Source organism: Bidens hawaiensis, unplaced genomic scaffold (genome assembly GCF_021521415.1).
Source record: "Bidens hawaiensis isolate Kalapana, Puna unplaced genomic scaffold, B.hawaiensis_p1.1 tig00002423_1, whole genome shotgun sequence".
NCBI classification, from domain to species: Eukaryota; Viridiplantae; Streptophyta; class Magnoliopsida; order Asterales; family Asteraceae; genus Bidens; species Bidens hawaiensis.
This window is the reverse complement of record NW_027491133.1, coordinates 114,871-186,737: the sequence shown is the minus strand read 5'-3', so window position 1 is coordinate 186,737 and position 71,867 is coordinate 114,871. Positions and strand designations below refer to the sequence as shown.

The following is a 71,867-nucleotide window of genomic DNA, read 5'->3' as shown; positions in this document are numbered from 1 at the left end:
GTCCGGGAGGAGAACAAGAGGCTTACCGCAGTGGCTGCGGAAAAGGAGAAGGCCTTCAAGGCCCTCGAGGTTGAAGTTCAGGCCCGGCTCGAGGCCCGTTCCAAGGCTGCCCAAGCTGTTAACGAACAGCTTCGGCTGGCTAAGGAAACTGCACAGAACACTGAGAGGGCCACCAAGGCTGAAGCTGTTGCTGAGCCTCCACGCCTCGAGAATGAGGAACTTAAAGCCAAACTAGAGGCGCTCCAACAGGCTCATGATGCCTTGGCGATGGAAGACGCCAAGAAGCTCCAAGAGATCTTGGACCAGAGGGGGGTGCTTGACCACACTGAGCGGAAGCTAAAGGGCGTTGAAGAGGCTGCGGCTAAAGAAGTGTTGCTTGCCAACCTCAACAAAAGTGAAGATGTCGGATCATTGGAACCTTTGGCCATGGGAGCTCCTCAGTGGCGAATATCTCGGTGACGCTTTTAGTGAGTGGCGTCCATCTGGAGTTCTGGTTCGACTGTACGTTATCCCTTCCGCCTAACCGATGTTGCAAGCCGGATGAGGTGTCAAAGTTTATCCTTGACTGCCAAATGCCTAGCTTCCGTTTTTTGTTTAGTCGGGCGGTAAGGACGTTGTCTTCTCTTGTTTTCTGGGTGTAGAGGTTTGTGCTCTGGGGGAGATCTCTACCCAGTTGCTTCTCCGTTTCCGCAAAGCGTTTAGCTGCTGTCATGATGGCATCCCATGTGGATGGCATGCCATCTCTACCCGTTAAGGTGTGGATGAGCTCTGGGTCGTTCGCGCCCTGGATGAAAGCAGCGCGAACAAGATCTTCGCTAATATTACCCAGACTTAGCTTCTTTGAGTTGAAGCGAGTGATGAAGTCTGGCAAAGATTCATCTTTTTCTCGAATGCAATTGAGGATTGTCCATTGCTCTTCGGTATACTTTCTTTGTTGGCTGAAGTGTTGGCTAAATTTCTGCTGGAAGTCTTCCCAATCGTAGATGTGGTGGACCGGCAGACGATCGAACCACACTCTAGCTGCCCCAACAAGCGTCATTTGGAACATGTAACACCACGTAGGTTCCGTCCAACTACTGACGGTTGCCCCCGCTATGAACCTGTTCAAATGATCGTCTGGATCAGATATACCATCGTAAGTGCCGATGTTGGACATATGTTTGGCACTTTTCGGGACGATTGCTTCCGCAATGTCCCTTGCAAATTTGGACGTTCCCGCCTTTGCAGCAGTTGGTGTAAATGTTTTGGAGAAGTCACGTGGGTTTCCACCCGCGTTTTTTGGTTTGAAGGTTTCTCCAAAACGCCTTCTCGGTTGGGAGTCCGTTTCCTTACGCTTCCCTTTCGCCCTATGACGAGGGTTTGCGTCACTATCGGATTCCTCCGAATCATCGTACAAGTGCTCTTCGAATTCATCAGCCTGTTGGAGTGAACGTAAGCGTTCATCCAACTCAGCTTGGAATTCTTTTTGACGTGCTTCCGCCCATGCTTTAACTTCATTGAGTGTTTGGCGGGGGAGCCTCGTTCGTTGTCTCTCTAACTGGGTATCGGTGAATCTCAGTGAGAGATTATTTACTGCACTTGCCCCGGCTTGGGTAACTGGGGTAGTGTTCGTAAATTTTACTGCACTTGCCCCGGTTTGGGTAACGGGGGTAGTGTTCGTAAAAACTGTGTAGTCGCCGGTATTCCCCCCAGTAGCTGGGGTTGTGGTTACCGGAGTTTCTTTAACCATCTTTCCAGAAGTTTTGAGAAAACTGAAAGAATTAAGTTCTAGCTTTTATGCACGGATGGCGCCAATGAAGAAACACTAATGGACCCAGGGCAGACTACGGATGATCTGGGGGTTAAATAGATGTTTCCCACGAGGGGTTAGATCCGGCAAAGATGGTTCTTCTGATAACCTGCAAAACAGACACCGTGAGCTCGTCACTGAGAAGGGGGGGTACCTCCTTGTGACCACCCTCCGGCGTGAGAATTAGACTAGATTGCTCTTGAATATAAGTGTATATTAAGAGATTGCTAGAGCAGATATCAGGTATAAGATATGAGATAAGATGAGATGATCATACCATTTGGGGTATTTATAGCCGAAGGTAGGTTTCCAAGAAGGTGTAGCCGGCTGAATAGTATTCCTGTTCTACCAACTGTGGCCTACGCACGTGCCATGCTGGTAGTTGGTGGGTAGGCAGCGGCTGACAGTGACCAGGCCTGCTGTGTACTATTCCTTTTCCACCAACTGCAGGCTATGCACGTGGTATGACAGGAGTTAGTGAGTAGGCAGCGGCTAATAGTGATATACAGTACAAGAGCATGCTGCTCGTCATACTGTTGTCAATGAGCTGTCGTATCTCTGGTCAGATCTTTTGCCCATACCTCGTCAGGTACAGTACAAAAGATCCTCCAGTATCGTACGGACTGGCTCATTTGGGCGGAAGTATTCCCCCTCCCGCCTTTGTGCGGGATTGTTCTCGGCTTTGCTCATTCCTTCAGGTGACTACTGAATTATTTTGAGAGCTAAGTGCCTTGTGCGTGTAGCCTTGCTGCGGGTGGCCTTCCCTGATGGCTTGTATCCGCAGCTGCGGGAACAGGCGGAGTACACCATTGGGAGGCATTTCCTGCGGGAACAGCTTGCGTACTGCGCGTAAGGACGTCACGTCTCTGAGCATGGTGGGTCCTGCGGATCCAGTTGGTTTCTGTGCAGACGTCTCTCTTCAAGGTGAGTCCTGCGGGTCCAACTGGGCTCTACTGGAACCTACCTCTTCAACATGTGAATTATATATGTGTGACACTATAACAACTTATCAATAATGTGAACACCCACGTCACATCATGTTTTATTTCCTTACACAAATGCATACGAAGCGTTGTCATTTTTGCATTTGACTTTACATGAATAAGTGCACGCCACTTAAAAAGTTGAACAAAAAATACGTATACACTCATGTGTAAGTCGTTGGAAATGATGCAAAAATCATATAAGAAGTGTTTAGGAGAGAGTAATTAATTATTTGGAGAGATAATTTTTGTTTTCATCATTTTAATATTTGCTTTTTATAAAGAAAAAGAAATAAAAAAAAAATATACAAACCGGTTTAACAAGCTCTCGCAATGTTTGTAGTTTGAGCCCTCCGTACACACATATAAGGATTATTTAACACATATTCGATTTTAAATAAGATTGTACAAGAATCACACAAATACTTGTAATATTATTTTTAATGTGATACATAAGAAATATACGTGACAACATAACCATCCAAGTTTCTTTTTGCCGCCAAGTCTATATCACCCAACTTTCTTTCTACCAGTAAGTCTTATACACTATGTAGACTTGTAATAAATTTCAATGTTTTCTTTTTAACTACCTAAATTCAAAATAAAAATTGCAAATTTCACTTTTGTGACTTGATCCACAACTTAGGCTGAGGGGTGTGGAGCGCGAGAGGGGGCGTGTGAGCCCATCCGCTCGCGCCCCGGGGCGCGAGCACCACACCACCGAGGCGCGAGAGGGGCACGAGAGGGGCGCGAGAGGGGCGCGAGCACAACTTTCAAAGCAGGCGCAAGGGGTCTCGCGGCTGGGAATGCGCGTGAGGAGGCCTTGGAATGCGTAAATAGAACCGTTGGGCTCTTTGTTTATTAAAAAAAAAATTTTTTTCTCTATAAAACCAATATCACATACCAATATCACATGCCATCAACCCATTTTAATATCCCAAACTCATATATAATATCCCAAACTCCTTTATAAAACCCAAAATTTTTTTCCTATATATAACCCATTTCATATAAAAATCCAAAAACAACCCATCGTCCCAATTTTTTTTTTAAAAATAATGTCGTCGTACTCGTCTGATTCCGACTCCTCCGAAGAGGATGATTTGCTTCTTCATGTAGGGGGAGTTTTGACCGCAACCGTGGTCAATCTCTTGCAAAATCAAGCCCATCAACCCCGACTCCCGAGGGTTAGAGCACCACCTCGTGATCGTGATCGATCGGGTGCTAACGATACTTTGATGAGGCATTATTTTAGCCCTCAACCGGTATACGCGGCGAGGCGACCAGATGATCTTATATTAGATTAGTTTTATTATTAAATATTATTGTTTGTTTAATTTTTAGTATGTTTTTTTTATTATGAATTTTCAAAAAAAATGTGTGTTTTTTTAAATAATTTCTTGTTTTTTTAATAATACGTTTTTTTAATACATTTATAAAAAAATAAAAAAAAAAAACCGCTCGCGCCCCCTCTCGCGCCCCTCCACACCAGGGCCCGGGGCGCGAGCACCACAACCAACACCCATCTTATCAAGTTTCTCTCTCTGCCACACGTTACAATATTATTGGCTGGAGCCCCCACTCGCGCCCCCTCTCGCGCCCCCCACACCCCTCAGCCTTAATCCAACTTCTTTCAGGGAACAAATAGTTTATGTTGACATAAATTTCAGGATAAAAAGAATAAAATCAACTACACCTTACAAGATGCTTACATGTCTTTGTACTTTTCTTTGCCAATAACAACAAGTACAAGTGTCAATCTATAAATAATTAAAAGTACAGGGATCAAAGTACAAACTAACCCATACCAAAAATAACCCAAACTTATTATTATTATTATTATTATTATTATTATTTTTACATTCCATCATCATCTTCTTCTATATAATATCTCCCATTGCGGCTAGGGTTTTACTTTCACCTTGAACCAAACCCTAATCTCTGTCACACTTATCTTCAAGATAATTCAAGGGTTTTTCTGGGTATTCGATCTTGATTACGAATGACAATCAAGAACTGAAATTAGGCTTCTTATCTCTTATAAAGACTCAATCTTTACTGATCAAATGGCCACTATGAACCCTTTTGATTTGCTCGTGGATGATGACAACGATGACGTGTAACAGCTCGTGCAGAAGATTGCTGCTGCGCCGGTGAAGAAAGCACCGCCTCCTGCCGCCGCCGCTGTGCAGCCGACTAAGCTTCCGTCCAAGCCTCTTCCTCCGGCTCAAGCCGGTGAGTTTTAAGTTTTAGTAAATAATAATAATAATAATAAGTGATTAAAGATTGTTTTTTTTTATCTCAAAACTAACTTTGGGAGTGTTTGGATGTTGGTTTAATTTGGTTATTGTTTTTTTTAAGTTGAGTTATAAAAAAATTGATTGATTTCTTGTTACAAAGCTATGATTTTTATTCAGGGTGTATGTTTTATCTATTATTATTTAGAATCGGATAATTAATTTTTGTCATATTTATGGTGTTAAAGAGTGTTGACAAAATTATGACCAAAAAGGTATGGATAATTTTGTAGTTTAGGATTAGTCAGGTAATATAACTTCTAGTTTTTTTCTTTTTAATAATATAAAGTCAGTTACTTGATTTTTAATGTTACACATAATCTATTTATAAAAACATTAGAAACTGGTTATTATGATTTTAAGTTGCGTTGTGCTAAAACAATTCTATATAATGTTTTGTAAATGACACATTTTGTATCGTGTGTTCAATTCTTATATGTGCATATTGGATCAAGATTACACATTTGCTTAGCATTATTGATTAGATTATAAGTATTTTTCTCTTTGACTTGACAAGTGAGGGAAGCCAAAAACGAAGGAGCGCATGGCGGTCGTGGGTACGCACGTGGCGGCCGTGGAGGCGGTCGATTTAACCGAGATTCAACCAACGAGGGTTCGTTTGGTAATCGTGCAAACTCTGGTAATCAAGGTGGTATTGAAGAGTCTAATGGAAAATCTTTTGAGAGACGTGGCGGTTATGGTGGTCCTCGTGGCGGTTTCCGTGGCGGTCGCCAAGGTTCTTTTGGCAACGGAGACGCGGACGATGGTGAACGTCCACGTCGGCCGTATGATCGCCGCAGCGGCACAGGCCATGGGTAAAATCTTGTTGCATTTTTAATCTTTTATGTTTCAATAAATTATTATCAATAACCGTTTGAAACTTAAAAGTCTACTACTTACATGGACTAAATTTTCTTTTACATGTGATATGTTTGATTGCATGTTAGTAGGCTTGTAAATAAACTGAGCAAACACGGACAGGACATGTTCGTATTCGTTCGTTAACGGTATAAACAAATGGTTCACAAACAAACATAACTGAACATTGATGAACGAACATAAATGATTGAAAGCTGTTTAAAAAATAACGCGAACATCAATCTGTTGTGCCTTAGAAAGTTAATAAAACTAAGCTAAACTCAGTAAATTGTATTGGGTGATATTCTAATTATATAAAACTAGACTAAATTGTAGTGGACGTAGAAATTTAAAAGAATATAAAAGTTAACTTTAATTGACTTACGATAACAATTTTAAATGAATGAACATAAACATTCATTAACATAAATAGACGAACGAGACATGGTTCATGTTAGTTCATTTAATTGAATGAACAAACACTGATTGTGTTCGTTCTTTTGTCATATAGACATTTTCTGAATGGTTTACTTACAGTTCATTGAACGTTCGGTTTGCCTACATGTCTATATGTATTGGCAATTTTGGTTTGATTTTTTCTGTTGTATATTTAGGAATGAATTTAAGCGTGACGGAGCGGGTCGTGGAAACTGGAGAACTCAAGCTGATGAAATCAATCAGTAATCTTTTCTGCTTTCTATATTAATAATCTTACATTTGCTTTTCTTTTTGAATAACTTTTATCATCTTTTTGTCACAGTGAAACTCAAGAAGTGGTAGTTGAGGGAGAGAAACCGTGGCTTCTGAAAAGCCCGGGCCCGAAGAAGAATCAACCGAGGTCAAAAAGGAGAGTGCTTCAAATGAACAAGTTGAAGAGCCCGAGAATAAGGTAAAGTTATGATTTTTATTTACCCGTTGTTAGAAGTGGAAGCAGGCATTCATGATGCAAATTTGTTATGCAGGAAATGACTCTTGAAGAATATCAGAAGGTTCTAGAAGAGAAACGAAAGGCTCTAGAGGCGCTCAAGACTGAAGAAAGGAAAGTGGAAGTTGACAAGGATCTTGCATCTATGCAACAATTATCAAACAAGAAAACTAATGATGACGTTTTTGTCAAACTGGTAATTACTTTATGGGTTTGTTGAAGGTCTTATTTTGAAAGCTTCTAAATCGTACTAGTTTAATTTTGGGTTTGTTTTATAGGGTTCTGATAAAGATAAGCGCAAAGAAATTGCTGAAAAAGAAGAGCGCGCTAAGAAGGTGAGTTATTAATTATTTTGTATGTGCTTTTTAACTTAATTGTCGAATAATTTTTACTTATGTTATTTTTTGTTGTTACAGTCGCTGAGCATCAATGAGTTTTTGAAACCGGCTGAAGGTGAGCGTTACTATACCCCTGGCGGCCGAGGTCGGGGACGTAGGGGTTCTAGGGGCGGTGGTCGGTTTAACCAAGGTGGTGGTTCGAGTTATGCAGCTGAAGCTCCCAAGATAGAGGACCCGAGTCACTTTCCCACTCTAGGTGGGAAGTGAGACGGTTAAAAGAGTTATATCCTGTCGTCTGCATTTCATCAAAAAGTTCTAGAAATGGCAGGTTGAAAATGTGTTTGAAAAAGGGTTATTTAAAAACTTACCGCGTCTTGAGCTGTAAATTTCTTGTGTTCCCATATGGTCTCTGTTTGTGTCGGTTTATGTTTATGCATTTTGTCACGTTTAGAAGTTTTGAGGCGTATGGGACCGATTAATTTGTGGTTTTGAGATACGCTTGTTTCAGTTTTGTTATGAAATAGATGAATGACGATTTTAGTTCTTTCTACTTGTGTTTACGCTTGCTTTATTTATTTGATTTACTTACCTACATAAGACTGAAAAATTGTCTCTTATCATGTTTAGCAGGTTAGAAACGCCGCAAATAATACAAGTATCTGTAGGGGTATGGTACTAAACCCGGTTTTACGACCCTAAATTTATTATATTGGCTTATTTTATTATATGGACTAACACAATGTTATTGGGCTGAGGGGGTTTTGTGGAGGTAACCCTAACTGGGCTAGGCCCATTAGGGTACCATGATGGTGGCCATGAGGCTCTCTATATAAGGAGGTCTCCACCTCCTTATTATGGGATGCTCAATAAGAGCCACCACCACTTTTTTTTGTGTCTGTAAACAAGAGATCTTTGAGATTTCTTAGCAGTCACCTCCACACCCCCGAAAAACCATTGCAGGTCTCAAGCAACCGTAGAAGAAGATCAAGACGTGGTTCGTTCATCTTGAAAATCCGTGGAAACATCGTCATGGATCAGGTCAGATTCATTTCATGCTTCGACATTGGCGCCATCCGTGGGACGACAACGAACTACCCTTCGATCTTCCTCTCGGCTGTCAGATCTCTCCCAGGAAAAACCCAGATCTGGAAGTTTACAGAAAAAGGCCTCAAGGTTTGTTCTATTAAAGCTCAAAAAGATCCATAGATCTAAAGGAGGCTTCCAGATCTGTGCAAAAAGGAACTGCCTGATTCGAATGATCAAGTCTCCGGATCTGTGATGGTTTTAAATCTGCTCCGAGCTTCAGATCTATCTAGATCTGATTTACAGATCTAGATCTAGATTACAGACCTGAATTTTAGGTTTAAAATTGCAGATCCAACTCTTAAATTGCTGATCCAAAAATTACCAGACTTCCGCCGCCATGTACGCGCGCCCGCGGATTCTCACTCCGCAGCCATGCATGTGCCGCCGCGGGAACCACCATGTGGGTTTCGCGCAAAAGACCTTCACCATGTGGGTTTTGCGCAGAAGACTGCCACCACGCATGCTCGTCAGCGGGTCACCATTCCGCCGACACGCGTGAGCGCCCGTGGAAACCACCGCTGAAACCATCATGTTGGTTTTGCGCAAGAGACCTCCGCCACGCACGCGCGCTCGCGAGTCACCACTCCATCGCCGTGCATGCGCGCATCAGGCCACGCGCCAAACTTAAAGGTCGGGAATCCTCATAATATCCCATATGGCTACGCGCCATGCTTAAAGGTCGGGAATCCTCATAATATCCCACATGGCTACGCGCCATGCTTAAAGGTTGGGAATCCTCATAATATCCCATATGGCTACACGCCATACTTAAAGGTTGGGAATCCTCATAATATCCCATATGGCTACACGCCATACTTAAAGGTTGGGAATCCTCATAATATCCCATATGGCTACACGCCATACTTAAAGGTTGGGAATCTTCATAATATCCCATCAGGCCACGCGCCATACTTAAAGGTTGGGAATCCTCATAAACCCATCAGGCCACGCGCCAAACTTAAAGGTTGGGAATCCTCACAAACCCATACGGCTTCGCGCCGAATACAAGACCGAACGCGGCTCCGCTCCGTTCAACATGCACACCACCATGATGCTTGAGCGCAGTCGCATATCACATGCTCATGCACCACATATGCTCACGCATCACATATGCTCACGCATATTACATATGCTTACGCATCACATGCTCACACATATCACAGTCTACGCGCACGCGCACGCAACATCTGCGCATGGCGCATGACACAAAGTCTACGCGCACGCGCATGCAACATCTGCGCGTGGCGCGGGACATAAAGTCTACGCGCACGCGCATGCAACATCTGCGCGTGGCGCATAACACAAAGCCAGAGCCTATGCGCACGCGCATGCAACATCTGCGCGTGGCGCATAACACAAAGCCAGAGCCTATGCGCAAGCGACATGACAAATGAGTAGTCTAATCCCAAATCAGGATAAGGACAACCTCATTTAGCAGCAATGAATTAGGGGACTGTCGTGGTATACCACAACCACGTTATCACAATAGAAGACATCCGAATCTTAGGGCGGGAGCCTCATAATATCCCACGTGGCCACGCGCCAGCTTCATTATTATTATAGCTCGTAAGCCGCAACTCGCGCAAGCTTCATTATTATTATAGCTCGTAAGCCGCAACTCGCGCAAGCTTCATTATTATTATAGCTCGTAAGCCGCAACTCGCGCAAGCTTCATTATTATTATAGCTCGTAAGCCGCAACTCGCGCAAGCTTCATTATTATTATAGCTCGTAAGCCGCAACTCGCGCAAGCTTCATTATTATTATAGCTCGTAAGCCGCAACTCGCGCAAGCTTCATTATTCTTATAGCTCATAGGACGCCTCACGCGCTGGCTTTATTGTTCTTATAGATCCGTAAGTCGCCTCGCGCGCAGGCTTTATTATTCTCAGATCCGTAAGTAGCCTCGCGCGCAGGCTTTATTATTCTCATAACTCGTAAGCTGCCTCGCGCGCAAGTTATGTTACATTATTATCAAGATGCGCGCTCTACCCTTTATCAGGCCTCGCGCCACTATTGTTATGATGCGTGCTATATCTTATTTATGCCAGGGCACCATCATTATCATAAAGACCACAACATGTCACCATCATGAAGAAAACCTCCCAAAACTCAAAGACAATAAAGACAAGGCCGAAGAAAAGGGAAAAAACCGCCTCATGGCCTAACACACCTCATAAAGTCCAGCGCTCCACCTAGACGCTTGCGCGCCCAGGAGCAACGCTGGACTTGGGGGGCTTGTAGGGGTATGGTACTAAACCCGGTTTTACGACCCTAAATTTATTATATTGGCTTATTTTATTATATGGACTAATACAATGTTATTGGGCTGAGGGGGTTTTGTGGAGGTAACCCTAACTGGGCTAGGCCCATTAGGGTACCATGATGGTGGCCATGAGGCTCTCTATATAAGGAGGTCTCCACCTCCTTATTATGGGATGCTCAATAAGAGCCACCACCACTTTTTTTTGTGTCTGTAAACAAGAGATCTTTGAGATTTCTTAGCAGTCACCTCCACACCCCCGAAAAACCATTGCAGGTCTCAAGCAACCGTAGAAGAAGATCAAGACGTGGTTCGTTCATCTCGAAAATCCGTGGAAACATCGTCATGGATCAGGTCAGATTCATTTCATGCTTCGACAGTATCAAATCAAACACGAAAACGACTGGTTTAACACTAGACTTTAGTGGTTTGAGCGTGGTGGTTATATGTTTTATGTATCAAGAAGAATGGATGAACCATAGCATCCTAATTTTAGTTAGAGGTGCACAAAAGAACCAGTTCCGGACCCGATCCGACGGTTCCTACCTGGAACTCGATCCGTCCCTACCCTACCCGAGGGTACGGATCGGGTTTTAGTTTTCCCCCGAGAACTGTATCCGGAACCGGAACTGACCCGGTGGAACCGGTTCCGCCAATACCCGGTCAAAACCCAGCCCGCCCCTACCCGAAACCTGGAAAAAACCTGATGGAACCGATCAACACCCGGTTTTGAATTTTGTTGACCATACCCGGTTCTGGTTCTTACCCGGTTCCAGTTTTTGAGAATACCCGGTTTGTGCACCTCTAATTTTAATTATTTTAAAAAAGGTATAAAATTGCATAGTGTACTTTTTTGCTGAATATGTCGTGTCGTACTATGGTTTATTAAACAGATACCAACCCGGCTCAGGTTAAAGATCTCACATCTTACCAACACTTTCATACAATTAGACCCGAAGGCCAATTGTAGGTCTTTGAGACTTTCAGTGAATATTACAAACATCTGATTGATTGGTTGGTGGTCTTGTGTGGGAAAACAACCAACTGATACATACATAACCAGTTGTTTGGTCGTCAGCAGTTTCTATACAACTGATCATACCATTAAAGCCTTCCAACAGATCAGTAGATCAGATCGTGTGCATATAAATCGTAAAGACCAAAATTTTCTGCCAAATCAATAAATAAAAATCTTAAAATTATGATTCTTCAAGTCAGAATAAAAACAATTTTTTGTATTTTTGACATAACATGGTGCATTGTAGAACCAGAACCAGAAACATTAACTAAAGAATCCTTGAACTTTATACAATCCAAACAGTCTGAAAATAAAGAAAGTAAAAAAGAATCCAACCCTAACACAGGGATAATACTTGTACACTGCCACCACCAAATACAACCCAACCACTAAGAGCAGCATCCACTGTTCTGCGACACGGGTTGACCACGAATGTTGACCGTTGGAGGCTTTGATGCATTCAAAGACGGTTGACTAGCCATCCTACATTCACGCAAACCAAAACATTAGTTATTTGTAAACCCCACTTGACCGTTGACCCGCTTTGAACCAATCATGTTAATAATATCACTTACCTATCTTTGATGGATGCAGTCATGGCCATGAAAGCCTGTTCAACATTGGTTGCATCTTTTGCACTAGTTTCCAAGAAAGGAATTCCAATTTCATCAGCAAATGCCTGTTCAATATTTAAAAAAAAAAACATTTCTTTTATCAAATTAGGATTCATTTCATATATACCTTACAAACTTGAAAACTTCATATATACCCCCAACCAAAACTAAATTTATCATGCACACTCACACTCAACTTTAATAAGCTTTTAATGAGTAAATTAAAAAAATTGAAAATTAAGGGTAAAATGGTCATTTATTAAACTGGGTATACTTGATATTTTAACATACCTTGTAAGGGCATACATGATATTTTTAATTTTGCTTGGATATTCATGATATTTTTCAAATTTGTAGGGGTATATATAAACTTGCCCCATATAACTAAACAAGTTTGTCATTTGTAGTTTCGATAATCTAATTTCATTGTTTTTACCTTGGCAGTTTCAGTTGAGACAACCTTGTTTGCAACAAGATCACATTTGTTCCCAACAAGAATCTTGTTAACATTCTCACTTGCATATCGGTCAATTTCACTCAGCCATTGTTTAACGTTATTAAAACTCTCCTGATCTGTCACATCATAAACCACCTGAAAAAAATAATATGTTTCACCATTCAACTTAATAAAGGAAACACTTAAGTGACAAAAAGTACCGCAAGTAGGTCACTTACTATGATGCCGTGGGCCCCACGGTAGTAGCTGCTTGTGATCGTCCTAAAACGTTCTTGACCCGCAGTGTCCCACTTTAAAAAGAAATCACATTTTTAAAAAAAGTTACGTTTTTTATTCAATTATATGAAGCAACAAACTCATTTCGTATTAAACATAATACACACTTACAATTTGAAGCTTAATAGTCTTTCCATCTTGCTCCACCGTACGAATTTTCTTCAAACGGGAGTAAAAAGGGTCAAAGTCAAACTTCAGGATGTTAATTTAAAGTAATCAATCGACATTAAGAAATTTTGACTTACAAAATCAACTCCAATGGTGCTTATGTAACTGTCCAAGTAAGAATCATCCTATAACAAGTTGAAAACAAAACACAAGATATTTTGTGAATATCATTCACTCACATGTATATCAAGTACTCACTATATAATTACCAAGATCCTTTTCATACGATCTTGATCTTAGAAGGCAAACATTCAATTTTTTAGTCAATGAGAGCAAAAGTGGATCGGCCAGGATTGTCAAAAATAGATCGGTCAAAATAATGAAAATTTATTTGAGTAGATATGCTGAAATGAACTGCAACCTAAAACTATAAAGTTAATGGATCTGAAAAATATACTAAGAGCCAACAAAAACAATAGCACGCCAAATTTGCTTACCATTTTGCCCGCTTGGAAACCGCTCGAGGCCTGAAGTTCAAAATTGGCTTCAACTACTGAATAGTGAAAACTTGTTATAGAAGAATGAGATCTACAATATGATAAAGATAGTAGAATATGACAAATCAACAATCATCACTAAACATCAAAGAATAAAGCAAGTTGATTAGATTAAGCAACAATAAGCAAATAGGACCCTCCTTTCAATCTTTAGACATGCTTATTTTAATCTTATTAACTTGTTAAACTCGATGATCAGTGAATATTGTTGATTTGTTAATACTTTATTATCTTTGTTATATCGCATTTCTCCTTCAATAACAAATTTCCAGTAGTGATTAGTCTAAAGCCAATTCAAAACTAGGCCTCAAATAGTTGCCACGCAAGCCTAAAAGATAAGCAAATTGAATTCTTATTTTTTTTAGTTGGTTTGCCCAATATATATTTTTGGATTTGTTAATTTTATAGTTTTAAATTGGGGCTAATTTTAACATACTTCCGAAAATAAAATATCATTATTTGACCGGTCCATTTATGATATATTTGACCAAATTTGATTGGTCCACTTTTTCCCTCACTAACGAAAAAATCCTAGATCTGCCACCATAAACTAGCATGAATATTTAACTCTAATCATGGAAAATGCAAATTTGGTACTAAATTAATGCACACTTACAGCAAACCTCAAAAGCAGACATGACTTTCCTACACCCGAATCTCCAATGAGCAAAAGCTTGAATAGGTAGTCACTGCCATAGATGATGACGACCGTTAATACACACATTTTATAAAGCCACGTGCAGTTATTCAATGCATAAGCAAACGACAATTCCAAAGACATTATTTCATGTACACATTGTAAATAAGGATTTGTAAGGATACGAATCAAATAAAATCAAAATACAAAAGGCATAACAAGAAAATTTACTACAAGAACATAACAAGACGTTTATGTTAGAACAATTTAGCTTTATTTTTTAATAATGCTTTTAAAGGAAACATAGATTTTGTAGAACCTTGCAAATTTGTACTTCAAAAGATGTTACTTCACATAAGGCGTCAACAAAATTATAGCACATCTTAATTGCTTTATAAACGACAAAAGGACAGAAAAAACTTCCAAAAAGACAATTATGTGATGCACTTAACGCCAAAGGTATTTAAGTTCTAGACGCGAGCAATAAAATCTTAAAACCATTTAAAACAGAATGGAAAGCACGTGAACCTAAACGTCACTTACAAACTCTGGTTCCAATACAACTTCATATAGATAAGATTGCAACTTAGCAAAGTTAAACCATCAACCTACGCCGAAAGCATTATCCTTTTTCACTAAACTATCAGACAACCATTAACGCCTCAGCGTTTAACATCAGGCATTAACGCTGAAAAATTAAACCCCATTCACACGTGCACGGTGCACCCAGCATACAAATATTAATACATAACATGATTTTGCAGCAAACAATAAATTCTCAATTTTGACCAGCAACAACTGCTGCTTGCTAAAATAATATTCTGTTTTTTAGTAGCATTTTTCACATAATAACTATGCTAAAGCATATAACTACAACAACTGAATCAAGAATATGAATTTATTAGTCAATAATATGTGATCTAACATCCTTATGACCCGATCCAATAATAATCAAACCCGAATTGAAAAAAAAATCCTAAACCCTAACTTATCAATATAACAAAAACCATTAAAATCTAAACATCTACATCAAATCAACAAATCTAGATCCAATTAAGCGAAACCCTAACTAGCGAATTAGAATATCCGATCGAGAGAATTGATTTGAAGATGTGTGTGATAAGAATAAGAACTTACTACTCAGGAGTCATGGTGGTTAATTATTAGAGATGAGGAGGTTGTGTGCCGGAATATACCGCTGGAAGTTGAAGCTCCGATTAGAGAAAGAGAGAATTGGGGGACACGTAAATGAAACAAAGAAGCAAAAGACATTTGGAATCGCAGATCCGGGTATTTATATATCTTCTACATACACAAAGTTATTATTATTATTATCATTATTATTACTCATTATTATTATTATTATTATTTTCTTTCTTTTTTAACAACCAACAAAATTGTTTATTAACCAAAAATATGTTTCGCCGACTCTTCTGTTTCCCACGTACCGGATATATTACCAATGGGAGATGCACGTTTTGTTTTGCTAGTGGCATCAAAGTTGGTGTTCTTTTTATTTCTGTCTTCTAAGTTAAAATTTACTTTTTTTGAAACCCAGTTATTCCACGTAAATGGCATTAAAAGAATCGAGCGCCTTGCTTTGTTAGCCAGATTCATTTTTACACTTCTAACAAAGGACTATTGTTCCTCATCTAATAACCAACACCATCAATCCTAATGCCCAAATCACATTAGGGAGTTGCAACATCCATACTATTACTCTCTCATTCGACCCACTCACAAGTTCATCGAATACATCTCGAGTCCATGGTTTGCTTACATCACTGTGCAAATCACATCAAGGTAACAAAGTTTCATCAAGGGATTGACTCGTTAAGCAACAAAGTTCAAATTGGATCTCGGTTCATCCCAAACGGTGTGTTTAAGGCAAAAACGATTGTTTATTGCTGTCTAATTGGCCTAGGAAGTTCAACAATAGTAGAACAGGCCCTTTAGCGTGATACATAATGAAACCTGATAGTAATTAGGCTATGTGAGTAAGTTCATGCAGAGTCAATAAGAAGATCATTTAAAGCTGTAAAGCATTTGATCATGTATGTCAAAGGTACAACTAACTATGGAATAAAGTATAAGATATTTGCAGGTGGAAATCTAATGTGATATAATGATAGCAACCGTTTAATAGTAATGATGATAAAAGTACACCAGAGAATGTGTTTTATTACAATTATTTTTTGATTACCTGGCATTCTCATATATAACAAACACTGCAGCTTGTCAGGCCTTGTGGTTACAAGGGTTGATTGAATAAATTACAAGAAAAACGCTAAGAGTTGTGACAGTGTTTGTGGATAATAAATCAACTATATTTGTAATGAAAAACCTGTTTTTCATGGAAGAAGCAGACACGTTAACACAAAGTATCATTTTATAAGAGAAAAAGTATGGAAAATAGCAAATCCAAGTTGAGTTATAAGTAGTAGTTTGCAAAAGTTATATGTTTTGACAAAAGCACTAGCTAGAGCGGAATTCGCTTTTATAAGATTCTTGATTGGAATAGAAGATTTACATAATGGGGTTAAGAATTAAGGGGGATTGTTAGAAGCCTAGGGCCTGTTTTATATTAATTCCAAAACTTATGGGCATTTATGTAATTGTTCGTTTTGTTTATTAGTGACTGTCAGGGTTTTGATTATAAAAGCCTAAGAGTATTTTTGGTATGGATTAATGGAATGAATCAAATAAATGAAACAGTTTCGGTTATAAAATAGACAAATGAATGAAATGGATCATTACCATTTCCATAGTCATGTTTGGTTACCATATAGGAATGAAATTATTTTTCACTTTATTATTGTTATTTTTATTATTAGGCAAATTGGAAATAAATAATCCCAACTTTTGTGTATTGCCCAATAATAATCCAAACTTTAAAAATCATTATCATCCGTCCCAACTTTTAACTATTTTTGTCTCAATGGACCTTTTTTAAAAAAATTTAACGTCGTTAAGTTTTTTTTCGAGTTTCAAACCGATGTTTTAGGGTTTTTGATCGAAAGAACGATATGAGTCGACCGATGTAAAACTTAACTCGAAATGTGATTCAAACGACGAAACAATGTTTCAATTCGGGTGTTTGAATTTCCAACTAACAAAAATCAAGTTATTTGAATCACCGTTTCGAGATAAGTTTTACATCAGTCGAATCGTATCGTTCTTCCGATCAAAATCCTTAAAACATCGGTTTGAAACTCTATTAAAAACATAACGACGTTAAGTGTTTTTTAACGAAGGTTCATTGAGACATAAATAGTTGTAAGTTGGGACTGTGATGGTCGGGGATTTGTATATATATTATTGTAGTAATTATGCAATTTTGTTGAGTACATTGTTAGAACTTTGGTACCTCATACTTGCTTTTGTATTTTAGGTCATTGATCGTTAAGATGTTAAATTTGAGACTTGTACGAGCATGGAATGATATATCGGGAAGACCGGAGCATGATTTGATGTCTTGGGAAGTGTTACAAGGATTCGGGAAGAGTATGGATGAGAAATCATAAAACGATGCTAAAACTGAACAGGATGGGTTGACAAAACGCGACCAAGAAGTAAAACGAGCATATATTGGGCTAGAAAATGAGTTACGCGACCCAAAATATATGAATTTTGGGTTTCTCGACGAGAGGAATCCAAATATAAGGTATTATTAGGTCGAGGTACGCGACAAAATGAGTCTATGGCCATCAAGATACGCGATGGTCTTAAAAACGTGAAAAAACGGGTTTTGACCTATATATTATATTTTACGAACTCTAAACCAGAAGGACAACTTTCAGCAGTTGTTAGGCAATTTTAAGTGAATTCCAGGACTATCAATCATATATTGATCAATCCTAATGGCCTTCCTCATCATAATTGAAGACCTATCGATGACGATGCTCGGCTAGTCTTTTCGATTCATACTCTGGATGTAAAGTTTGTATTATTTTCAGTTTTCTCATGTACTAAGAACATATTATTTGTAATTATTGTTGATTAATGTATGAGTATTTATGTTTGCTATTGTTGTGCATTCAGTCGGTTTAGGTTTACGTTGATAAGAACGATTAGTTTGTCGGCTTCTATAATAATTGTCCATAGGATTGTTTTGACTAGTTGAATACAATGAAGCATATAATTGCCCTTAATTGAGTCACACTGGCAGGGATCATTTGATAACCAGTGTCGTGTGTTAGCGATTGTTGATGCCTAAGGTTTAGCTCATTAATCAGTATGTGTTAATCAATGATAGTTAATCTATTATGTTGCATGAGATTACTGTTTGTTTGCATACTTGAACCCCGGGTGTGATTTGCTTTTGTTAATTGCTTGAATTTGTTAAATTGCTTAATTAGTATTAAAACCAAATTATATGTTTGTGTGATCAGCACTACAATTCAATATTAATATTAGAAATTAGTTACACGGTTACATTGACCACATACTCCTCGTGGTTCGATACCCTACTTATCCTAGCTTGCTTAGGTGATTAGGAACTTGATTTAATTGTTTTTTACTAGATAGCGACAATATATCATCAGATCGTTGATAATAATTTTTAGAATTTGGATTATTATCGGTCAATACACAAAAGTTAAGATTGTTTATTTCCAAGACTTATAATTAATAGTAATAATGATAATAAATATCAATGATGTATTAATAATGTTAATATTATCAATAATATATAAAATAATATTAATAATATGAACATTCGTAATAGCTAGTTTTTGAGACATGTACGTTGTAACGAGATTATTAAACCGAACAAAAATAATCGTAAAAACATTAAATCACAAATGCATGTTATGAAATATTAACTCATCAAATTTAAGGGGGTGTTTGGGATTCCTTATTTTCATTAACTTATAACTTATAAACTTTTTGAAAAGTTAATAAGGTGTATAAGGTGTTTGGCGAACCATAAGGTCTTATGGGTTTTAACTTATGGGCAAGACAAAATAAAAGGGTTTTGAAAAGTTAGGAATCTCTAACTTATTAACTTAATGAGTTTGATTTATCTATTACACCCTTCTAGGCCTCAAAACTCATTACACTTCTTTTAAAAAAGAGTGTCATTTTTAGTCATTTTGGTTTTCTCCAACACATAAGCTACTCCAAACATTTTTTAAAAACTTCTTTTAAAAAATTCATAAGTTAATAAGATTTTTTAACAAGAAGACATTTTTTACTTAAATAAGGAATCCCAAACACACCCTAAATAACAATAATATTTATAATACAATAATAACTCTAGTATAATAATAGTTATATCACAATATACAAAATAATAATGATTACAATATAATAATACTATCAATGATATAATATAATAATTATAATTGTTATGTTGTTTATGTTATTTGATGAAATGAAAATCTTATACATGAAAGGAATTTCATTTATTAAGGATTAATTATATCTATTAACATATGATAACCGAACATGTTTTATTTCATTTTTTTGAAATAATTAATTGATTGTGTGCTTGATATCAATAAACGTTTATTTCCCTAATTCTCTCTCAATTTTGTTCTTGATTGTCTTCTTGGTATCTGCTTGATGTTGACCGTACACATATGTGCTGAAGATTAACATTTTCAAGCCAAGAAGAACCGATAAAACTTGTTTCTTGTTTATCCATAGTTTCACTGAATGATGCCGATGACAAACACGAATTTGAACAAATTGATTGTGCCTCTACAAGCAGGTCCACATCCATCATCGCCATCACCGTAAAACTCTTATTGCCACTGCCCTCGCTACCAACCCCAACATGCATTCGCCACTACCAACCCTCGTATCCACCACTACTATTGTAGCCACCAACATCACAATCCAATTTCTAATGTATTTACAACTAGATACGATTAATTTTTCAATCAAATACATCACAAATTTCGGTCTTTTAACAAGTTCCATTATCTAAAAATTTTCATTTAATATCCATATATTTCAAATTTAATTCGTTTCAAATATTCCAATTTCTTTCAAACATGCACAAACTAAATGAGATTTCAATTTCAAGCGCGCAAACAACCATATCATTAGACAAGAAGCCCATGCCAATTAAAGACATCCTAAGTAAAAGACACGATGTGCAACTCATGAATAAAACAAGAAAATAAAGTTTAAATAATAAGACACATCAATACAAGAACTTTATTATTTACATACATCTATACAGGGGAAGGTATAAATTTGGAGGAGAAAATTAGGGACTTTGCTATGGTAAACAAGAGACTTACATCACATGATACATTTCATAAAAGTAAATATATATTATATAATTGTAGAATTGGTAATTAGACTCATAATACACACACGGGTGAGTAACAACTGAACAAAAAATAAACATAAATCGAACTGAAATTAACCGATAACCAAAGTTCAAATGTTGGTTGATTTTAGTACCATCGATTAACCGAAACAAACTAGACCATTCATATTTAATATTTTAATACATTTCAAGCTTTTACAACTCCATTTCATGTATTTCTTAGTAAAAGTTTTAACCTAAATTTGTTCTTCTTTATTAACCGAACAAAACAAAAAACTGAAAAATTAAACTAATATACCGAACCAATAAACCGAAAACGATTGTTTAATTTACTTAAAGCTAAGGCCCATTATGGATGAGTGGGGATCTGCCACCGATCCGAAGTGGCATCCCATCTCCCTAGTGATATCATTTGAACACCGCCCCCTTATTCTCATCTTATGCGTGACATGAGCCAACTGATCAGGGTCATGCTCTCATTTAATTCTCAATTGATAAGAGTTTTTTTCCGTTCAATTACACATCTCATGTTACAAGTTTTGAAAGAGTAATTAGTATTTACTGTTAACTAGGTTTTAACTTTTAACCTAAAGTTATTTTAGTGACAATTAAGAATTCAAAATTTACCAAAAAATTTCAAAATTTAAACCCCAAGCGGGAAGATTTATCACACAGATTGATAGATTGATACACACACATACACATACAGACCGAGAAAGCTAGGCTCTGAGAGTAATAACAAATGGGTGAAGAATCGTCGAAGAAGATGGCGGCGATGAGTTTGAATCAACTCCACAATCGCTTCCTCACCGCTTCTCATTCCAAACCTACTGCTTCCGGTTTCATTTCTGGTATTCTATTCTAATTATTACTCTAAACCCTAGTTTTTTGTTTGTAAGCTTAGACTTCTATACTTCATTCATGTATCTATCTATATTTGACTACAGAAATGAAGAAGCCAGATCGGCAGCATATGGAGTTCGACGCTCCTTCTTTCGATATCGACTTTGATTCGCCTTCTCGTAACACTCTCTATATGACTATATCTATTTCATATATAGCTATTCGATAGTTGCTAAACCCTAATTTTGACATTTGATTGAACTTGAACTCCAATTGCAGCAACTAAAACCCTAGACGACAATTTTTCGTCTGTGGAACGATCTGCTGAAGGTGAAGACACGGAGAGTGCGTCTTTCGATGAGCCTGAGGTCACCGATTTAGATGATTATTCTTCTGGTATCGGTTTCTTCTCGGTTTTTTTAATTATGTGTTTAGATGTGGTACTGGTTTTGCGTTACGGTTTTGTAATATGTAGGGGTGAGCATATATCGGTTTGGTTTTGTTATTTCACACCACCGAAACCGAAAAGCAAAATTTGGTTATTGCATTATATTCATCAGAACCGATAACTAGAATTGGATCGGTTAGGCTGTATACATGAAATGTAAGTATAAAGCATGAAATACAGGAAATGGAGGTATAAGAGCTAGAAATGTATGATAATAAGAATGGTTTGGTTTGGTTAATTTCGGTTAAACAGGGGTACACAAAAATTGATAACCGTTTTTTTTGGTTAATTTCGGTTTGGTTTAAGTTAACGACTTAATGGTTCTGTTATTGCTCGCTCACCCATAGATTAATGGGCTTATAAAATTATTAAGCCTTAGTGAAAAGACTTGTACATTCTGTATATGTTTTCACGTGTATATTTATATCTTACAGATGAAGCAGAAAAGGTTTCATCAGAAGTTTTGAATAAAGACAAATTCCAAAGTGTTGACTCTTTTGGTGAACCTGGTAGTTCTAGTGCGGATGACATTGATTCTCAAGATGGTAATTATGTACTTTATATATTATGTAATGTTTGAGAATTGTGAATATTTTGTTTTGGAGTTCGTTAGTGTGTATGTGTTTGCTAATACCTGATTTTGACATTTGCTTGAACTCAAATTGCAGCACCTAAAACCCTAGATGAGAATTTTTGGTCTGTGAAACGATCTGATGATGGCGGAGAGAGTGCACCTATTGATGAGTCCGAGGCCACCGATTTGGATGATTATTCTTCTGGTATTGGTTTCTTCTTGGTTTTTTTATTATGTACTTAGATGTTGTACCGGTTTTGCTTTACAGTTTTCTAACACAAATAGATTAATGTAGGGGTGGGCATATCTTGGTTTGGTTATTTTACACCACCGAAACTGAATAGCGAAGTTTGGTTATTGCAAAATTCATTTATCTGAACTGATAACTGAAATCGGTTTGGTTCGGTTAGTTTGTTTGTTTATTGTTTGATTCGGTTATTTTCATTTAATAACTGAAACCAGACTTTGGCTACAGTTTTTGCTTAGAAATACATGAAAGGAAGGTATATACACCTAAAGTGAAGGTGTGTATACATGAAATGGATGTATAAAGCATGAAATACAGGAAGGAAATGGAGGTATAAAAGCTACAGATATATGAAGATAAGAATCGTTCGGTTTGGTTAAACGATGCCACACAAAAATTTGATAACCGATTTTTTGGTTAAATTGGTTTCCAGTTTGGTTTACGTTAGCGACTTAATGGTTCGGTTATTGCTCACCCCTAGCATCTAGATTAATGGGCTTTCAAAAAATAATAAACCTTAGTGAAACGACTTCTTCATTCTGTATGTTTTGTTATTGTTGTTACATGTACCTTTTATGTCTTACAGATGAAGCAGAGAAAGTTCCATCAAAAGTTTTGAATGACAATGAATTTCAAAGTGTTGATTCTTTTGGTGAACCTGGTAGTTCCATTGTGGATAGCATTGATTCTCAGCAAGGTAATTGTTTTCTTTATATATCATGTAATGTTTGAGTGAGTGTTATTTTGGAGTATGTTAGTGTGAAAGTGTTTGTGAATACAGAAGGTGACAAACATCAAAAAGTGAAAATTCATGGACGAAGGAGGCTCTGCAAGGTAGTGGTGAAGGACGATGATGAGGAAGATGACGGATTCCATGATGTCAAGTCTGATTTCTCCGCTGGTGTTGCTGATTTTGACTCGCCAAGTCCTGCAAAGAATAATGAGGACAAGTTTGATGGTGGTGATGAAATTAGAGATATTCTTAGCAATTTAAGCTCAAAGTTTGAGTTTTTATCAATTGAGAAGGGAAAACGCCCTGTAAAGGAACTTCCAAGCACCTCTGATTCATTTGCAAAAAAAAATTTCAATGAACAGAAGCCAGTTAAAATCTCTGATCATATGGATGTTAAAAACACTTCATTTTCTTTTGCATCTAAGCGGTCTGACTCACCACCTAAGGCAATTGCCACTAAAAATGAGCATTTTAAGGATGGACATGTAAAGAATCAAGAAAGAAAAGTTGAGAGTTACCTTTATCTTCAGAAGATCAAGGATGACGATGACGATGACGATTGTGTTGTTACAAGTGGTCAAAAGTTTGTTCAAAAGGTGGAGGGTAGGCATGAAAAGTTTGTCCAAAAGGTGGAGTCTGATGATTCAAGCTCGGTTTATACATTGACTGATGAATCACATGGCTCTACTTCCGGAAATGAAGCACCATTTTCTCTTAGTAACCCTAAATTCAACTTTACATTACCTAGTAAAATTGCAAATATGCTATACCCTCATCAACGTGAAGGTTTGAAATGGCTTTGGTCCCTTCATTGTAAAGGCAAGGGTGGTATTTTGGGTGATGACATGGGCCTTGGAAAGACCATGCAGGTATTCACTTTCATCATCTTTTTTTACATGTTAAAACCTAAAAGTTAAAAAGACCAATGACTTTAATATTTCATGTCATTTAGATATGTGGTTTTTTGGCGGGGTTATTTCACTCCAAATTGATAAAGAGGGTGTTAGTTGTTGCACCGAAGACACTGTTGCCCCACTGGATGAAAGAATTAGGCGTGGTTAATCTTTCGAAGATGACACGAGAGTGAGTTTGTTTGGATAAGTGGTTGTATCTTTTTCACATCATTAGCTTTTTGTTCAAATTTGAAACCTTAATTTCTTTTTTCACTTTTCAGATACTTTGGGGCATGTACAAAAGCTAGACAGTATGAACTCCAGTTTATACTCCAGGTAGTCTGACACAATTTCTTTTACTCAAAGTTGATTCCGTGAATTGAATCTCTTTAATATCTTGATTTGTTTTGTAGGATAAGGGTGTTCTTCTTACTACTTATGATATTGTTCGCAATAATGTGAAAGCTTTATCTGGAGACTATGATGAGACAGAGGATGATGATGCGACTTGGGATTACATGATTCTTGATGAGGTATATTTCATTTTTGTGTGATGTATGTGTTCAGTTCACATGGTTTCAAGTAAATTTTGGATTTTTTCCCTTGCATTTTAGTTTATACTTTTTCTTGCATCATTCAAGTCTTTTTAAGTTGCTCATGTATGCAGCTTTTTAAGTTGCTTTATACATGAAGCTGGATTGTTATTGTAGTGATCATATGGTATAGTTTTTGTAATCATATTAAAAGTATTCAAAATGGAGAGGATATTTTGGGAAATTCAACATGTTACAACCTGAACTCTTTTTTGACCAGTTACACAATCTACCTATTTTGTCATTTCTACTAATCATTGGTGGTTACGTGGTGTTTGTTGTCTACAGATTTTGCTTCAAGTTAGAAACATTTTTGCACCAGCATATTATTTTCTTTGATTTCTTCTGAACTGGTTTTTTTTATTATTTGAACATCTAAATGCAGGGTCATCTTATTAAAAATCCTAGTACACAAAGGGCTAAAAGTTTGCTTGCGATACCGTGTGCTCATCGTATTATAATTAGTGGCACTCCACTACAAAATAATCTTAAGGTATGCATCTTGATAATCATGCCATCTGTTATTCATACCAACATTTTTATACCAATTGATGTTTTTATTACACAATAGTTTGTACCTAAACCTCTCTGTTGATCTTTTTCTTATATAATCTAGGAACTATGGGCCTTGTTTAACTTCAGTTGTCCAGAGCTTTTGGGTGACAAAAAATGGTTTGATTCATATAAGTTTGTTTTGTTTAGAAAATGTTCTTACACCTAACTACTTTTCTATTCTTGACGTTATGTTTATGTTTTTATCAGTTTTAAAGAAAAATATGAATCAGCAATCCTTCGTGGACAGGACAAAAAGGCATCTGATAGAGATAAGCGAATTGGTTCAGCGGTTGCACAGGTTATAGTTTTTTGATTTTTTGCAGTATATTTAGTCCAAATAACTATAGGTTCATGGACATTACAAAAATAATCTTTTAATGACTGGATTTATAAGAATTGACATGCTTCACAGTTTACCATCATGGTTTTATACTATTTGACTGTATCTGATTACATAACATTAAGTAAATATGCAGTTTTAGTAAAGTTTATTTACTTTTGTTCTAACTCAAAATAGGATTTAAGAAATTGCATTCAACCCTATTTTCTTCGCCGCCTAAAAAACGAGGTGTTTCGTGAAGATGGTGATTCCAATAAAGCCAAGCTTTCCAAAAAGAACGAGGTTATTGTTTGGTTAAGATTAACCAGTTGTCAGGTACTAACAAATTAATAATTGGTGACCACTTTAAGGATTATAAAATTGAATATGAATTATATAATTGACACTCTTTGATTGCAGCGTCAACTATATGAAGCTTTTTTGAACAGTGAGATTGTTCTTTCAGCCTTTGATGGCTCGCCCTTGGCTGCTATCACGGTATTGTAGTTGGTTTGTCTTTTACATCAGTTTTTCAATTTGGAAGTCACGTTATTTTGTTTTTAATGTTTTTGCTTTATATAATCCAATAGATATTGAAAAAGATATGTGATCATCCACTTTTGTTAACTAAAAGAGCTGCTGAAGATGTTTTAGAAGGGATGGATTCGGTTTTAAATCAGGAAGATCACGGAGTTGCTGAAAAACTAGCAATGCACATTGCTGATGTGGCGGATAAATATGACATCCGGGAAAATAATGACATTTCTTGCAAGATTTCCTTTATTGTATCTTTGCTGGTAAGAGTATTATCTAGTCTCAGTCAGTTATTAAACATCGTGTCATATAGCAGCAAGTGTGATGATTCTCTTTAATTTCTGTTACAGGAGAATCTGGTTCCTGAAGGTCATAATGTTCTTATCTTTTCGCAGACTCGCAAAATGCTTAATCTTATTCAGGTTTGTTTCAAGTTGTTTTCATTTATATTGTTATATGCTGCAAAACATCTTTAACTGTTAGTATTACCTAGTTATTGAAGAGTCTAGAAAGGAGAGTTAAATTATAAACAACCCCAACACAACCTGTTATTAAAAGGGTCAACCCAAGCATGACTTCTTTTTTAAACAAGTTATAATTGCCAATCAAAAACCTGACTAGTCTAGTGTCGTGTCAATAATTTCCGCCCTTTAGTTATTACCATCTTAAATATGATTGCTGAACTTACTATGTGTTGTCGGGTTTCCATCGCATCGACTGAAATTAGCGCCTAAGTGGCCCAGGCGAGTGCTTTTAATAACTATGTCTAGTTATATTCAGTTTTCACTTGTTTGACTCTTATGGTACCGTTTATAAATAAATATGTTAAAATCTTCATATTTGTTATATTGTTTAAGAAGTTATTATATTCTAGTTTTGCTTGGTTTTTCTTTGTACCCAGGATGCTATTAGTGCACAAGGCTACAAGTTCTTGCGGATAGATGGTACTACCAAAGCCAGTGACAGATTAAAGATTGTCAATGTAAGTGTTTCTTTATTAGTAACACACTAATATATATAACTTTAATCATGTAATACCTATAAATATGACATGGTTTTAACTAAAGGATTTCCAAGAGGGTGTTGGAGCTCCTATATTTCTTTTAACCTCTCAAGTTGGTGGGCTTGGATTGACACTTACAAAGGCTGATCGTGTAATTGTCGCTGATCCAGCTTGGAACCCGAGGTAGAGAAACCCATTGTTGTCTTTTGACTTAGATTGTGATATTTATCTTTTAACTATTTTGCAGTACCGATAATCAAAGTGTGGATCGTGCATACCGTATTGGACAAACAAAGGATGTTATTGTGTACCGTTTAATGACTTGTGGTACTGTGGAAGAGAAGATATACAGAAAACAGGTAATACATTTTCCAAATGTTAATACATTATAATTTCCATATTCTTATTTTTTGTATTTCGTGTATGATATTTTTAAGTTAACATGACAGATATACAAAGGGGGTTTATTCAGAAGTGCTACGGAACAGAAAGAGCAAATTCGTTATTTCAGTCAACAGGTGAATACCAGAAAGTTAGATATTATTATCTGTTCATAGAAATGGAACTCAGGTGGGCTTGATAATAGTTTATTACATAGTTATCAAATGCGATAAGCGCTCGAAAGCGTTGAGGTTGGGTCTAGCGCCCAGGCGATAAGCACAAAAAAAGCGCCCGATTAAAAAAAAAGCGCGCATTAAAAAAACAAAAAATTTAACTTAAATAGAACATCTTATGAAGAACAAATACATTCATTTTTCAAATAGTTTATAAAAACAACCAAAATCCAAAATTCAAAACATGTAGTACCAAGTACATCATAATAATTAGAAAAACGAAAAACCAAAACATAGAAAAAGTGCATAGTAAAGAAAGAGTGCTGAAACGATATTAAAGTTACATAAGATTATAAGAAACAAAGAACAAAAAGTGCATAGTAAAGAAAGAAACCCGAAAATAGGGAAATAAGAACAAAATTAACCTGTAATTCTTAGTTCTTGATGATTTTGTGTGATATAATATTTTTATTATGGAACCCCTTAAATAGTGGAGTGTTAGGGGACTCCTAGAGAATAGAAACAAATTATTAAAGAGAATTTAATACACATGGGAGGTTTGGGAAAATAAGACTGCGCATTTAATATCTGCTGCATGCTAGTCGCACTTAATACGCCTGGCGCTTTAAATGCGCTTAAGCGCAAACCCGTTACATTTAGTCTTGTCTTATAACTTTTTAGGTTCAACACATTCACAATTACTTTGAACTCATTTAGGATAACTATACATTTGTGAACCATCCGTTTAAATTGTTAGCAAATGATTGTAAATGAACAAGAAACCCTTGGTTTAACTGTCCGTGTTTGATCGTTTGTTTGGTTATTTAAACAAAAAACAAACACGAGCATGCTCCATACAAGCCTTATGACCATTTATGACAAATGGCATTGGTCATTATATAAAAAGATAACAAAAATTATGTTACAGATCAACTAATTCCCACCGATAAATAGATTACCTAACTTGACCCGAACAGTTGATTTGTAACATAAATTTTGTTATCTTTTTATATAATGACCAATGCCATTTGTCATAAATGGTCATAAGGCTTGTATGGAGCATGCTCGTGTTTGTTTTTTTGTTTAAATAACCAAACAAACGATCAAACACGGACAGTTAAACCAAGGGTTTCTTGTTCATTTGCTAACAATTTAAACGGATGGTTCACAAATGTATAGTTATCCTAAATGAGTTCAAAGTAATTGTGAATGTGTTGAACCTAAAAAGTTATAAGACAAGACTAAATGTAACGGGTCGGAATAATTTAAATGAATATTTAAACAAGCATACATTTACGCAAACGAACATTCATGAACAAACGATACATGTGTTCATGTCTGTTCATTTATTATATAAGAAAAACATAAACAGACTTTCTGTTGAACGATTCGCGAACTTTCACTTAACGTTTGGCTTGTTTGCAAACCTAATGAGCATTATAGATATATTGTTTTTGGTAGTAGCCTTTATTTTGAAATGAATGATTTTATGGTAAATAAATACATATATTTTAGCCATTAGTGTCATAACCTGAGTCAACCCATTCTTAATTAAGTGGGTCAAAAATGCCACATCAGTGGGAAACAATAAACATGCTTCGTTGTTATCACAGGATCTTAAAGAGCTTTTCAGTCTCCCCAAGCACGGTTTTGATGTCTCGCTGACTCAGCAACAGTTGTATGAAGAACATGATAGTGAACACACAATGTATGTAATCCATTCAGTTGTTATTGTATATATTTTCTTTATTTGATAACACAGTTACCGGTATTGTTTTTCTTTATAGGGATCCGTCTCTCAAAGTTCACACTAAGTTTTTGGAATCTCTTGGTATAGCTGGTATTAGTCACCACAGTTTGCTCTTTTCCAGAACTGCCCCTGTGCCAGTTGTAGACGAGGAAGAACTAACAAGGTAAATCTCATTCAACCTTCAAGGTCATTCTGGGAATTCACTTTTTAATTTTTGACATAAGTTATTTAAACACGGTTTTTTGAATGGTTTGTAGGATTAGGCAATCGACATATGTGGGCCAAACATATTCACGTCCCTCACATGAACCAAACGTCGATGCGTATGTTTTTTCATAATCTCAGTTTGTACTTTTTCGTACTTATATTATGGTTTGTTTTAGTGTTTTACTATTATTTTTTATGTTTAGCAGTGCTCAATTTGCCTTCAATCCTAAGGATGTTGTTGTGCAGAGGAAGAATCTTTCTCCAATTATTTCCAACAAGTTAACAGAATCAGAAATCAAACAACAAATTAACCGCTTAACTCAAATTTATGCAAACAAGGTAATATCTATATATAATCTCTAAGTAAAGTAACATCGTGTCTGCTTGATTTAGTTTGTTTTTATCATGTTACGCATATTTTTTCCAATTATATGATATGCAGTTATAAACCATGCTAAATATTTACTGTTGATGTTTTGTGGCTGGTGCAGGCGATGGTGGCGAGGTTAGGGGACAATGGGGCGAAGATACAAAAACAGATCACCGAGTTGAATTTGGAACTCAATAAGCTTCGTTTGTCAAAACCAGGTGAAACAGAAACCATTGATTTAGATGGTGATTTCAATAGGGTGATAAATCTCTAAATGAAACCATGAATATTTTTGTGAAACATAACCTCTATGTTTTTGAAAACATTAATTCATTCTATGTTTGATACATGTTCATGTTCCACTGTACACAAGGCTTTCATTTTTATTGATGGTTATTCTGTGCTATATCAGTGTTCACACAAAAGCTCACAAAAAGCTACCTTTTTGAGTGTGTTGTAATCTTATGGTCCATTGCAGAACAATTCCATACTATTCAATACAATATTATTTTTTAGTATGTTGAAGTACATCAACCATGAGTCACATACGCCAGTAAAAAAACAGTCATGGTAGACATGTAGAAAAAAAAGGTCAAACCAGATTGTTGGATCAAGTAAAAAAAAGGTCAAAACTCAATCGAATAGGATTGTATAACTAGTTTTTTCAAACTATATTCAATGTATTATATAACTACTTTTTTTTTCAAGACTGGTTTTCTCAATTGGTTTCGACTTATACGGAAACTGACTTCAAACTGATGGATCGGATTGGATATGTTTCAGTTTCACCCAACCGTAACATGTAGCTGGTCTATCGGTCAAAAATCAGTTTTTGACCATAACTGTTTTTTAGTGGAAAACCCCAAACCTATGAAATATGCTTGGTTCGGTTAATAACATGCTAATGCTAACCTTATTAACCTATTGAAATAAGCTTATTAGAACCAACTTTATTAACCTATTGAAGTTGACTAGCTCCTATGTGAAAATCCCTAACCGGACCACAACTCACTGTCAATATTGATATATACTATATCAATTAAAACCATCTTTATTGGCAACCTAAAGGTTGGGTCCATTGGCCAAAAATTGAAAAAATGTTAAATCACTTAAAACTCCACAACCTACTTGCTCCATCAACACTTGTCGTTTCATGTTTAATAAAAGTGCATGATACTTGGCTTGATTCCATAGGTTACTGATTTAATTTTCTTTTCAAACAAGTTTTATATGTAATTTGGTTTTCGTTTAATAACTTATATTATTTAACTTTTTTTAAAATTCTAAAGGCACACTTTGGTTTATTTTTGTTTCGACCATTTCGATATAAATTTTATTAAAAACAGATACTGAATACACACATTTTTTTAATATGATTGAGTTATTAAAAGGTTGGGTTGGTGCAATATACCATGTAAATATGCATTTAGCGTCCGAAATATCTTGGAACTGCGTAAATATACGGGCTTCAACAAGGATAAAAAGAAAGTGTTTCATTCTGTGCGTCTTGTGGGCTGTTTGGAAGACAAGAAGCGAGTTTGTATTTATCAGGAGGTCATCTAGCTTGGGGAATGTGATTGATTTATGTGTTAAGAATTGCTCCAAAAGGATAAAAACTTGGGAGGATATTAGATGCATACGTTGTTTTTGTAAAAGCACAAAAGCTTATCAAATCAAGCCTCTATTTATACAGAGTGGTGGTAGAGGAATTTCGCCATGTGTCACAAATTGAATGGAAAGTCTAATTCCGACCACCTCACTTTCCGGCGGTTGAAGACTTTCATTCCTTTTTTGATCTTTGAAATGTTTTGTGTTTTTCTTTGAAAGTATTCTGGTGTATATATATTTTTGTTGGCCGTCTAAAAAAAGAAAAGGCTGGTTGGATTGGGTTGTGAATGACGAGAGGCAAACAATCAGTTTCGATAACCGATCGGTTTCATTTTCGGTTCGGATATAAACCCCAACTTCCTTTCTTCTTTTAACATTCCCGCCATGGCTCTACGACTCACCCTCTCTCGCATCACTTCCATTTTCTCTCAAATCCGACCGCTCTGTTCTTCTTCTTCTTCTTCATTATCACATTCGTCAATTTCCGAACCCGAAACCGTACCCAAACCCTCACTCGAACCATCACCAGACGCCGATCTAATCTCCCAAATCCTAATCCAACACCACAATCCTTACCACACCATGGAATCCACCCTCCAACTCACCGGCATCACACTCACTCAAACCCTCGTTACCCAAACCCTAATTCGCCTCCAAAACACCCCCAAAATCGCATTACCATTCTTCATCTACACCAAAAACCAATCCAATTACACCCACAGTACTTACACATACAACCTCATGATCGACATATTAGCCAAAGTCAGACAGTTCGATGCCGCCTGGAAGTTAATTATCGAAATGGACCAGAATGGTGTAAACCCTAATTCGGATACTTTTTATGTTTTAATCCGACGGCTGGTTTCTGCTGGGTTAACCCGACAAGCAATCCGGGCGTTTGAGGATATGGGTTGCTTTGTGGTCAACGATGGCGTTGACCAAGACCAGCAGCCAATTGATAATTATTACTTTTTGTTTGATACGCTTTGTAAATACGGGTACCCGAAAGTGGCTACTGAGGTGTTTAATAAGTGGAAGAACTGGAGGTTTGAACCCGATGCCAAGGTTTACACTATGTTGATAAACGGGTGGTGTCAGGTTAATAAGATGAACATGGCTGAGAGGTTTTTTAACGAGATGGTGAGTAATGGGATCGAGCCGAATGTGGTTACGTATAATGTGGTGTTGAATGGGATGTGTAGACGGTCGAGTTTGCACCCGGATTCGAGGTTTGAGAGGACGGTGAAAGGCGCGCATAAGGTTTTTGATGAAATGCTTCAGAGAGGGATTGACCCGGATGTGACGAGTTACTCGATTTTATTGCATGTGTACAGCCGGGCGCATAAGACGGATGGGACGCTTGAGGTGTTGAAGATGATGAAGGAGAAAGGGGTTCAGCCGTCGCTTGCGTCGTACACGTCGGTTGTGAAGTGTTTGTGTTCTTGTGGGCGGATGGAACATGCGTACCAGGTGCTTGATGAAATGCTGCTGAACGGGGTTACACCGTCTGCTATGACGTATAACTGTTTTTTTAAAGAGTATAGGGGTAGGAAAGACGTTGATGGTGCGTTGAGACTGTATAACAGAATAAAGGACGAGTCGGGTTTGATACCCGATACACATATGTATAACATACTTTTAGGGATGTTTATAATGGTGAACCGGTTAGATCTTGTTAAGGAGATTTGGGATGATATGAAAGGTGGTGGGTCGGGTCCGGATTTGGATTCGTACACAATGTTGGTTCATCATTTGTGTGATAAGGAAAAGTGGCAGCAGGCGTGCGAGTATTTTGTTGAAATGATTGAGAAGGGGATTTTGCCGCAAAAGGTGACGTTTGAGACGTTATATAGAGGGTTGATACAGGCTGATATGTTACGGACATGGAGGAGGCTGAAGAAGAAGCTTGATGATGAATTTGCGTCGTTTTCTTCCGAATATGAAAAATATCATTTTAAACCTTTTAAAAGATGAATTTCTGATGCGAAAGGCGGTGACGAAAATGCGCCTTTAGAACCAAGGGTTGGTTATATAGTTATATGCCTTCCTTGATTTAAATTTTTGTAGATGTAGTTGTAACTTGTAAGCTCACATGCAATGAAATTGCGCCTGCTGAGAAACTATTTAAATGCTCTTGTATACATTTGTCAAATGTAACTAAAAACCTGTACTGTTATGATGGTGATATAATTTTTTTACTAAACTATTTAGGAAGTTTTATGAAATTTAACTACTGTATGGTAGGGATGATAACGATTCTGTTTTGACAAAAATCTGGGTTGAATTGCCAACTACAATTTTTGAAAACAACAAACCAAACCGATCGCCTAGGAATTGTTGGTTCTTACGGATAGTCAACGATCTGAAATGCGAGATGTTCTATTTCCCATTGACGTGTAGACACGGAACAAACAAATCTTTGCGCAAATCTGGTGAACATTTTGCCACATTTAAACAAAACAACAAAGCCTAGTTTCTTTGTATTATTGTAGTGTTAATAAGCATGTAAACAGGTTTATTGATTATCATTATAACTATTAATGGAAATTGATAGAACGTAATAATATTATTTGCTTTAAAAAATAAAAATGTTGTGACGGTGAAACTCATGTAAGCAATGATAACCATTTCTCCAACCAAATGATGGAAGTGAAAACTAATATGGCACTGATATGACAGTGAAATATACAAGAAGTTGATCATTGAAGTATTTATAGTATGGGTGTTAACGTTCTGGTTCTATTGGTTTTAATGAAAATTCTATGCCAAATTGCTAACTACGATTTCCAGAAAGGATAAACCAAACCGGCCAGGTTTGGTGATCGGCTGGACTGACCAGCTTTACCGATTGGTTAGGATATAATGAATGAATATATAGATTATTATTTTTTAATACAATTTAATTAAAATTTATAAATGATAAATATGGTTAATACAGTTTGAATGGTTTTAGTTTGTTAGTACCTATGATAGTGACCATGCATGGTCCACGTACATAGTTAAATAAATCTCTGTCACTGAGTTTGATTTAAGAATTAAAATGAAGAACAGCCGATGCAAATTATCACCCAAATGGATTCTCATTTTCAGCATCTTCAGCTTCGCATTTGGCATGTTCTCCACCAACCGGTCGGTCTCAATCCATTATTTGAAATTGTTTGATTGGATTTCCAAATCTGAAATTATATTATGATGGTGATCATGTGTAGGGTATGGGCTCCCCTTGATTTAGACGGAAAGGTTATGCGCGGGCGAGAACAAGAAATCAAAATCGTGTCTCATGATTGCATCACAAACAAGGTTCTCATTTACATTTTCAAATTCATTAACACCTGTTCTTATGTTACTTGATCTTGATGGTTTCGATTCAGGATAATGATCTATTGGAAGCAATTCAAAGATCTGATGATGCAATCAGGTGAATAATTTGATATTTTCGATTTAAGGGTGTAAAATCAAACATATGAATGTTGTTTATAAATATCAGGTCACTTGGAAACTCGATTTCAAGGCTGCGAATGGAGCTCCCCGGTGTCCAAAAGGTACCAGAGAAAGTTAATAATGACAACCTGCAAACAAACAAGACGGTTTCCGAGGACATAAGACGAAAAAAAGCATTTGTGGCTATTGGGATTAACACTGCTTTTAGTAGTAGAAGAAGGCGTGATTCGATTAGAGAAACATGGATGCCTAGGGGTACTTTTTGTCCTTTATTGTTTGCACTCAAGAAAAAATTATTTCAACAATCAAAAGTTCTCTAAAAATGCATTTTTGGAGGGTAACTGTGTTTATGGTAAGATGTTTAGACTCTAATAATGTATGAATCTTTCATATTGACTAGGTGAAAAGTTAATTCAGCTCGAGAAGGAAAAAGGCATTATCGTCCGTTTCATAATTGGTCATAGGTAATTCGAGCCGTCATTTCCTTACAATGAATGATGCAGCACCTGTTCATTTTCTTATGAATGACAAAAAAGGAATATGGTCTTTGATTAATTTGCAGTGTGACATCCAAAAGCATTTTAGATCGAGCGATCGACTCCGAGGACTCACAACATAAGGACTTTTTGAGGCTTGTAAGATACTCTATATTTGATTTCATATTATTACACTTCAACTCAGATTAAAAGTTAAGTTATTTGATGTTATTATGACCGCAGAAACATGTTGAAGGGTATCACGAATTAACTGCCAAAACAAGAACCTTTTTCGCTACTGCATACGCCAACTGGGATGCAAAATTCTATGCCAAAGTGGACGATGACGTTCATGTCAATTTGGGTACATAAAGTTGCAAACTTTCATTTGTGGTTTTCAAGTCATCTATAGCTTTTGTTTTTATCTTGAAAAAGCTTTAAGCTAAAGTTACTTATTTGCCCATTATCATCATTTTGCAGGCATGCTAGCTTCAACTCTTGACCGGCATCAGTCAAAGCCTCGGGTCTACATAGGATGCATGAAATCTGGGCATGTTCTTTCTCAAAAGTATTTCCTGTTTCTCATAAAAAATTTAGTATTTGAAAGTGAAATTAAACAAATATGTTCGACACTTGACTGATAGTCATCAAAATGCTTGACTTTGGTGTTATGTAGGAATGTCAAATATTATGAACCTGAATATTGGAAATTTGGTGAGGAAGGAAACAAATATCTTCGGCATGCAACCGGACAAATTTATGCTGTTTCAAACGATCTTGCTAGATACATCTCCACCAACCAGTAAGAATCCGTTATTGTTTTCGGTTGATGTCTTTCAAATTGTGTTGTTCCATACAAATTCGAAAAAGAAAGCCATATAAATATGATATTCAATTTTTTTTAATATTCTTTATATAAATTCTGGTTTTAATGGTATTTATATTAACTAATTACATGGATGGTCCTTGTGGTTTGGTCATATTAAATGCAGGGCAATACTACATAAGTATGCGAATGAAGATGTATCACTTGGCTCTTGGTTTATTGGTCTAGAAGTTGAGCACATTGATGAACGAAACATGTGCTGCGGTACCCCTCCGGGTATGTGCTTCTACTACATTTTTGTTAGAACTTAGAAGATACTTGAATTTCGACTATTACAAGTCAAAGTTTGACTATGAAAGTGTTGAACGTTATGCAGAATGTGAGTGGAAAGCCGAAACAGACAACGTGTGCATTGCATCATTCGATTGGAGTTGTAGCGGGATATGCAAATCTGTTGAAAGAATTAGAGAAGTTCATAAGAAATGTGGTGAAAATCGCGCTGCACTTTGGAACCGACCAACATTTAAAATTTGAGATGCCAAATTGACCGAAGAAAAGACGAGTGAAGAACACACGGCAATCATGGCGATGACTGCAGTGAATGATTTCTCTCAGGGCAGTTCTTGTAAGACTCCATACAAACATATGTCCGAAGAAAGAAGTCCAAACTTTGTTTCTCAAGATCAAAAGCTCACTGCTTTTTTTAAAAAAATTTCAATTTTCGCCCTGAAAATGTTTCTATATTCACATTTTTTGATAGAATGTGGCTATGATTACATAACCAATTCAGCAAAACACTCATTTGAGTTTGAAATAAAAAATAACCGACTAGACACTCAAAATTCAAAAGTGCGATGAACCGAATGCATATACATATTAAATTGCTTGATACAACACCAAACCAAGTTAAAGAGCTTCATAAAAACTTATAAATATTGCTTTAAGCATGATATATCGGTACAAAGGCATTATTATCTTAGTGTCAAAACATTAGTTTGGACACTCTCTTTCACATGTACCCGAGACCCACCAAATATGGGTATTAGCAGATACAACCCTCAATAAAGATTACAAAAAACGCTAAATGTGCCTAAAAATGACTCAATAGTTATACTAAAGGAACATAAACCATACAATATATCAAAATGACAACATTTAGCTACAAGTTACTTCTACTGCAAGTTTCTTCGTTACGCCAGGGCAAGTTTCCGTCTTGAAGTTATCTTTGGTTAATTCCACTATGCACTCGTTCTTATTCAAGCATAGCTGCACATACAACAATATAAATGACACTGCAATACGAGAGGGAACACATAAACCCTGAAAGTGATTGATTACCTTTTCAAGAATAGAGGTGGAATTCGGATCATGGCAATCTCCAACCGCATATGATTGACAAGTTCCTGTAGGAGTTCCATAGCTAGCAAACTTGAAAGAGGAAATTTGTGTGTTCATTGGGCATTTCAACTCCAAGCTTGCTTTGCTTTTTTGCATATTGCTGGTAACAAAAGAGGGGTGATCATCGGCTACATGAGCACAAAGAGTGGATAGTTTCCTTCTTGAGAACCTAATCTGAGTTGGGTCTCCACCTTTTTCTTCAAACATCACCAAAACGTTGCCCGATGGCTTGAACCAAGATCTTGGAACATGGTACCTAGGATGACAATGTCATTAGAACCAAAGAAATAATAATAATAACCATTGACTGTAAAGGTGGCGATTTCAGTTTCCAGTTTTTAACAAGGGTTGGTTTAGGTTATGTTATATTTCTAACAAGCCAAAATAAAAAGGATACAAACGTAGCATGCATAATATTTATAACATTTTTTTTATGAAGGTAGACTAAGTTTTCTTGGTCAAGTGTCGGTTTGACCCAAAACCATTTTAACCTGTTATCTATCATGCCCATTTTGACACCTTTATCATACAGAGACATCCTTTTATCTTGTTACCTGTTTTGACCCAAACCCATTTTGACACCTCTTATCATTTAGAGACATCTTTTTATTTGACTTTTGTGATCAAATGGACAAATTCAGCACATCAGACTGACATGAACACTTTCAATTGCACAATCTTGATGCATTTCTAATGCGACTAACTATAACTCTGTAAGTCAACTTCTTTGGAATAAAGGTTGTATATTTTTTTTTGCTATATTATTGCCTACAACTATCAGTTCTTTTCTTGTATTTATGGGACAAAGGAGAGATAGTTAGTTACCATCTTTGTGACGGTTCTCCACACCCTTTATTGCATTTATCAGGGTTAAACTTGCCTCTATAATCACAGGTTTTAACACACTTATCGGTTGGAGCCTTTCGGGGCCAATATCTTCCAATTTGCTCTCTGTTTAGCCATGCCAACCCCTTTCCCATGTGAACCATATCAAGTCCAATGGGTTCATCGCCAGGTGGCGCATCCACAATGGCCTACAAGATTCAATAATAGTAAAAAACATCACCAAGAAAATAGTTTAAAATAACTAAAACTAACAAAACCTAAGCATTTGCTGCATACCTTGTACCATGTCAATGGCTGATTTTTAGGTGGCTCAGAAACTTTGGTCCAATGCACATCTTTTGAAGCATCCGCATCGTATAGGCTTAGATGCTCTCCTTCTAAACCTATCTGCAAAAAACCAGAAAGAAGAGGGTCAAACCTAATATTTGACCAAATTGACTATCAAAAGCCAAAGGTTTAGACAAAGAGTGAACCTTGTAGGTCCATGTAGTGTTAGATAAGTCAATGGTTCCATTCTTTAAACCTTCAAGTTTCAAACTCGTTAAACCAGCTCCAACCCATTCGTAAAACGATCCTGCATTCTGTTAAACGAGTGGTGTAAACATAAATAAGACCCATAAAAACGAAAACCGTTAAAAGAATAAAAAAAGTAACTTACTTGGAGGCCCACAGTCATGCTCAAAATAGCAATGTCGTTCGTCCCCGCCTTTAAAGAAATCGGGCCTTTAAACTTGAAGGGTGAAACGGTCCCATTTCCCGATGCACTAGCTAAAAATATATTACTTGAGGGTATAAGTTACAATTGCATGAGTGAAAAAAAAAACAAAAAAAAAAGGTCAAACTTCTTGTAAAACATGTTTTGAATTTCGACCTTGAAGTATGCCATTAACAAAGGCATGGAGGGCATGTCCCTTTGACTCAATGAGGAGAGTTGGTTTGTTTCCTTTCTTTAAAAACTCTTCATTCTCATCAACAAATAATCTGCAAGAAACATGTAATAACCTCCATTTAGACTTTTACGGGTCAAAGTTCTTGAAGACATTTAACTTAAAGTTGAAGACTTTTTAAGTTCTTTCAAAATAAACAGAAAGTATCTTCATACACACGCAAACAAACCTAGTCGTAAGCCAGAGGTAATCGGTAGTATCTTTTGTAGTATTGATGTGATCCACAAAACCATTGATAGTAAAGTCAGCTTCTCCCCAAATCCCGGCTTTCTCAACAAATATTTCCCAATTAGATGCTTTCAAGTCTTTATTTGGTGACGCCGTTGAAGGCTGCAATAGCTCTGGTACCATTTCAATGGTAGAAGTTTGAGATCTAACCTGTTTAAAAACATGTATAATGTCAATTTTGACTTTTAAAGTCAAAAAACTACTTTTGAATCCTAAACTTTGAGCACAACTGGTGTTCTTTTTCTAGTATCTCTATATTTTTTTGTTGCAGTACGAGACTACGAGATAATCTATCCAAACCTTAAAATGCATAGCTCTTCTAAGTGTATAACCCTTCTTTATATATTAACAGGTTTGACTATTAAATGTAAAATATGAAAAAAAAAAGTTACCTTGGCGGTATTGAAGACTACATTTTTGCAGTCAGGAAGGATGCTGACTGACCATGCTGGCAGTGTATATGAAACATTCCTAAACTGCACCGTTTTCTCATTTGTATCATCTATGTTAGCAATAAACGCAGCACATGATTTTCCTGATTGATCTTCATAGACATCTACCTAAAGTTTGAAAAAAAAAGTAAAAAAATCAAAGTTTAACAGTTGGTTATATTAGTAAAAGACCAATGCAAACACCTTCAGAGAGAGTGGAATCGTATGAAACAAGGTCAATTGCATGAATAAGTTGCACTAGTAACAAAGTGCAAATAGGTAATTTCGCATGAAAAAAACGAACCTCTTGTTTAGGACCAAGATTAACCAAGGTTGGTTTGTTGTTCAACAATGCATGTTCACACATCTTTATAGCTCGATGAAGCTCCTTAAGGTGTCCCCATTTAGGAAATCTCGGTAACCCTACATTCCGTTTCAAGAAGACAGTTAAAAAATTATTCAAAAAGTCAAATCAGCGTACTTTTTGTGTCATATATGTACAATATATATAAGTTTGACATTCAAAATTAAAGTCAAAGGCTCATATAAGAGATTTCATGAGCTAAGTAGCTAACCATATTCATCAATTGGTGCATCATAATCATAACTAGTGGTGATAAACGGCCCACCAGACGTACGTCCAAAGTTCGTCCCACCATGATACTAAACAAGAAAAAAAAATGTTGAGAAGTCAAACACAAAAAGATATTATGCAGTGTACTAATACTACAATTGTATTAATGAACTAATAACTCATCAAAACAATACCATATAATAATTATGTACACTTCCTCCTTTTTGGAAAAACCGAGCAACAGCATACGCAACATCTTCAGGGGGGCGATGAGGATCTCTGCCACCAAATGTTTTGAACCTATGCCACCATAACAATGATACATAGGGTTTTAAGGCCAAAAGTAAATAATTAAATTTATTTATTTGTAAATTGATAAGAAATACTAGAGCTAAATACTCACCACCCGGGCCAATTTTCGGTCCAAATTTTGGGCATGGTTGGATAGCTTGGCTTGAAATCATCACAGTAAAATGAATTACAAGTATTAATCTGTACATAATACATAACGGTCAGCTGGGTTACAAGTATTATTGAGTTAATGAGTTATATGCAAATATGCAGTTATGCATATGGCTCACGTGACCCTTACCACTGGATCGGGAGCATCCCATTGCTGACACATTATCCATGGTACACCTGTATTTTGGGATAGAGCCATTTTAGCTGCCCATTGAGTGTATGATTTGCCACCTTCGCCATATGCAGCTTCATAGTATCCATACTCATTTTCCACCTACAATAAGTCAAAACATAAAAATGACTTTCATAATAAGAAAGGATTCGTATAGTCGTGTCATCGTGTGGTGTTAAAGTGTTTGATCTTTACTTGCCTGTGCTAAAATAATGGGACCTCCTTGTGATGCAAAAAACTTATCTTTCTTCATCATATTCACAATTAGAGTTGTGAAGTTTTGCATGTAATGCTGCATATTCCACCAATAACATACATTCATATTTTGTTCTATAGTTGTAAGGGAAAAAGTAAAATTGCACTAATGTATATATGTGTGAACCCTCAGGTGGGCAAAAGTAAAATTGCACTAATTTTGACATTATTTTACTAATCTCATGAAAATAACGTTAAAAGTGGCGGAAGGTTAATCAGGCATCATGTGGTGGCGTTGATAGCCGAAAGACAAGGGCACATGCACCAATCAGCCGGTGTCCCGATGATTGAGTGCTATGTGCCTTATGTCCAAGGCTTGATGCAAAACTACTATCGAGCCGGGGGTCTCACCGGAAGCAGTCTCTATATCCCTATGGGATAGAGGTAAGGCTGTCTACATCTTACCCTCCTCAGACCCTACCATAGCATTGCTATTGGTGGGATATACTGAGTACGATGATGATGATGATGATGATGAGTTGTAAGGGAACAATGGCCATTTAAAAAAAAAAACTAACAGAAAACGTTAGTACGTTACACCTTTTAGTGGAAAGGACGAAAAGTGTGACTGAAGTTAAGGGCAAAATGGTCATTTTTTAAAAACACTAACAGAAAAAGTTAAACCAGTTAGTGGAAAAGACGAAAAGTTTAACAATATATGAACTTTTATACTTATTGAAGTTCAGGGAAAAATTGTCATCTAAAAAAACTAACAGTAAAGTTATCCCTGGTTAGCGGAAAGGACACAAAGTTTGACAACAAATACGAACTTTAAGGACATTTTTTTTACTTGAAGAAGTAAACACCGATTAGAGGAAAGGACGAAAAGTGTGACAACATATGAACTTTAGGGACATTTTTGTACTTACTAAATTTAAGAGCAAAGTGGACATTTTTTTAACAAACTAACAGAAAAGGTTAACACCAGTTTGTGAAAAGGATGAAAATTGTGACAGGACTTTAGGGAAGTTTTTTGCACTTATTGAAGTTAAGGGAAAAATGGAAATTTTCAAAATAATAACAAAAGAAGGTTATCCCCCGGTTAATGGAAAAAGTGTCACAAGTCACAACATATGAACTTTAGGGACCTTTTTTGTACTTATTAAAGTTAATGGCAAAATGGTCATTTTTTAAAATAACTTACAAAAACGTTAATACTAGTTAGTGGAAACGACAAAAAAGTGTGACAACATATGAACTTTAGGACATTTTACGTACTTATTGAAGTTAAAGGACACGAACTGCAAGTTACCTCATACATAAATGATGAAAATTGTAACTTACCCAATATATTATTCGATTAAAGCTGGTTATAGTTAGGTGTTTTTATATAATCTCAATAATCACATTTCTAATGAAATTTAGAAGAAAACGTTAACCAATTTCACACCTTGAACGGTTCGTTGTCGGTTCTGAAGACGGTCCCAGGCACATAACGTAACCAAACAGGTATACCGCTGAATATATTACAATAAGTCGTTAAGAAAATAATTAAAAAAAAAACTCAGTATTGAAATTAAATTAAGAAAAAGTACCCGAAGTTCCATTCTGCAGCAACGAACGGGCCGATCCGAAGAATCAAAAGCATACCCGCATCTTGAACTATCTTCACAAATTTGGGTAAATCATATCTTCCTCCAAAGTAGTACTAATAAAACAACATCAAGAAAACACATAAGTCAACATTAAGACAGTTGAAACTGGCAATTTTAACTTTCTAAGAAGAGTCTAAGTGAGCTCATTTTGAAAAAAAGACTAAAATGCCACTCACATTGCCTGGTGACGGTTCATGTCCGTTCCAAAATACGTATGTTTCGATCACGTCTACACCTCCTTCTTTTGCGGTTTTTACCAATCCGGGCCACATCTATTAATAACAGAAAGTTGTATAGTTAAGTAAAGCTTCTTCATTTCATGGAAAATCTTGTGATTAAAAAGAAGCAGATTAAATGAAGAAACCATGAAAAAAATGATCTTTTTGAATTATCTGATTCAACAAAGCACATGAAATTGAAGAAACAATAAAACTTTCAACTATTTAAGTAAAAATGTTAACTTTCCATATGATAAAATAAAGAAAGTCAATATAATGCAAGACACTAAGGCCCATGGGTATACCTTAACACCCAGGGCATTAAAGTTGAGTTGGCAACGGTTAGCGAGTGGCATATCACTCCCTTCATGGGTTAAGGGGCGTTAAATGCAAGATGGGTTAATTAACGGGCTTTAAAATCCTCTACACACAAAAAAATAATAATTTAAGAATCAATTTGTTATTAAATAAAGCCAGGTAAAGAGGGGTAAACAATTTTGTTAGGATGAGGTGGATTGAAATAGGGTAAAGTGCGTGATGTGTGGCCTACGTGGAGTTAAAGGAGCGTCAATGTATACCAAATGGCCTAGACATCTAACTAGCCCATACTAGATTACTAGTAAAATGGCATAATTTATAGATTGTCCATAAAACTCCTAAATTTTATAAAATCAATAAATGTAACAGCTTTAGCTAAAAACCAGGGTTAATAATATGTCTACTTTGCCAACACCAGTAAAAACATTACATGTCAAATTACTAAATATATCAAGTTACCAACCAACTACATCACATCCCATTATGTTCACACTATAGTATCATTATCAATTTCCAAATAAAAAACCTAATCCATATAACCAAAACAGATAAAATTCCTTTGTAATCTGACTCATCAATAAACACATAAATGATAAAAATAACACCTTTAAGATAATAACATTTCAAGAAACTCCCAAATCAGTAAAAAAAGCAACAAAATCAAGAAACCCAAATCACATCTCATTAAATTTCAAAACTTTTGATGAAAATAAGTTAAAGTAATATGTGTAGGGGTTGTTCGTCAGTTCGGTTTTAGTTTATTCGGTTTGAAGTTTCTTTTAGTCGAAAAATATTTACCAAAAGGGTAAATATCTTGCGTTCTTCTTTTCCCGTTGGCGCTCATTCCCGAGTTCTCCCTTCCGCATTTCTTCTTTTGCTTAAGTGTGTTCATTTCTCGTCTAGGCTTAATGAGGCAACAATAGTTACAAAATGGCAACCAGTCAAAAGCAAAGATTCATTGAAAATGTAGAAAAATGACCACAAATGGATGTTGTATCACTATTAGCAGCCTCATGATTTGTTCTGTATTTGTTGTACTCAACATTTCTAACTTGTTAACCTGAGTCCCAAAAATAAAAATTAGATACTCAAACTTCTACAAAATTTCATTTGAAATCATTCTAAAAGAAAATGATAAATAAAACAAAATAGTTAGTTTTTATTATTATAAACGGGAGAAACAAAAATATTTAAAATAAACATATAGTCAAAGAGATGCATAATAAAATGTGAAGAATTTTAGAAAAAAATAAATAAATTTAAAAAAGTATGATTTTTTGTTATATTATATGGTTGTGGATAGGGAATGAGACATTGAGATGTGCTAGTCCCATTGGCATGTAATTGTTTGGTCTGTCGGTGAATAAATAATTTAAAGAAAATGAAAACTCTTTGGCAATGTGTAGTGGGGCGTGGGTTAGAGCAAAAAGGGGCGAAATGTGTTTGGAACACCGCCTCCCCTGACGATTTTTGGACGAAAAGGGGCGGGGGCAGATGGTTATTGTCGCCCAAGTTGTTTAAAAATAATAATATTTTAATAATTTGACCGTTTGACAACGGTCAACAATAAAAAAAATTAATTAAAACAATATATTTATATATATATATATAAACATAAACATTCTTCTCCATTTTATATCCATTTCATATCATTCTTCTCCATTTCACATCTATACACCTTTTTAAAAAAATCTAGCAAAATGAATCCTAGAAACAACCCGAACCAACCGAATTCCGTGGAACTCACCGCTACCATGAGAGAAATCATCAAAAAACACGAAAAGTGTGTCGAGGAACTCAACGATGCCATGAGAGAAACCAACAAACAACACGAAAAGATTGCCGCTATATTGAAATTGCGGGAAATGAGTTAAGAATACGAATCCATCAAAGCGGTCGGGTTACACGAAGAGGCTGCATTATTTCAACGACAACGAATTGAAAAAATGCGCGAATATTATGGATACTAGTATTTTTTTAGTTATGTATTATTTTAATTTTTAGTTATGTATTTTTTTGTATTTCTTTTTAATTTTAATGCATTTTTATTTAATTATTTAAATAAATTGGTTTTTATTTGTTTAGTTTAATTATAAAAAGAAAATAATAAAAAAAGATATTGTGGGCTCAATTTGTAACCCTACACAATTACACTCAAAAAACAAATTCTCACTCCTTGCTGACTGAGCGCCACGTGTTACAATTCGCTCCCATTTGTAGTCCCTTATAGCCTTATTATAAAGCCAACAAGGTTGGTGGATCGACCGTTGTTCGGTCGTGAGCTCAGATCACCAAAGGTGTTTTTTTTTCTAGTCTTCTAATTGTGATGCACCTAGTAATTTTGCATTGTCTAAATAAATATTTTCTAAACTTTTGATTATATTTGTTTTAAACAAATCTTTAATATTAACCAATTTCAGAAAAACAAAGAAAATATACCAAATTTATAATTTTATCTTCTCATTTCGTAGTTTATAATTTTGACATACTTTCAAACATATTTCTATTCTCTTTCAACTAGTAGTTTACCCGTTCGGTGGACGGGAACATCAACGCAAGAATGTGACGACTACATTAATTCAGTAACATGAATGAGCAGAATGCATGTCTGGAAAAGATGCTGAGGTCATATGGAACAATAAGTGTAAGCATGGTTGTATTTTAAAGTGTTAACTGGTATCTTTTTGGTTTGTTTTTTGCTTCAATATATAATCCGTGGTATGTGAATGGGTTGCATGATTTTGCCTTACTCAACGTTAGACATCATAAAATATGTATTAGATAAGATATTCTCTCAAAAATATAATTTTCCTTTTCATAATGTATAAAGTAAATTTGAAATTTGTAGTTAACATCAAATCTATGAATGTATGTATGCATATGTGAATATGTGGACGCTTAATTATAAAATATAATAAATAACTTGTTTGTGAATATTTGTGGACAAAAAAACATGAGATCTCACATGTTGTTTTAGCTATTTAACATTTAATCATTGTAGAGACAAGCCTAAAATATATTCCTAAGCATCAGTCACACATTTGTTGCACAAAAATATATGTAGTATATATGTCATGAATAATAAAAGCATTTAATCACTAGTCATTGAGTTTTGTCTATTATGAGCTGCCAAATGCTTAACAGTCGCATCTGCTTGTGCACCATCAATCAGCTCGTACCTGTTGTAAGGTCTCACTGTTGGTTATGCAGCTTCTCATCTTTTGCAAGTTATACCTGCACATCACAAATAAACTTATTTCACAACTAAAACCAAAATACTAGAATAGCAATTAATAATGGCCTGTTTTTTAGTCAAAACTTAATATTCTTAGCAACCTCAAGTTTTAGTGACTCAGGTCCATCCAATGACTTACAGCCTTTCCTGGATGCTTCTTGGGCCGATCCCCAAACATTTCAATATGGGCTTTTTGGCTCGGCATCTCAGATCTCATAAGTGGAGAATCACCTGTGAAAACAGACGATTTCCTCAGCCTGTTTATCTGATTTCATTCCACCAAAGCAGCACTAACACTACAAGAGTTAATATTCTTAGCATATTAACTGCACATCACAAATAAATCTATGAATGAAATAAACTGAACTTTTGTGACATTTCCGAACTGACTGAGTGTGTTTCCTAAAACAACTTAGTGACGTGATGTGATAGATTGTCATTAAATCACGTGTTTCGCCTCTTCCGTAATTGCAGAATATGTGTTCCTCAGCTGATGTCGCCATTAATATTATCTAATGAAGAAGACATAACAGTATTAGAAACCCAATTTGTTAAGTACAAAAACAGGTTTCAGACGCAGGCCAAGATTCACAACCATATATTATTAAAAAAAAAACACTAGACTTCAAACAATGGTCGTGTAATCAAATCCTAAAAACATAACACAAACTGCATCATTTCTCGTTAGAGTTTTCACTTCTCATTACTGCCTTACATTGTTAAATATATATAGTTTGATCTTTACACGAATCATGTCGGAATATCGGATTAGCGGGTTGAACTCTTCAGCTTGAAACCCTCCTATTTTGTTTGTGTCAAAAACAACAGCCATACGTCGCTCACACTTAAAATTTGTGTAACCCAAACATGACCCGTCAAAAACCTCATATTTTGTTTGTGTCAATAAGTTCTGCATATCAAAGTTAAAACACCAGCTGTGAAACAAACTCCCGTAATTAGAGATAAGTGTAGAACTACCTACTCACCATTTAGTGAGTCACATATGTTCCAGAAGTCAATTATTCAAAATCTCGTTGCACCTATTAACGGAATAAAATACTTGCTATGAAAACTGAAAAAATTTAGAGCATAACGTTTGAAGATGGTAACCTGTTTAAGCACCACAAACATTGTAGACCCGGTCTCTGTTGATGATTCCAAAACTATTACACCAGCTTCTTTAAAGTACCTGATTTTGTCTGTTGCGCAATACTATAGCTACATATTCAAACATAGATTACTTCAATCTTATATTTTAAGGAAGACCAATGGAAGACATAGTAATGGAACATAAACCGTATATATTTTTTTAAATAAATCGACAAAAAAATTAAAAATTATCAAAGAGTTACTAAGAAATTACATAATAACCTAAGTTTGTGTAAAGAGAGAGAAAAGAAACCTGAATAAAATTTTTTCGATCCAAGAGGTCTTGAGCTTCATCTAAAGTCATAAAGACAAAAACATGCCCGTTGTTTGTTCATGGCGTTACATGCTTGTTTAGACAAAGTAAGTTCAATGTAACAAATTACTTAACACATACAGATCACACAACAGAAAACTAATAAGTATTAACACATAAGGATAACATATATTAGATAAATATCATATAGCTAACTATAAATTAAACCTATACCCGATAACAGATGAATATGATAAATGATAACTTTTCTGAACTTTTTCTAATAGCACTTCACGTTTCATTAAAGCCCAATGCCGCAATACACAAGTTTCAAACCATTTTTAGACCAAAACGCAATTAGCATTCTATCCAGGATTCGTTGCTTTCAATGCCCCACTAAGACTAACCTTGATTTTTATGAACCAGAAAGTCAACATGGCCGACAAAATTAGCATCATCAGGCCAATAAGTCAACTTTGACTAAGAAACTAATTAATTAAGAAACCATTTTTTTCCATAACTGTCACCACTTTATGATATGCCCTTGTCTAAGCATGCTGTTATCTAACTACTTATATAATCATGGTAATAACAGTTTTTTAATTTTCTCTATTTAAAAGGTTTGAGCAACTCAGATCTTGGAGGACAACCATTATTATTTATTAATTACTATATTAGACCCATTGGTGTCCTAGAATGTAATATAACACTAATACACTATAATGAAATTGATTAACGTGAATACTCGTGCTTTCAACAATTCATAATGAGCTCCAGAGACTCCTTAATTTAACAAAGTGAGAACAAACGATATTGGACAAGTTCGCCACTCGAATATTCTGGTAACTATAGAAAAATAAATGAATATAAAAAAAGTGCATTATTATCTTGGATCTTATTAAAAGAGCATTACAAAGATATTATATATACCTTTACAGAACCATCGTCAACAATCAACATTCAAGACAAATGGACATAATCTTCTTCCATTTCAACTCCTCCGTAAACACAACTTTTATGTCTTGTATAATCTGTAAGAGTAGATATATATCAAAAATCATAAAGTTTAAACAAATTTAAAACATTTTAGAAAATTCTAATATGAAAAATTATCGCAATTGACCTCATGAAGAGCTTCTCTTCTCCCAGGATTCTCAATCTCCACAAGAAACGCTTCAAGATAATGTCAATAAATAATTATGTGTCAATAAATCTTCTATATATACTACTGCATACAATAAAATGTAGCAACTAATGCAATGCCTCTTTCTAATCAACAATTAACATGGCACAAATTGAAGATTTATAACCTAATTATGTTCTACAGCGAAGATCAAACCTCTGATTTCGCCATATCCTTGTCATTAGCCACAGCACATTGAATCAAAGGCAAGTGAGCCTCTAAACACTTCTCTAGAGCCTAGAGGCTCAATCACATCACAAAAAACTGCATGATCAAACTGATTCAACTCAAAATTAGGTTATAACTTAAAACAGAAAACTGCATCAAATCACTACAACTAAAAACCTCAAAACCTTCAACAAATGACTCAATTTTCTTTCCGGAGACATTTTCTCGCCAAAATAACCCTAACGCCGTGTGAGCAGCCAGCGGTTAATCCTTTCAGGCGATTGAGAGGTAATTTCGTTCAATTACCAGCCATTGATGACGAAACTGAAGACGGGTAAAAAAATCCGGCAGTAATTGAGGAAAACTGATTATCCAGTGAGGGAGGTTTATAAACATGAATCCGTAGGGAGTGTATGTGAGGGAGCTTTAGGTTTGGCTTTATATATACGAGAATGACAATTTGGATGTCATTATGAACTCATTCATATCGTGGGACGGGCACATTGATTCTTTTACCCCCACCAACTCCACCGAGTGCATGACGTGCACGGATTGGAGCAACAAGAATGACAAGTTGGATAAGCCCATTGATTCTTTTATCCCCACCAACTCCACCGAGGGCATGGCATGCACAGAATGGAGCAACAAGAATGACAATTTGTATGACATTTGGAACTCCTTCATGTCGTAGGATGAGCGCATTGATTCTTCCCCACCCCCCACCAACTCCACCGAGTGCATAGCGTGCATGGATTGCAGCTACAACTCCTACAAGAATGACAATTTGGATGACATTTTGAACCTATTCATGTCGTGGGATGAGCTCATAAACTCCACAGAGTGGTTCCTCTGATAATGATAACAAATGAAAAGTTTTTAGAATTGTACACAATCATAATGAGATACAAGAAATAATAATTTTATTTAAAACACTTACGTTTTATATTATCAAAGATCTTAGTTATACCATCAACGTTTAATTTATTGAACTACACCACAAGAACCTCCTCCATATGGTGAAAAAACTCGCCCTTCTATCATGTAGGGATGACAATGGGTCGGGTTCAGGTATTCCCAAACTCACACCCGGTTATTAAAGTCTGCCCCACACCCGTCGGGTTTTAATCGTGTAATTACCCGTCGGGTTTCGGGTTTTCCCATCGGGTTTTTGGTTTCCTATTGGGTTTTGATAAAATACCCGTCGGGTATGCCCGACTCAAAACCCGTTGGTTTTTCACTAGATTTTGACAAAATATAGTAATCGATTACAAAGATGGTCACCGTAAAGATAAAATATCTCAAATAATTGACATAAACAAGTTTAGACAAATAATATATTTGAAATATTGTATATATATAAAATATAAAAAGCTATATCGGAACATCGGGTATATAATCGAGTAAATGGGTCTATGTTATTGGGTAATCGGGTATATTAGAAATCCCAAACCCTCGAAAAATTTCAAAACTCATCCCAAACCCGTCCCAAACCCTAATGGGCCAGGTATTACCCGTCCCATTTATGTCGGGTTTTGGGTTTTCCCATCATGTTTGGGTTTCATTGCCATCCCTACTAGTATCATGAAAAGCTTAAAGGAAAAAAGATAAAAACAAGATAAAATATTGTTTTCAATTTGAAATTTCATTTTCCAAATTTCATCTTCTGCAAGCAAAATGATCATAATTATCCAGGGTACACAAAGAGGTTCATAAAATGAAATCTCTAAATTGTAAACGTTAAGATTACCATATGTGTTAAATTGCGCGTGATACTTTGTGATAATCCTATGAACAAACATCATGTTATTAGCGCTTTCGTGTTCTTCACTACCCTGCATAATGAAGCCGATTACAAGTGAGCCTGCTATATTCGTGAAAAAATCGAAAGGTTACAATAAAATCAAAACGGATTTCTCTCTCAATAATAACTCCACACAAGATAACAAGATTACAAGTAACGAAACAAGATCTAAAGAATGATTACCTTGAGATGATGTTTTTTCTCCTCTACCATTTTCAATGAATCGTTACCATTTAGGGTTGTGGACGGCGATAGCGGCGGCTGCAATGCTAATAAATTGTGGAATGGTGAATTAGGTTTACAATTATGTATAGAGTGTGATGTGATATTTAATAGTTTAGAATTTTGGGCTACTAAATAAAATATATCTTTTTGGGCCTACACGGCAAGTTCACACTAAAATGAATACTAACATATACGAAAAGTTAATAGGCGAGGAAGAGGGGCCCAATCCTATATCACAAGGACCACATTGAAAAATATTTGTAATAAACAACACTATCAATCTAATAATCAAAGTACATAATAATATTCAATTGTATTTTTTGTCAATACGGCCCCAAAATTTTGAGGCCCAAGTCCTTATTTATTTTAAATTTATAACTAATAACTATCAGATGTCATCCACTTTCACAAAGAGTTGCGTGATGTTTAAAAAAGTAATATTAATTACATGACCAACCTACATGGAGTTTAGGGGCGTATCTAAAGGGGGTCAGGAGGGTCCGTTGACCCTCCGACGACTCTCCGACAATCAAAAATGTCACTAGTGAGGTCTAATACTTGATGTTTTTCTTATGATTTTGACCCTTCAAGTTATTATCAGCTGTGTGGTTGAAGTAGAAAAAGAAACAAAAATAACTATGATCTACAAAAAAATCAATAAAAAGGAGGGCGGCGACATCTGTCATTGTTAGTTTATGAGGAAATGTATGTTCGACTGAAAGCTTTTAGGAGCTTCTAACTTCAAGCTTTTAAGAAAAAAACTCCTACTAAACTTAAAAAGCTCTGTTTGGTTCAAGCAACATGAAGCTTTTAGGTCAGGAGAAAAAACTTAAAGCTTAAAGCTTCTATTAGTAGCGTTTAGAAAGAGCTACAAGCTTTTAGTATTTTAATTTACTTAAATAACCTTCCAAAATAAATACATTTACTATTATTGTTTTTAGTTATGCCAATTTTAGTAATTTTATACGTTTTATTAAAAGCTCCAGCTACTCTACCAAACATCGAATACATCTAAAATCCTACAATTACCAGCTACCAGCTTCAAGGCACCAGCCACCAGCTTCAAGCTACATCTAGCAGCTAGTTTTGCCAAAATACCCGAAGAAGAAGAAATGTTAAAGGGGAGAAGGGTATTTAAGGTATTTACCTTAGTTAAAACAAACTGATTTCAAATATTGAAAACTTATTATTCTAACTAGAGGTTACCCTTGGCGCGTTGCGCCGAACGAAAGGTTCAAACACACATAAAAATAATACATTACAATAACTATAACACTATACTGCCTTACTTTTTCATTGCTTGATTTAGTATGAAATTTATGAATACAAAAATCTTCTTTTATCTTAAAAAAACAAAGAAAAAACCAAAAAACACTAAAAAGGGCAAATAGAGGTTTGATCACGGGTCGCTAGAATGATAAAATTGAATAAGCAAGAGCCCAATTAACATTTTCCTATCTTTTGCAAGTGGATTAAACCTTGTAAAGTTGCATTAATTATAAGAATAATACGTTACTATCATACTATCGATATATTAACAACCGATTGAACAATATGCAATAAAACAAATAGGCAAATAGCAACAACATTTAAAAATTACCATAATAAATAATTTCCCGCGGACATGTAGATTTTTTTTGTTATGGAAGTCATGTTGTTGACTAATTTTTATAAATATCAATAGACTGAGTCATTTAGTAATTAGTATTATACAAAATAATAATCTTGTGTTACCATCTCGGAAATTTCAAACCCTTTTCAATAAATTTAAGATTAACTGAAAATAGTTAAGAATAGTTGTATACTTGTATAAATAGAGCTTCTAAATCCTATAAATGTATCTCAACATTTTGAGCATAGTCTTCATAATGGCATCAAAACTCTGTTTTCCATTTTTATGCATTGCCTTTCTTTTTCTCTTTGCTCTACCTGCTTTTTCTCATTTACATCTGAATGGCTTACTCGATAATAGCATGAATCAATCGCCTTTTGAGTATGCAAGGGTGCCATAAAGGTGACAAAGTAAAAGGCATTCATGACCTTAAACTCTACCTTAGTCATTTTGGATGCCTAAACTACCAAAGCAACCCCAATGTCACAAATCCTAAAGATGACAATTTTGACGACGAGCTTGAAGAGGCCATCAAATCGTACCAAGCATTTTATCATCTCAATGCCACTGGAACGCTTGATGCGCCAACAGTGTTTAAGATGGTCAAGCCTCGTTGTGGATTTCCGGATAAGGAAACTCATCAACATAGTGACAAAACTTTACATACGGTCTCTCATTATCAATTCTTTTCAGGTAGACCAAAATGGCCTAAAGATAAAAGTCATCTAACGTTTACTTTTGGATCGCGTTTCCCTACTCGATTCATGCCTCCTGTTGTACAGGCTTTTAGCAAATGGGCCACTGCTTCTCAATATTTCACATTTTCACGAGCTATAACTTATCAAAGTGTTGACATAAAGATTAGTTTTGCACGTGGATCTCACGGAGATGGATCTCCCTTTTGCCCCTACGAATGGAAGGTTCCACTATGATGTGGATGAAAGTTGGGTGATTGGAGCAGTCCCAAATGCTTATGATATTGAGACTTTGGCTTTACATGAAATAGGACACCTTCTTGGACTTGCTCATAGCGAAGTCGAAAATGCAATAATGTGGCCCACCTTTACATCAGGGGTAACAAAAGGATTGAATTTCGATGACATCCAAGGGATTAGGGCTCTATATGGAAATTAGCTTGCTCTATTTATCGTGTTTGTGTAGTTAAATTTGCAAACATATTAGGATGGTGGTAATGGTCTCAATCTCATTCTACATCCTAAACCACTTTTCATCATTTTTTTCACACTATCTCATCCACGTTAACGTCTATTCCATAACCCTTCATCCAATTTTATTTCATAACCCTTGCAACCATCCTAAACCATCACCTTTTAAAATTATTTTTTTAAGATATTAAAACATAAATAAAAATCAATTAAAATACAATATGAGCCTTTTTAGAAACATTTTGGGTTTGTTAAGAAAAAAATGTTGGCTTTTAGAAAAAATATGGGTTTTAGATATAAAAGAAACCCTAAAAAAAATCATGTCTTCTTCATCATATGCAGGCATCACCGGTATGCTACCACCTCTCCGTCGCCAGTGCTCCACCATCATTAAACACCACTGCCGCCACCATTAACCGTTAATATATGTCACACCCCCATCTTAGGCCTAGGAGTGCGACCAACAGTTGGTACCACAATTGTAATTAAATTAGAGTTGCGGGTTAATGCGGAAGACTTTTATAAAACATGTTGGATTAAAGTTATAAATATTTACATCACAAAAGATGAGATGCACGTCTCATATAAGTTTACTTGTTTATAGTTTTACAAAAACCACCATTCATTAATATTAAAGTTTAACAAAATATCTGAGCCATCGGATTCTTGAGCACTTCGTTTCCACAAGCTCTAATCTTGGTTACCTGCAAAATGTTAGAAAATACGTCAGCAACGAATGCTGGTGAATATGCTGACGCTAAAATATTTTATTTTTACCCCTCGAGTCATAACTTAGGTCCGGCCCATCGTGACAAGTTATAAAACAATACAATTTATAAACTCAAGTCTCTACTCATAGCACCTCAGCAAACACCGCAGCGTTCGACATTACTTAGGTACCATAGATATACACATGGTCATTAATCCCCTCAGGCGAGCGTACTATAACTAAGCGTGGTGCGATGTGCCCACCGCATTTTACCACATATGCAAGGATCCAGACAAACGTATACTATAGCCTGAAGGCTAGTGTTTTTACTCTTGTTTATAAATGTTTTAGAGACACAGAGTCTCATGTAAACCTTTTCTTTTAACACATTTGACTCGTTTAAAAACAAGTTTGTAAAGTTGGGGCGTATTCACCTTTTTAATTTGGATCGGCTTCAACACCGTCCGAGGGTCTTTCCCATTGCTATCTCGCACCTATAGTACGAGTATAACATTTTGTTAGTCGGATATACAATCCGGCTTAAGACCTTTAGTCTTATTTTATAAACTTTATCTCGATGAACTTTTAGTTCAAAATCTCTTTTACTTTAAAACATTTAGTTAAAAAGTAATATTATAAACCTTTAGTTTATTTTCATAAAACCCTACGTTTCTTCTTTTCTAAGAAACGTATTCTTTTCTTTTATTTATTATTTAAGAATAGTTATTTATTACTTAAATAATATTTCTATAACAAAGCATTACACATATATAATCACACTTATAAATATTCTTTATTTTCTTTCTTTACTTTTCTTTATTATATTTTCTTTTATTTTATCGAGGTATCGAGTATAACCTCGACTTAGGGTTTTAAACCTTTTATAATTATAATATTTTATTATTATTTTATTCGGGCATTACGCCTACCTTTGTTGGCTTAAAATAACCCTAGAAAGTTGAGCAACACTTTGACGCCTTTTACCCTTTTTAACTCTTTCTTGATCAACACTTCACCACGGCACGCAAAACGAGGCGCATCAATATTCCTCCATACATCGGCACGCTTCACGAGGCAATTGTCGGGACATCAAAATGGTACCACCTTTGTTGTTGAAATGTTGTTCGAATATGGCACAAATTACGAGGTAACGAACACGGAAATCGAGGAATCGGGGCACGAACTTCGAGGTAATTGAGGGTAGGGTTTTCGGGTATAGAGAAATGTTAGAGAGAGAGTAATATGTGTGATTTTGGTGTGAGGGTGAGAGAACCCGTAGCTTGCTATTTATAGGCAAACCTGGGACCCCGTCGTGATACGCGACGCCCTTTGACTCAGCCCGTCGGGTATCGCGACATAGGCTTGGCAAGTCACAACATAGACCTGCCACGTGGCAGGCGTTGTGCCATGTGTGGCCACGTGGCATACCACGTATTATCCTATCAGACAACCCATCGCGATACGCGATGGGTTCCTTTCTGATCCATCGCGTATCGCGTTGGGTCAGGAAACTAGAATTTTCATTTTAGACCATGGAGTTTGGAATTTGGCAGAATTGGTCCCTTGTCTTTGGAAACCTGACATTAATGACTCGAAATTTTCGTAACGTTACATCCTCTCTACCTTGAAATAAATCTCGTCATCGAGATTGCTTCTCAGAATAAGTGGGGGTATTTATTCTTCATTTTGGATTCGAGTTCCCATGTATACTCGGGCCCTCTTCGTGTGTCCCATTTAACTTTCACAATTTTCAACGTACGTCTTTTTAATTTCTTTTTTTTTCGAATTTTCTATTTGAATTGGTTTTTTAATGACTTTTAAATTCTCATTTATTTCTACATCTTTCAATGGCATCGATAGTGATTCGTCGGCTAAACATTTACGCAGATTTGAGACATGGAATACATCGTGTATCCCTTGCATTTCTTCGGGTAGTTGCAAACGGTATGCAACCGTCCCGATTCTCTCATGTATCTTAAATGGCCCTACGAATCGAGGGCTGAGTTTTCCTTTCTTCCCGAAGCGAACTACGCCTTTCCATGGAGAGACTTTCAATAGAACTTTGTCACCAACATTAAATTCTAACGGCTTACGACGGACGTCGGCGTAACTCTTTTGGTGGTCACGTGCCGTCTTAAGTCGTTCACGGATTTGAAGGACTTTGTCAGTGGTTTCTTGGACAATCTCGAGTCCAGACAATTGATTATCTCCAGTTTCGGATCAACACACGGGCGTTCTACACTTTCGACCATATAAAGCCTCGAATGGTGCGGCTTGAATACCTGTGTGATAACTATTGTTATACGATAATTCCATTAGGGGTAAGTGGTCACCCCAACTTCCACCTAAGTCTATCACACAAGCGCGGAGCATATCTTCCAACGTTTGAATCGTCCTTTCGATTTGCCCATCGGTTTGTGGATGATAGGCAGTGCTAAGGTTTAGCTTGGTACCTAACGCTTGTTGGAAACTATTCCAGAAATGAGACGCAAAACGGCTGTCTCGATCAGAGATTATAGATAGCGGTACTCCATGTAAAGCAACGATGTTGTTCACATAGATACGAGCTAATATATCCATTGAGTATGACTCATCGATGGGTATAAAATGTGCGGATTTTGTTAATCGATCCACGATAACCCACATGGCATTATGTCGTCGAGTCGTTTTCGGGAGTTTGGTGATGAAATCCATGGTTATTAACTCCCACTTCCAAACAGGAAGTTCGGGTTGCTGAAGCGATCCCGAAGGCTTTTGGTGTTAAGTCTTGACCTTCAAACAAGTTAAACATTTCGCCACATGCGAAGCGACGTCCTTTTTCATTCCATTCCACCAGTAGTTAGGTTTGAGATTTTGATACATTTTGTCACTACCGGGGTGCATCATGTGCTTGGACTTGTGAGCTTCATTCATTATCTTTTCACGCAAGTCCCCAATGATTGGTACCCATATTCGGTTTCCCATTCGAAGGATACCATCTGACCCCTTGACTAGCGAGTCAATGGTGGCGTTACGTTTTTCGTCGGAGATCTTGTTTTCGTTGATCACTTGAAGTTGAGCGGATTTGATTTGTCCGATGAGATCTATTTGGAGTTCTAGTCTTAACGCTCGGACTCTTTTAGGTTTTTCATGTTCTTTACGACTTAGGACATCAGCCACAACGTTGGCCTTCCCTTCATGATAGACGATGTCACAGTCGTAGTCATTTAATATTTCCATCAAACGCCTTTGACGCATGTTAAGTTCTTTTTGCTCGAATATATGTCTTAAACTTTTATGATCAGTATACACAATAAACTTAACTCCATAAAGATAGTGCCTCCATATATTTAATGCAAAGATTATGGCGCCTAACTCTAGATCGTGAGTTGTGTAGTTCTTTTCATGCACCTTGAGTTGATGAGAGGCATAAGCGATTACTTTCTTGCGTTGTATTAGTACACATCCCAAATCGGAATGAGATGCGTCACTAAAGACAACAAAATCCTCAGTACCTTCTAGCAAGGCCAGTATAGGTGCTTGGGTGAGTTTTTGTTTATGTATGTCGAATGCTTTTTGTTGTTTAGTTCCCCATTCATACTTGATATTCTTTCGGGTTAACGAGGTTAGAGGAACGGCTATGCGAGAAAAGTTTTCAATGAACCTTCGGTAATAGGCGGCCAAACCTAAAAAACTTTGAATCTCGGTTGGCGACTTTGGGATCTCACACTTAGAGATAGCTTCAATCTTAGCAGGATCGACTTGAATACCATTTATGTTGATAATGTGTCCAAGAAATTGTACTTCGGGAAGCCAGAATTCACATTTCGAGAACTTGGCGTACAACTTCTCGGTCCTTAGTATTTCAAGTAAGGTTCGGAGGTGTATTTCATGATCAACCTTTGACTTAGAATAAATAAGTATGTCGTCGATGAATACGATAACAAATTTATCTAAGTAAGGCTTGCAAATCCGATTCATCATATCCATAAACGCGGCTGGAGCATTAGTAAGTCCAAACGGCATGACCGTGAACTCATAATGTCCATACCTTGTTCGGAATGCGGTTTTCGGAACATCTTCGGATTGAACTTTGAGTTGGTGATAACCGGAACGAAGATAGATTTTGGAAAAGAAACTTGCGCCTTGGAGTTGGTCAAAAAGATCATCGATTCGAGGGAGTGGGTAATGGTTCTTGATTGTGACTTTGTTCAATGCTCGATAGTCGATACACATACGCATGGATCCATCTTTCTTCTTGACGAAAAGTATCGGCGCTCCCCATGGTGATGAACTTGGTCGTATGAAACCTTTCTCGAGAAGCTCGTCGAGTTGTTTCTTTAATTCTTTCATTTCGGTTTGCGTTAGACAATACGGTGCCTTGGAAATTGGAGCAGTACCAGGAATGAGATCAATTCTAAATTCTACTTCACGATCGGGAGGAATTCCAGGAAGTTCGTCGGGAAAGACATCAGCAAATTTGGAAAAGATAGGGACATCGTTGATTTCTTTGGGTTTAGATTCTTCGGTGACGTAGGCCATGAATGCTAAGCATCCTTGATTTAAACATTTGTTATCCCTTATCATGGAGATTAGACTAACTTGACCAGCGTCTTTATCCCCTTCAATTCGAATGGTTCGTTTATCAGGGGCTTGAAGTTCAACGGTCTTGCTATTGCAAAGGATACGAGCATGGTTGTCAGATAACCAATCCATACCCAGTACAATATCAAAACCAGCAAGAGTCATAGGTAACAATTGAATAGGCAGAACATAACTAGCTAATAAGATTCTTCCGTTTTCTAGAGCTTCGGAGATTTTAACAATTTCACCACTAGCGGTCTCGACGCTTAGAGTTTATTAAGTTTGTTTAAAGGTTCATTTAATAGACTACAAAAGTTATAATTTATAAAACTTAAATTGGCACCCGAATCAAACAAGACTCTAGCATATGTGTTGTTAACTAGGAACGTACCGATAATGGTTTCCGGCATGTCGGCCGCCTTCTTAGTGTCGAGAACAAAGACTCTTGCGTTGCCTTTCTTGGGTTCATTCTTTTGACCACTTCCACCCGCACCACCATTCGCGGGTTTCATCTTGGGGCATTCAAAGCTGAGATGAACCATTTCCTTACAGTTGTAACATGTCATTTTATTCTTCCAGCAATCGGCCGTAGCGTGGCCGGGTCTATGACACGATTCACAGACATTTGCCGTAGAAGATGGGGTGAAGTGGCATCGGACCCTATGGTACTTCCTACAGATTTTGCATTGTGGAATGTTGGGTTAATACTAGACTTGCGTTGATCAATACCCTTGCCTTTGAAGCGGGCATTTCCTCCTTTCCTTGGGTCGTGAGTTGTTACAACCTTCTTGTCTTCTTCTTTGTTGCGGATCATTCCGCCCATCAAATAACCTGCCAACTCCATGGCGAAGTCGGCGGTTTGTGGCAAGTGAGATCTCACCATATCACGAATTTCTCGCGGTAATCCCTAAATATAACGTGTAACTTTGCTGGATTCAGGTGTAACCAGCTGGGGAACCTAGCGACAATATTCATGGACCTTGGTATTGTACTCGCGAAGGTTTGTTCCTATGACTTTATGATTTAGAAATTCAGATTGAATTTGGTCAGTCTCATGCATCGGACAGAACTTCGCCATTAGCATCTCCTTAAATTCTTCCCAAGACAGATTGTACATCACTTCTCTTCCTCTACTTAGAATCAACGTGTTCCACCACTCCAACGCCTCACCTTTGAACATAAGGGCAAAATATTGATTTTTCTCTTGGTCGGAACACTTGCTTATTATCACAATAGACTCCATTTCTTCAAGCCATCTCACAGTTGTAATGGCTCCTTTGTCACCATGAAACTCTTTTGGTCCGTAATACTTGAAATCTTTGAACGGATAACCACTTATCTTAAGTTTCTTAAACTCTTGTCTAATTCCTCCATCAACATTGGATTCATGAACACTTTCTTCGACATGAGATGGTTTAAGACGGGATTTTACGGATTTTCGAGAAGGGTTAACGGATTGCGAATGTTTAGTTTGCCTAGATTGAGATCTAGCTTCCGATTCAGCCCTAACGGCATCTTTGATCATTTGTTGTATTTGATTCATATATTTATCAGGAATTGGTTCTTGTTCTTTCTTGGGGTTTTTCCCCTTTTCTTTTCTTTTATCGGCTTCTTTTTGGAAAGCCTCAAAGTTGTTACTTTGTTGAGACATTTTATCTTTTCTTTATCTATTTTTTCTTTTTATATGAAATTTAACAAATTCTTTTCTTAAAATACATTTATTTATTTCACAATATATATATATCATAACATGATATATATATATATATCATACAACATTCATATATATATATATATATATATATATATATATATATATATATATATTAGTTAAAAACCCGTGTGATGCGGCGGTGATGAGAAAACATAGTAATTATGTGTATATATTATAAATGAAAGTAGATTACATACAAGACAACCCTTAAAAACATAATAAAATAAAAAGTCAGATATAGAGAATTTGGCTAATGAAAAAAACCACCGCGCCTTCTAAACAAAGTTTCCTTAAGAAAGAAATGAAAAAACTCAATATACTTGAACATTACTTAAACTTAGTCTTACACCTTTAGTACAAACTGCTGATTCTAAGTCGATTACCTGAAACTCAAAAAATGGAACAAAACAAAGAGACGGTGCAACAAAAATCTCAACATTCATAAAAGACATTTCAAACAAACATCGTCTTCAAGAAGACCGCTTCATTACTGCTCACCTGATTAAGCGTGTTCGATCTAAACCCACGACCCCTTCGACAACCCCAAACTACAATTTGCTGCTTCTGCATCAGAGCACCTGCAAATATTGTCAAGATTTATGGAAAGAAAATGAAAATGACATTATAATTTAGGGTCTAGCAACACGTAAAATTGTATATGATAAATGAAGAAAATGGTATTTAATACTAAAAAAGATTAAATAACTAAGCGAAATGAAATCCCATCAAAAAATAAGCACATACATAACATACTTGAAAGGAAGGCAATTTATCTAGTTTACTTGCTTAGTCTACTCGTTTAACAAGTATATTATAAGTATGAAAACAACTCCATTCAATCAAAAGAGCAAAATCACATTATCTAAATATCTAATAACACCATTGTTCAAATACTTATCAATATTCAAAAAGTTTCCGGTTCAAAATACAATTGATTAACTCGATAATGAAAACATCAATGCACATAGTTTTGGTTACTATCGTATTGTGATTCGTTGGGATTTTGTTACGGTTTGAAACAACAACGCACGTGTCAAACAATGAAGGCTTTAACATGAATATTAAAAAAGGTTTAGTGCTTGACGTATCAAAGTCAAACTGCTGGTTTATAGAGTTTGCTCTTAGATTAGTATAGACTATTGCAATCGGTTAATTGACTTCACTAACGGGTCAAACTGACATATAAAATTAATTTATTTAAAACAAAATGGTTTATGCAAATAACTAACCTGGAGATGTGACTTATATAATAAAGTGTGAGCCCTTATAGAAAATGGCATTTTTGCCCACTTTCTGAATCGTTTCCCGAGAGGTCAGTGTCTCAAAAAAATTAGAAAATAGCATTTGTTGATTACTTAAAATCAGTTTTTTTTAGTTAAGTTTGGTTTGGTTTTTGTTGATAGCAAAACCAAACCAAAATATTAGTTTTTTTTTAACATAAATGTAACTAAAACATTAGTTTTGTTAAAAATATATATATATACCCAAACCACTATACCCACCCATTTAGACATACCCATCGGTCACCAACTTCTCTTCTTTGTTTCCTCATAGAAGCATTGAGAAAAAGCCTTCTATCATCCTCATGTTTAACTCCTGCTGCTGCTCTCGACTATCCTCGGTCAAACTTCAAACTACCCAAATTCTAGAATTGTCCCTAGATATTACCCTACCATCCATGAAACCTGCCAACTCCCACTTGGTCAACTGGAATTTGTGTGCACTAACATCCAATGAACAGTGAAGGGCCAAATGTCAGTTGCCACGTAAAAAAAAATTGTCTTACAAGTGCCATATTAGAATTTGTAATGTTCATACCATGGTGGTTGAAGTCCTCCTTTTCAGAACTGCATTGCAGTGAAGTAGAACTTGAAGAGGATGCACCACTTGTCCTTCTCGCCAATTTCCCATCACAAAACACAACCTACAAGATAATATAGAAAACCTGCATACAGGTTCTGCAATAGCAATAAGAAAATTATATGCTTGTTTATACAGTGGCGAGAAGTTTCTAAAAAGATCTAAGTGTCTACACCGGTCCATAACTGGCGATCCTGTGGTACGATTTAAGTTCCAATTGTGTTAAATCTTGCTTCTTTCCCTGTCCATCACCTTATATAAATATCAAAACGCTCATTTGATCAACTTAAAACTAAAAACTAAGAAAGAGATATACACACGAACCAAATTAATTACTAATTAGTGACACATACCACATGGTCATCGTTATTAAAGTCTTCAACATAATATGCATCTTCATCATCAAAAGCAACAGCCCTGTGGTCCTCCTGTATGAAAACACAAACACCACATTCAATAAAACCCTAATTTATGTATCTTTATATAATAACAAACTTATCCAATATTCACATTTAGTTAAATCCTAATCTCTTTATCGTTATTAAACATCAAAACATTCATGCCCTCTGTATTGTATAATTTGAGATGTTGCAATTAAACTGACATAAGTGCATACACTAAATTCATTCATATTATTTACCCTAATTTAATTAACATTTAATAAACTACAATAACCTAATTCCAGATTTTCAACTATTTCAAATAAATCACATACACACGTTAAGAAGTAGAATTAGAGCATAAATTCTGCCTTGAGCAAAAAAATTTTCAACTATTTCAACTCGTCTTCGTTTACATCACTTTAGTCTTGATCATGTCGTGGCCTTTGATATGCGTCAGTCTAACCAATTTATGATCCAACAATCTCCCCCTTAGACTGATGCTTTCAAAACCTTCAGAATCTTTACTTGAACATGATCAGCAACTTCAGCATCTGCATCCAATACTCTACAATCTCCCCCTTTTTTACAACATCCTCCAATTTGAATCTCAGATACTTTGATAGAAAGATCAACCAAAATATTTTGAAAACAATTAAATAAAACAAAATAAGATAGACAAATTTTTAATTTTTAATTTTTCTCATTTTTATATTTTTCTTGAAAAGACTTGAAATGAGATCATACCAGCTAAACCAACTATAACACAATAACCGATATCAGATTTTTTGAGCTGAAAGTTTCAAAACGATTTCTTAACAAGTTTGTTTCGACAAGAGTAATCAAGAAGTAAAAATAAAATAAATGAAATAAAATAAAACTAAAAACAACAGATAAAACAAATTTAATCACCCGGTCTTCTTGTAATTTAGCAAAAATTTGGGATCAAATTTCAGTTTTTGATAAAAACGCCGCCTTTTATGAAAATATCCGAACATGGAATCATATTGTTTAAGGTGATGTCACAAAGATTCATGGTCAGCGTTATCATGACATAAAGAGACAGGTTGATAGTAGGTATAACGAACTAAGCATGATTTTCATTGCATCAGTGATATGAATTAGGTTCAGTCCGGCATAAAGCTTAGATGGACATCACTCATGGACCTGTGATGCCTCCTATCTCTTCTCAAAGCGTATTTGGCTTTCCCCAGATCACCCCAATTTGACTCCAACACCCTAGTGCTTGATCAAAAGATTTTTATAGGTAAACAAACAATAATTTAAGCTTTAAGGTTGAACGTTGGACTTACAAGCCATCCGGACTTACAGGCCTTTCATTCGAGACATAACAGGACTTACTTTTGTGCCCCCATCTCTGTAGTTCTTGTTTGACCCTTTAAGCTTTTGAAATACGAATTTTTTTATTTTTGCTTCAGAATACTCCTTTTTATTTTATTTTTTATTATATATTTTTCTCCTTTTTTTTGTTTTATAACTTGAGCAAAAACTTAGAAACATAATATTTTTGGTGATCAAGACACTAACGGGCTCGTGTATGACTGGGTAATTACTTTTCTGCCTATCATTCGGAGAGATGTATATGGAAACATGCACATGTCTTCATAAGGACTCTCCACAGTAAGTTCAGCATATTTAGTTTATATCACTTCAACTTTTACGCATCTGGAAAGCTACCATACAAATCAATGACTGTTCTAGAGCCTTTTAAGCTTAATAACTTCACCTGTTAGGCATACAGAAAAAATTTATCTATCACTTTCCAAAGGTTTGATCAATTTTCATTTGAAAATGTTTTGAAGCTTTTGAAAAGCTGTTAACTGAATAATGATATCACTTCCCGGAAGATACACATGTTAAGAACTCAGTCACCCCGGTCACTCTTCAGTTTTCAGGTAAATGGCTATCCCGTATGTTCACAAGTTGTAAGGCCTTGATCCCGGTGCCCTACTTTGGACGTTGGATTTACTCATAAACATAGTTCTAATATCAGAGTTATTTAAAACATTCGCGGAAACGTTAACTTCGATCATTCGTTACAAAACATTTAATCATTTCCTTAAAACCATAACATAATACATCGTATTCAAAACATCATTTCTTCCATCTTCAGATGCCAGCTGTTCAATCCATGCCATGTGCCATCCTCATGCATGCATACTAAAAGTCAGCTACGCTGAGTGGGTTCTAGTTAATCAGGTAACATACAATACATTCACATACTTACTTATATACGTATCTGAAGATACATATTACATACTTAACCTATTCATCGTTCTTCCATACACATACTTTCATTCTTTCGTACTTTCTTTCTTTTACACACACAAAACACACGTAACTAACCTTACATTATAAAGAGCATTTCACCCTACATACCTCGAATATTGTTAGGGTCTGGTACCCTTCATCCTCGGATATTATTAGGGTCCGGTCACTCTCCATCCTCGGATATTATTAGGGTCCGGTCACCCTCCATCCTCAGATATTATTAGGGTCTGATCACCCTCTATCCTCGGATATTATTAGGGTCTGGTCACCCTCCATCCTCGGATATTATTAGGGTCCGGTCACCCTCCATCCTCGAATAGTATTAGGGTTCGGTCTCCCTTTCTTCCATACAACCATACCATACTTTTCTATATATTCATAATTATAACTTGCATACATACACACATCATTTACACATCATATATAACAATCATATCTTCAAACTATCACCTAGCGGTACATGCAATATCCGAAGATCGTTCATGCATCGTCAAGAATTCATTCATACATAAATCATATAAGGCATACACTTACCACTTAAGGTAAGTGTATTACTAATCACATCGAGTATGCACACAGCCCCGAAAACATAACAAGGAATGGGGCTAGAAACTCACCTGATCTCAGTTGTGTCCTCCGTTTAAGGTTATTCCCTTCCTTTGCTGTGCGCGACTAAATGTATAATATATACAATATTAAATATTGCTCTAGCCCTTCTTAGTGCTTACTTAACTAATCTTAAGCGTCTAAGCCGATTTTACTCCATTGATTCATTACCCGGTTAGTTAATCGTTACACGTTAACCTTTTAAGGTATCTTTCATAAATTAATAAGGTCCAGGGGCTAATATGTAATTAAACCATTTATTCTAAGTCCAAGGACCTTTATGTCATTCTTTCAAACTTCTAATTCGTTATTCAGAATATAGCTAACTGGGTGAGTAACGAATCAACTGATTCGTTATCTAATTCGCTATATTACATTATCTGATTCGTTATCCTAGTCTTTAACGAATGGCTACATAACGAATTGGCTTTTATAACGAATTAACCCTTATAGCAAACTGATCTTTTATAACGAACTGGCTTTAACGAATTTCATAACGAATTGAAGCTAGTTCGTTGTTCTTCCTTAACGAATCATCATAATGAATTATTTAACGAATTGGAGCTAGTTCATCATTTCTTCATTAACGAATCAGTTGACGAATTAAGGCTAGTCCGTTAACGAATTACCTTTAATTCGTTAGTTTTACATAACTAATTAGGGTTAGGGTTTTAATATTCTTTTCACCCTTGTATACGCTTTTCCGGCGCCGTCATCGCCAGAAAACCGGGATCTTACCTCATTTACCCGTATTTCGTTCCAAACAACTTATTTATGTTAAATTTTACATCTTTCTCACATAATAGGGTCGGATTTACTATCCTACCAAATTTCATGCAAAACCGACTTCGTTTACTCGTCCTTTACATAACCCGAACACTACTCGTTTTACCCGAAATGAACCAACTAACCCGTTTACTATCAAGTTCATTACTTTATCAATAATCATGACCCGATCTATCATCCTACCAATTTTCATGTAAATCCGTACACGAAAAGTAAACCTTTTTAGCAAAAACGTACATTTGATGTTTATAATTTAAATCACTCGAGAGGCTCAAAACCATATCAAACGAACTCTGATTTGAGTGATTCAAGCGGCCACAGAACCGTCTCGTCCCGATCTACAAATCTATCAGCTCACTTTTTCTGGAAACCGCCGCTAAATTCGCCGAAACAGCTGAACAGTCGCCGGAAATATTCACTTTTGAGCTGCTATGGTTTTGCTAAATAAAACCATACTTCCCGACCTCTGATCGAATATCTAATAGGTGAGAATCTTCATTTATATACTGTGAACACTCAGTTAAAATTTGAGACCGATCCGACGGCTAGATCTCCGGGAATCTTTGTGTCTTTGTGGGTGGTTTTCTCAAAAACGGGAATTGTGTTAAGTGTGTGTTTTGATGGTGTAGGCTATGGTGTATAGATGTATGAAAAATGGAAAGGATTTGGGTTTTAAGGGGTATTTATACTCCCTTAAGCCCATGGGCCTTAGGCCCATCTTTCCTTTTTGATCAATAATTAATTACATCTAATTAGTCTACTTATCATTCCATCTTTATTATTTTACTATTTTTCTATTAACTCAAGTAAACTTTTCGGTCTTAAATATATAATATATTAATTATTTATTCTTAGAAATTTCGAGTTGTTACACAAGTGGTTAAAAGGACCAAACACATATGAAAATACATGTTCTTCCAACTTAGAGTTACCGACATAATTTTAAGTGAAAGAATTCAAAACACAAAAACAAAACACAAAAACAAAACACATCACAATCGCCCCAGATGCTTTCAGTCTTTAGGTGAATGGCTATCCTGTGAATCTACAAGTAGATGACCTGAACAAACATATACAAGTATATGTCCTTCAAACTTGAGCAGCCGACATAATTTTAAGCGAAAGTGAATTTTTTTAACAAAAGACACACACACACACACACACACACACACACACACACACACTCTTTTAGAATTTTTTTAATTTTGTCAATAACAACACACACACTCTTTATGATTTTTTTTTTTTAATTTTCTCCACCTAAATTTGTGCAAAAATTTTGATCGAAGGGAAAACTTTTATGTACAAATTTAACCTCAAAAAGACTCACTCGTCGAAACGTAACATTTTAAAAAGATATATGAAGAAGTGTGATAGTTAGCCAACTGATGTACTATCATTTCTCATGTACGTTCAAGTCATTTTCTCATTTTTGAGAAACTAAAAAAACTAAACTTGAAAAACTATACGTGAACATATTTTTGTAATTTTTTTTTATTTTTTAAAAATTTAAAATTTTAAAATCTTTTTGATTAATCAATCTTTCATACCAAAGTGATACGGTTATATTTTATCTTCAAGACATCATTTTTCATTTGCGAGAATCTCCCCCTAGAAATAAGCTTGTTTTGAGATTCTGCATCCTTGCGAGTTGAATGTCTGGAACAAGCCTTTTAATATGCAATGTATTCCCTGATTTGTTCCTACACACTTAGAGAGCATATTAAAAACGTTCTATCACCCTAAAATCCCGTCCAAGACACAAATAATCCATTTTAAGGTTTAAAGATTTAAAAACAATGGATATTTGCCCTGTCATGTGCCTGGAACAACCCATTTAATAAACAATGAATTTTTGGTTGTTCCTACACGCATAGCGGGATCAGTTGGACATAGGAACCCAAGTCATAAATGTCTTGGGGTTCCCTTGAGCATCAACATATCTGACCTCTTGCCATCTCATATCTTTCCCATCTTTAACAGAATCATTTGTTAATACAGATTCTGTTTGCTGAGTTTTAAGTTTCCAAGTCTGTCTTGGCTTAGTGAAATTTGAAAGAACAGACTTTGGAGTGGAGCAATTTTAATTCGAATTCTTAGAACTCTCAACACTCTTTGATTCTGAAAATTTATTTTTCTTTTAACAGTTTCTAGATCATTTGAGTGCAAACCTGTCATATTAACTTTGAATCCTTGAGTATCTGTGACCCGTTGTACAGATACACGTGGTTTTCTAAAACAAGCATTTTGTTTAACCACTGGATTCGGTTGAAACCTGTTACCTTTCACCTGAGGAGCTTGTATATTAACAGGACGGTAGTGACACTCCTTTGCCAAATGCCCGCCGTTCCCGCAGACGAAACACGCCTTCATCCTTCTTCTAATGTCAACGTAAGCACTAGACTCATGTTGGAATTCCTTCTTATGAAAGGTTTTTCCATTCTTCTTGTCAATTGGCGCAGCCTTTTGATTTTGCTTGTAGTATGGAACATATAGACGATGAACACAATTTCTGGCTATATGTCCTGGCGTGCCACAGTGGTAACATGTTTGTCTCTTAACATAAATAGCACCCATTGATGTATCAACACATGGAGATCCGGAGGATCTATGAGGACGAGACTGTCCTTGTTGTGCTGATTTCTTATGTGCCTTCCCTTTGTTGCCACAACTCTGTGTATTATTGTTTGTACAATTTTGAGTTGTGGTGTCATATGAGTTTGATGACACGTTAGAATAAGATTCAGTTTTACTAGCCTGAACCCCTTTACTATCAGAAGCAACATCATTTACTATATCTGCGCATGAAGTAGAAGCATCAAAATTGTTTACACATTTAAAAACAGGCTTGATTTCCTCTAGGGATCCTGATCCAACAATTTCAGATTGAACCTATTTACCATACTTCATATCTTTAACCTTTTCTTCCTGCTCTTTGGTAAGAGGAAGACCAGTATAGTTGTCATTGTATGGTGGGGGTAATTGACTATATCCTATACCCTCACCTTCGTTTTCTTTCCACCATAATTGATTTTCAATCATTGAATTGACTACTTTACTAGAACCATCGAATTTTCTAAAGTCTAGTTCAGCTCTTTCAAATTTACTAGTTAGACTCAAAATTTCTAACTTGAAGGCTTCCAGTTTAGCAGTTAGTTCAGCAATTTTCTGTTTGGCATCTAGGTGGTGACAACTTTTTATACTGAAATCAGATTTAAGCTTAGAGATGCCCTTTTTCTGTGCTTCTATTTTATCTAGAAAGCCCTTTTCGTTTTTCTTAAGTTTAAAATTTTCAGATTTTACTGTTTCCATGTCTCTAATTAAGTTATCATTATGGAGCTTATACAACTCTATCTTATCAACACAATCTAGAGAACATGGTTGAAAACTTACCTCAGACGAACTCTGAGATACTACTTGTGAGGGAGCAGACTGATTAAGAGTAATTCCAAACATTGAGAAGGTTTGTGGAGGCGAACTATGAATTTCCCGCCAAAAAATTTTTCCGAGAAAAAAAATATGATCGCCAAATTCTCAAGAACGATGTCCCACTCAAAAGAAGCGTCTAGGAAAAATTTTGTTCAAGACGAATTTTTTTGATTTTCCCGCCAAAATAATTCACCGAAAATCACCCGAAAAAAAATGTTTTTGCCAAAATTTTCAAGAATGAAGTCTCGCTTATAAGGAGTATCCAAGGAAAATTTCGTTCAAGATATATATATTTTTTTACCAAGAACTCAAAAGTTTGCCGAGAACAGAAAAGCTTGACCGATAACGAGCTTTGACCGAGAACACAGCTGACCGAGAACAACCTCTGACCGAAAACAAGGGTTGACCGAAAACCCAAGATACCGAGAACTCCTTGACCGAGAACTGTTTAATTTGACCGAGAACACGCGATGACCGAGAACACTAGAGTTTGGCCGAAAACTCTTATAATGAGCCGAGAACGATCAAAAGTTGGCCGAAAACACTTGGTTTTGGCCGAAATCTATTCCACTGGGAAAAGAACTTATGCTTGATGGCGGAGAACTTAAGGAATGCAGCCGAGAACCCTTAAAACCAACCGAAATAAACTTAAAAATAACCGAGAACCAATGTTGACTTGATCAATTAGGAAACAAATCAAACCCTGAAATTCAGGGATTTGAATTAATTTCAAAAATTAAATCAATTATCTTCCAAAATGATTCTCTTCCAAAAACACCAGATCTTCGAAGAACACGAAGAACACAGATTCAAAAATTCCAGAATTTCCAG

The 71,867-nt window shown here is 36.0% G+C and overlaps 5 protein-coding genes and 2 pseudogenes across 6 annotated transcripts; 5 read left to right on the top strand and 2 right to left on the bottom strand.

The window, feature by feature from the left end:
* Window positions 1-4,604: 4,604 nt before the first annotated feature.
* On the top strand, window positions 4,605-7,735 carry LOC143619334 (RGG repeats nuclear RNA binding protein A-like; annotated as a pseudogene). The gene is made up of 7 exons (XR_013151171.1): window positions 4,605-5,007; window positions 5,587-5,884; window positions 6,542-6,607; window positions 6,688-6,816; window positions 6,890-7,048; window positions 7,131-7,187; window positions 7,269-7,735. The product of XR_013151171.1 is annotated as an RGG repeats nuclear RNA binding protein A-like (transcript).
* A 3,983-nt stretch (window positions 7,736-11,718) lies between these two features.
* On the bottom strand, window positions 11,719-15,508 carry LOC143619333 (ras-related protein RABD2c-like). The gene is made up of 8 exons (XM_077091282.1): window positions 15,342-15,508; window positions 14,184-14,256; window positions 13,148-13,195; window positions 13,014-13,061; window positions 12,845-12,916; window positions 12,606-12,761; window positions 12,131-12,234; window positions 11,719-12,038 (listed from the first exon to the last, which is right to left on the bottom strand). The coding sequence occupies exons 1-8, from the start codon at window positions 15,353-15,355 to the stop codon at window positions 11,945-11,947; spliced, it is 609 nt and encodes a 202-aa protein (XP_076947397.1). The 5' UTR covers window positions 15,356-15,508; the 3' UTR covers window positions 11,719-11,944.
* Window positions 15,509-21,229: 5,721 nt separating this feature from the next.
* LOC143619332 (protein CHROMATIN REMODELING 24-like) lies at window positions 21,230-30,516 on the top strand. The gene is made up of 26 exons (XM_077091281.1): window positions 21,230-21,338; window positions 21,435-21,509; window positions 21,610-21,726; window positions 22,213-22,323; window positions 22,447-22,557; window positions 23,186-23,296; window positions 23,381-24,201; window positions 24,285-24,415; window positions 24,507-24,561; window positions 24,639-24,758; window positions 25,204-25,311; window positions 25,435-25,490; window positions 25,581-25,671; window positions 25,891-26,028; window positions 26,113-26,190; window positions 26,283-26,489; window positions 26,577-26,648; window positions 27,128-27,208; window positions 27,294-27,412; window positions 27,477-27,588; window positions 27,679-27,747; window positions 29,397-29,491; window positions 29,571-29,696; window positions 29,791-29,856; window positions 29,947-30,079; window positions 30,232-30,516. The coding sequence occupies exons 1-26, from the start codon at window positions 21,230-21,232 to the stop codon at window positions 30,382-30,384; spliced, it is 3,465 nt and encodes a 1,154-aa protein (XP_076947396.1). The 3' UTR covers window positions 30,385-30,516.
* A 1,586-nt stretch (window positions 30,517-32,102) lies between these two features.
* Window positions 32,103-33,752, top strand: LOC143619259 (pentatricopeptide repeat-containing protein At2g13420, mitochondrial-like). Its single transcript, XM_077091225.1, has one exon. The coding sequence runs from the start codon at window positions 32,103-32,105 to the stop codon at window positions 33,690-33,692; it is 1,590 nt and encodes a 529-aa protein (XP_076947340.1). The 3' UTR covers window positions 33,693-33,752.
* A 1,006-nt stretch (window positions 33,753-34,758) lies between these two features.
* On the top strand, window positions 34,759-37,162 carry LOC143619258 (beta-1,3-galactosyltransferase 7-like). Its single transcript, XM_077091224.1, has 11 exons — window positions 34,759-34,847; window positions 34,928-35,018; window positions 35,090-35,136; window positions 35,206-35,414; window positions 35,560-35,623; window positions 35,722-35,794; window positions 35,879-35,999; window positions 36,116-36,203; window positions 36,312-36,437; window positions 36,628-36,737; window positions 36,838-37,162. Exons 1-11 carry the CDS (start codon window positions 34,759-34,761, stop codon window positions 36,993-36,995), a joined length of 1,176 nt encoding a protein of 391 aa, XP_076947339.1. The 3' UTR covers window positions 36,996-37,162.
* A 218-nt stretch (window positions 37,163-37,380) lies between these two features.
* On the bottom strand, window positions 37,381-43,679 carry LOC143619330 (beta-galactosidase 10-like). Its single transcript, XM_077091280.1, has 18 exons — window positions 43,546-43,679; window positions 43,310-43,422; window positions 43,165-43,231; window positions 41,719-41,811; window positions 41,478-41,621; window positions 41,289-41,377; window positions 41,080-41,185; window positions 40,887-40,974; window positions 40,616-40,734; window positions 40,273-40,440; window positions 39,822-40,030; window positions 39,577-39,686; window positions 39,364-39,473; window positions 39,179-39,286; window positions 38,982-39,092; window positions 38,685-38,893; window positions 37,800-38,115; window positions 37,381-37,727 (listed from the first exon to the last, which is right to left on the bottom strand). Exons 1-18 carry the CDS (start codon window positions 43,639-43,641, stop codon window positions 37,617-37,619), a joined length of 2,367 nt encoding a protein of 788 aa, XP_076947395.1. The 5' UTR covers window positions 43,642-43,679; the 3' UTR covers window positions 37,381-37,616.
* Window positions 43,680-53,787: 10,108 nt separating this feature from the next.
* Window positions 53,788-54,665, top strand: LOC143619256 (metalloendoproteinase 3-MMP-like; annotated as a pseudogene).
* The last annotated feature ends 17,202 nt before the right edge of the window (window positions 54,666-71,867 follow it).

Coding starts and splice junctions, on each gene's coding strand:
- LOC143619330 (XM_077091280.1), bottom strand. CDS start 43,641: ATGTGGCCCGGATTGGTAAAAACCGCAAAAGAAGGAGGTGTAGACGTG. Junction 40,031..40,272: donor TAGTCTTCAATACCGCCAAG/GTAACTTTTTTT, acceptor GTTTTTAAACAG/GTTAGATCTCAAACTTCTAC. Junction 39,474..39,576: donor TGTTAATGGCATACTTCAAG/GTCGAAATTCAA, acceptor ATATATTTTTAG/CTAGTGCATCGGGAAATGGG.
- LOC143619258 (XM_077091224.1), top strand. CDS start 34,759: ATGAAGAACAGCCGATGCAAATTATCACCCAAATGGATTCTCATTTTC. Junction 35,624..35,721: donor CGTTTCATAATTGGTCATAG/GTAATTCGAGCC, acceptor ATTAATTTGCAG/TGTGACATCCAAAAGCATTT. Junction 35,795..35,878: donor ATAAGGACTTTTTGAGGCTT/GTAAGATACTCT, acceptor TTATGACCGCAG/AAACATGTTGAAGGGTATCA.
- LOC143619333 (XM_077091282.1), bottom strand. Junction 12,917..13,013: donor AGACTATTAAGCTTCAAATT/GTAAGTGTGTAT, acceptor TTCTTTTTAAAG/TGGGACACTGCGGGTCAAGA. Junction 12,039..12,130: donor ACTGCATCCATCAAAGATAG/GTAAGTGATATT, acceptor GCGTGAATGTAG/GATGGCTAGTCAACCGTCTT.
- LOC143619259 (XM_077091225.1), top strand. CDS start 32,103: ATGGCTCTACGACTCACCCTCTCTCGCATCACTTCCATTTTCTCTCAA.
- LOC143619332 (XM_077091281.1), top strand. CDS start 21,230: ATGGGTGAAGAATCGTCGAAGAAGATGGCGGCGATGAGTTTGAATCAA. Junction 25,312..25,434: donor CACTACAAAATAATCTTAAG/GTATGCATCTTG, acceptor TATATAATCTAG/GAACTATGGGCCTTGTTTAA. Junction 25,672..25,890: donor TTGGTTCAGCGGTTGCACAG/GTTATAGTTTTT, acceptor AACTCAAAATAG/GATTTAAGAAATTGCATTCA.